The 61,870-nt window shown below is 50.1% G+C and overlaps 2 protein-coding genes across 2 annotated transcripts in view; both read right to left on the bottom strand.

Annotated features, from left to right (window-relative positions):
• Positions 1–6,710: 6,710 nt before the first annotated feature.
• On the bottom strand, positions 6,711–37,217 carry DEDD (death effector domain containing). The gene is made up of 5 exons (XM_063946815.1): positions 36,989–37,217; positions 18,203–18,603; positions 11,129–11,236; positions 10,891–11,037; positions 6,711–8,528 (listed from the first exon to the last, which is right to left on the bottom strand). The coding sequence occupies exons 2-5, from the start codon at positions 18,525–18,527 to the stop codon at positions 8,152–8,154; spliced, it is 957 nt and encodes a 318-aa protein (XP_063802885.1). The 5' UTR covers positions 18,528–18,603; positions 36,989–37,217; the 3' UTR covers positions 6,711–8,151.
• Positions 37,218–54,389: 17,172 nt separating this feature from the next.
• The window catches only part of FCER1G (Fc epsilon receptor Ig), a 10,331-nt gene continuing 2,850 nt past the window's right edge, over positions 54,390–61,870 (bottom strand). The window contains exons 2-6 of the mRNA XM_063947881.1: positions 61,609–61,703; positions 61,259–61,309; positions 59,166–59,234; positions 56,096–56,116; positions 54,390–55,239 (exon numbers count right to left, since the gene is read on the bottom strand). Of these exons, the coding sequence (XP_063803951.1) occupies positions 55,183–55,239; positions 56,096–56,116; positions 59,166–59,234; positions 61,259–61,309; positions 61,609–61,695 (285 nt within the window). The 5' untranslated portion in view covers positions 61,696–61,703 and the 3' untranslated portion in view covers positions 54,390–55,182. The remainder of the gene's footprint in view (positions 55,240–56,095; positions 56,117–59,165; positions 59,235–61,258; positions 61,310–61,608; positions 61,704–61,870) is intronic.

Genomic DNA, 61,870 nt, shown 5'->3' with positions numbered 1-61,870 from the left:
ATTTAGAATCCACCCGTGTTGCTGAAGCACTACTTGTGTTAGCGCTACACCGACTTCCAGCTGTTCTCTGGACTTTGCCCTTATCAGGAGATCGTCCAAGTAAGGGATAATTAATACGCCTTTTCTTCGTAGAAGAACCATCATTTCGGTCATTACCTTGGTAAAGACCCGAGGGGCCGTGGACAACCCAAACGGCAGCGTTTGAAACTGATAATGACAGTCTTGTATCACGAACCTGAGATACCCTTGGTGTGAGGGGTAAATCGGGACATGTAGATAAGCATCTTTTATGTCCAAGGACACCATGAAGTCTCCTTCTTCCAGATTCGCTATCACTGCTCTGAGTGACTCCATCTTGAACTTGAATTTCTTTATGTACAGGTTCAAGGATTTCAGATTTAGAATAGGCCTTACCAAACCGTCCGGTTTCGGTACCACAAATAGTGTGGAATAATACCCCTTTCCCTGTTGTAGGAGGGGTACCTTGACTATCACCTGCTGAGAATACAGCTTGTGAATGGCTTCCAAAACCGACGTCCTTTCTGAGGGAGACGTTGGTAAAGCAGACTTTAGGAACCGGCGAGGGGGAGACCTTTCGAACTCCAGCATGTAACCCTGAGATACTATCTGCAGGACCCACGGGTCCACTTGTGAGTGAACCCATTGATTGCTGAAAATCTTGAGTCGACCCCCCACCGTTCCTGAGTCCGCTTGTAAAGCCCCAGCGTCATGCTGATGGCTTTGTAGAAGCCGGGGCGGGCTTCTGTTCCTGGGCAGGGGCTGCTTGCTGCCCTTTCTTACCCTTTCCTCTGCCTCGCGGCAGATAAGACTGTCCTTTTGGTCGCTTTTTATAGGAGCGAAAGGACTGCGGCTGAAAAGACGGTGTCTTTTTCTGTTGGGAGGGGGTCTGAGGTAAAAAAGTGGATTTGCCGGCAGTTGCCGTGGCCACCAGGTCCGAAAGACCGACCCCAAACAATTCCTCTCCTTTATATGGCAATACTTCCATATGCCTCTTGGAATCCGCATCACCTGACCACTGTCGCGTCCATAAACTTCTTCTGGCAGATATGGACATCGCGCTTACTCTTGATGCTAGAGTACAAACATCCCTCTGAGCATCTCGCATATAAAGGAAAGCATCCTTTAATTGCTCTAGAGTCAATAAAATACGGTCCCTATCCAGGGTATCAATATTTTCAGTCAGAGAATCCAACCACACTACCCCAGCACTGCACATCCAGGCTGAGGCTATTGCCGGTCGCAGTATAACACCAGTATGTGTGTATATACTCTTCAGTGTAGTTTCCAGCCTCCTATCTGCTGGATCCTTGAGGGCGGCCGTATCAGGAGACGGCAACGCCACTTGCTTTGATAAACGTGTGAGCGCCTTATCCACCCTAGGGGGTGTTTCCCAGCGCGCCCTAACCTCTGGTGGGAAAGGGTATAATGCCAATAACTTCTTGGAAATTAGCAGTTTTCTATCGGGGTTAACCCACGCTTCATCACACACGTCATTCAATTCCTCTGATTCTGGAAAAAATACAGGTAGTTTTTTCACCCCCCACATAATACCCCTTTTTGAGGTACCAGCAGTATCAGAGATCTGCAAAGCCTCCTTCATTGCCGTGATTATATAACGTGTGGCCCTATTGGAAAATACGTTTGTTTCTTCACCGTCGACACTAGATTCATCTGTGTCGGTACCCGTGTCGACTGACTGAGGTAAAGGACGTTTTACAGCCCCTGACGGTGTCTGAGACGCCTGAACCGGTACTAACTGGTTTGCCGGGCGTCTTATTTCGTCAACTGACTTTTGTAATGTGCTGACATTATCACGTAATTCCATAACTAAAGCCATCCATTCCGGTGTCGACTCCCTAGGGGGTGACATTACCATCATCGGCAATTGCTCTGCCTCCACACCAACATCGTCCTCATACATGTCGACACACACGTACCGACACACAGCAGCCACACAGGGAATGCTCTAATCGAAGACAGGACCCCCTAGCCCTTTGGGGAGACAGAGGGAGAGTTTGCCAGCACACACCAAAAGCGCTATAAATGTATATAAACAACCCTAGAAGGTGTTGTTTACTATATATGCGCTCTTAATATATAAATATCGCCAATTTATGCCCCCCTTCTCTTTGTTACCCTGTTTCTGTAGTGCAGTGCAGGGGAGAGACCTGGGAGCCTTCCTCACCAGCGGAGCTGAGCAGGAAAATGGCGCTGAGTGCTGAGGAGAATAAGCTCCGCCCCTTTTTCGGCGGGCTTTCCCCCGGTTTTTAAGAAACTGGCCTGGGTTAAAATACATACATATAGCCTTAATGGCTATATGTGATGTATTTATTTTGCCACTAAAGGTAATTATATTGCTGCCCAGGGCGCCCCCAGCAGCGCCCTGCACCCTCCGTGACTGAGTCAGTGAGCCGTGTGACAACAATGGCGCACAGCTGCCGTGCTGTGCGCTACCTTCAAGAAGACTGAGGAGTCTTCTGCCGCCTGCTTTCCGGACCTCCGTTCTGCCGTCTCTTCAGCGTCTGTAAGGGGGATCGGCGGCGCGGCTCCGGGACGAACCCCAGGCTGACCTGTGTTCCGACTCCCTCTGGAGCTAAGTGTCCAGTAGCCTAAGACTCCAATCCATCCTGCACGCAGGTGAGTTGGAAATCTCTCCCCTAAGTCCCTCGATGCAGTGATCCTGTTGCCAGCAGGAATCACTGAGATTGAAACCTAAAAAAAAACTTTTCTAAACAGCTCTTTAGGAGAGCCACCTAGATTGCACCCTCTCGGACGGGCACAAAAACCTAACTGAGGCTTGGAGGAGGGTCATAGGGGGAGGAGCCAGTACGCACCATGTGACCTAAAAGCTTTTTTAGATGTGCCCTGTCTCCTGCGGAGCCCGCTATTCCCCATGGTCCTGACGGAGTCCCAGCATCCACTAGGACGTTAGAGAAATATAGTATTAAAGGCACTATACTGGGAACTACTGAGGAGGAAAGGGATCTAGGAGTCACTATTTCAGGTGACAAAGGATAATTATAGATTTAATGGCTCTATACTGGAAACTACTGAGGAGGAAAGGGATCTAGGAGTCACTATTTCAGGTGACAAAGGATAAATATAGTATTAATGGCACTATTCTGGAAACTACTGAGGAGGAAAGGGATCTAGGAGTCACTATTTCAGGTGACAAAGGATAAATATAGTATTAATGGCACTATACTGGAAACTACTGAGGAGGAAAGGGATCTAGGAGTCACTATCTCAGGTGACATAAAGACAGGAAAGCAATGTAACACAGCTATGAGGAAGGCTAGTCAGATGCTTGGTGCATAGGGAGAGGAATCAGCAGCAGAGAGAAGTAATGATGCCACTGTATAGGTCACAGGTGCAGCCTCATCTAGAATACTGTGTCCAGTTCTGGAGGCCATATCTTCAGAAGGATATTATTACATTAGAGACTGTACAAAGAAGGACATCGAACATGTTGCATGGTCTACATCACATAACTTACCCAGAAAGACTAAAACATCTCACTATGTACAGTGTGGGGCAGAGAAGGGAAAGGAGGGACATGAGAGAGACTGTCACATATATCGGGTTTTACCAAAGTCCAGGAGGGAAACATTCCTCACAGGAAGAGAAGTAATAGGACACAAGGACATGCACTGAGGCTGGAATAAGGTTCAAAGGAAAATTGAGGAAAAATTACTTCACAGAAAGGGTAGTGGACAAGTGGAATAGCCTCCCATCAGTGGTGGTAGAGGCCAATACACTAGAGATTTAAACATGCCTCCAATAGACATAAAGATATCCTTACAATGAAGTATCAAATAGGGTTTGCGGTTACCATAGGGGCAGACTAGATGGGCCAAGTGATTCTTACCTGCCATCACCTACTATGTGACTCCTGTGCTGGATCAACTATATTTCCCAGCGTGGATGGTTTTACCCTAATCCGTCTTGTTGGACTGCCCAAGAAGCACTAACCTCTTTTAATGAGTTACTCCAGCAGTAAGTAGAAGAGAGCAGACTAAACAACAGTGTGACCTTCCCATGAGTGACCGCCCTGTCCACCCCATGTTGGAACATTTCAAGGTAGAGTGATAACCACAGGAGTGAACAGGGGAATTTCGGAGAAGCTCACTTCCCTGATCCAGTTCTCATAGAAAGGCATGAGGTGCCTGTACCAAACTGACAGCAGCTGTTCAGAGATGGAGGTAGGCATGGAGACCTGGCACTAGGGGCAGAAGTACAAGGATGGCGGTAGGCGTGAAGACCTGGCACTAGGGACAGAAGTACAGGGATGAAGGTAGTCATGGAGACCTGAAACTAGGGGCAGAAGCACAGGGATGAAGGTAGGCGTGGAGACCTGAAACTAGGGGCAGAAGCACAGGGATGAAGGTAGGCGTGGAGACCTGGAACTAGGGTCTGAAGTACAGGGATGAAGGTAGGCATGGAGACCTGGAACTAGGAGCAGAAGTACAGGGATGAAGGTAGGCGTGGAGACCTGGCACTAGGGACATATGAATAGGGATGGAGGTAGGCATGGAGACCTGACACTAGGAGTACAGGGATGAAGGTAGTTATAGGAGACCTGGCACTAGGAGCAGAAGTACAGGGATGGAGGTAGTCATGGGAGACCTGGCACTAGGAGCAGAAGTACAGGGATGAAGGTAGGCGTGGAGACCTGGCACTAGTGACATATGAATAGGGATGAAGGTAGGCATGGAGACCTGGCACTAGGGACATATGATCAGGGATTGAGGTAGGCGTGGAGACCTGGCACTAGGAGAAGTACAGGGATGGAGGTAGTCATGGGAGACCTGGCACTAGCAGCAGAAGTACAGGGATGGAGGTGGTCATGGGAGACCTGGCACTAGGGTCATATGTACAGGGATGGAGGTGGTCATGGGAGACCTGGCACTAGGGTCATACGTACAGGGATGGAGGTGGTCATTTGAGACCTGGCACTAGGGGTATATGTACAGGGATGGAGGTAGTCATGGGAGACCTGACACTAGGGGTATATGTACAGGGATGGAGGTAAGCATGGGGACCTGGCACTAGGGGTATATGTACAGGGATGGAGGTAGTCATGGGAGACCTGACACTAGGGGTATATGTACAGGGATGGAGGTAAGCATGGGGACCTGGCACTAGGGGTATATGTACAGGGATGGAGGTAGGCATGGGGACCTGGCACTAGGGGTATATGCACAGGGATGAAGCTAGGCATGGAGGCCTGGAGCTAAAGGCATATGTACAGGGATGGAAGTAGGCATGGAGACCTGGCACTAGGAGTATATGTACAGGGATGGAGGTAGTCATGGAGACTGGGTCACTGGGGGCAGATGTACAGGGATGGAGGCCGGTATGTGGACCTTGCACCGGGGGCAGATGTACAGGGATGGAGGCCGGTATGTGGACCTTGCACCGGGGGCAGATGTACAGGGATGGAGGCCGGTATGTGGACCTTGCACCGGGGGCAGATGTACAGGGATGGAGGCCGGTATGTGGACCTTGCACCGGGGGCAGAAGTACAGGGATGGAAGCAGGTATGGGGACCTTGGACCAGGGGCAGATGTACAGGGATGGAGGCCGGTATGTGGACCTTGCACCAGGGGCAGCTGTACAGGGATGGAGGCAGGCAAGGAAATTTGGCACTAGGGCATATGTGGGGAGTAGCCAGAAAGGCAATTCTGGGGAAACACTTGTGTTGGTTCCGTAAAGCTGCAACGTGAATCTGTTACCTATGAGACTGATCAGGCTGGTGACCAGGGAAGAATCCACATTCTTTTCCCATGCTCAGGGTTTTGGATCACTCCCGCACCTTGTTGTAACTTAGCAGCGGCTTGCGCCCGTTCCCAAGTTGCTTTAAGTAGCTGCTGTCCAGTCACTGTGGGCAAAGGATAACGGACGTTATTTGGGGGAAGGGATAAAGGTTGCCTCAGACCGCTGCAGCCATGCCGCTACTAATATTCTTTAGTTTTTTTTCTCCCAATCAATGCAGCCTTTTCCTCTCTATAATGCAGTCAGCTACAGCAAACTAACATTTATCAAGCTTTAAACTCAAAGCCAATTCTCAGTCCGTGGCTGTGAGGGGGCTATTTTTATTTATGTATTCCCCCAGTTCAGCACTGGGAGCACAGGCCCGCAGCCTGGGATGACCAGCGATGACACTAAACAGCAATGATCCCACGGACGGCCATCCCTGCAATGTTCTAGACTAGTGTCAAGTCTATAGAATAATCATTAAAGTTAGGGTGAGATGTGTAATAAGAAACAGACATGTGAACCAATAGAGATATACAGGGGAAATATAGCTGGAAACTTAACCTCTTCCTTATGGCAGGTGATCATGGTCCCCACATGCCTGTGAAGGCGGCCGCTTGCACCAACGCCCCATTTTTGCATGCACTACTAGCCACCTCCCACTTTCTGTAACATTCCTGATACCGTCTGTCCTGATCGCAGCAGCGTCTCTGTGCGTCCACTCTGTAACGCGTGCACCGTAGGGGTTTTCAGAAAATGTACATGCGTGCGATGTCACAAACAAAAAAATCTGCTGAATTATGTGGCCACCCAAACTGTGCGCAGATCAGAATCATACCCCTAAATCCGAGACTCCGCCTGTGGCGTAATATTAGTCCATTAACTCAGGGAAGGGGGGAGAAGAAAAACAAGAAAGAAAAATGACTGCAACATTTAAGAACAAAATCTTTTTACTGTTATGAAGCAGCCGAGAGGGCAAATCAAAGTGATAGAAAGTGTAACACTGACAAAGACATACAGACGTGAGGTCGGACAATACCACATACATAGACAATCTATTCAAAATAAAGTTCTCTCGTAAAATGCGCCATCGATAGGGTCAACGTTTATTGTCTGCTCAGATCCTGAACATAACGTACAATCAGATCTTCTCCACTTCCCGGTCCTCGTTAATATGCAGGGTCCTAGAGAAGCCCCGTAGTCATCACAACTATTGCCAATTGACATTTATAAGTGCCCAAAGTTGCAAAGGATGCTGGGAAGAGGACAGTATGGCGATCCTTCCCCCCCTCCCCTGTTTAGAGTCCAGTAAACACATTGTAGAACATTTAAAGTCACGACTTAAAGCCAGCTGCGGACACTGATCATGTAAACTTGGGTTTTCCTCTCTCCTAAAAACAAAAAAAGAAAATCAAACTTTATCCTGCACTTGCGAGACGGAGAAAAGAAGTGGTCATGTGTGGCCAGTATTGCGCTCACTGAAATACCCCACAGAGAGACGAGCGTTGAAAATATAAAATAGTATTTTTTCCGACAACCCCGAGGCGAGATAACGCACGTTACTAGTCACAGCAGAATTTAATACGAGGTGATTATGGTTACGAAATATTAAGGCAAGGTTGCGTTTGCTACTTGTTACACAGGAGTACTTTCTTAACCCTCTAAAATAATATTAAAATTAAAAAATGACACATTGGGAATATCCATCAGCCACACATGACCTTTGTTCTCGCAAGTGGCGCAGGTGGAAATTTACTCCATTTTTATTATTTAAAAAAAAAAGAAAAATGTGTCGGACATCCGAGCGCTGCTTTTGAGAAGACATGTAACAAAAAATACGGACTACACAGTCTAATTTAAATGCTTTTTGGGGGCCACGCCATGTGACCAGTAAGGAGAGGACGGGGGACCTTCCGAAACACAAGTACCAGGAGGAAAGGAAAAAATAAAAAAAATTGCGCATACAATGCTATTTATTACTCAGATGCTGAAATTCCTAAACACTTAGGGTCGGGAGAGATCGCGTCATATATATTCACACACACATATATACATATATATATTTACAGAAATATATATCTATATATGTACATAAATATATATATACTTGTTATGATATAGGCGAATATTAACAGCTTGGATTGCCGGTCTACTCCTCAACATACAGGCTCAAAAGCAACACAGTGCTTACCTCATATATAGATTTATATATTTCATTTTTTTCCCATACTTTTTAATTATATATATATAAAAGGAAAAAAGAAAAAAAAAAGTACTGAAAACTGAATAGGGCGGGGAGGGAGTCCAGAGCCAGGTTTGCTAAACAGTCCCGCGTCGGAAAAGCTTAACCAACGCGACTTGTCGGAGGTGATGTCACAGCGCAGTTTGCAACATTAAGTTTCGAAGCAGTTTCTGGCGTCCGATTTCATAGTCTTCCTCGTCCACATTGACGAGTAACTTGATGGCCTCGTGGCCCACCGCCTGCTTTAGAGAGTCTGTGATGAAGACGCCTTTCAGAGCTTCCAGCAACGAGCCGTTGATGTAGTCGCGCCAGAAGGCGTCAAGGTAGGTGAGCTCGGAGAACTTGATGTCGCAGATAATGGAACCAAGGTCCCTGGATTTTAAGATGGTGTTGGCCTGGTTGAAGCGTTCAAACTGTCTCTCTAAAGGGTCCTGCTTGTTGGAGAAGACGTTTCCTTGGAGGGCGGTTTCATGCTGGCAGTACTCTGCTCGTACCCGCAGGCGGATATCTGAGGGACACAGAAGCACGGTGTGAGTAAGTCAGCGGCGCAGATACTGACTGCCAGCTAGGAGCAAACTCAATGACACATCGGTCTCAAAATTAACGTCACGCTCATAAATATAAACGTGGAGGACAGAACAGTGCGGGTAACCGGACTGCATTCTGGCTGTCGTGGAATTACAAGTCCCAACATGGCGAAACCGATCGTTCCACAAAAGCCCAACAGTTCTGCACTACACTACATTGTCTCTAGAGAAGTGCGGAGCCACGTATAAATCACTCCTCCATCCCTCTGGTCCTATACATAGATCGCTATATAAATACACATACTCCTCGTCATCCGTAGAGAGAAAATAAAAATGTAATAAATCCCGTCTGCAGCTACTGCAACAATGTAGTTCTGACAATAGGACTTATTCATCGGAGGGGGAGTGCCATAAGACAATAACCCGCCTTCCTTACACACCTGTATTTCTCCTTGTGGGTGGGTGACGGCATGACCAATGTGCAGGCCTTAGCGCCCCCAGAAGTCCGCCTATGATTGTGCCCCACGTATTGGATAAATATTCCCTCCCTGTAAGCAGGACAGCAATCTTTACACCAGAGGTTCTCAAACTCTGTCCTCGGGACCCCACACAGTGCATGTTTTGCAGGTAACCCAGCAGGTGCACAGGTGTATTAATTACTCACTGACACATTTTAAAAGGTCCACAGGTGGAGCTAATTATTTCACTTGCAATTCTGTGAGGAGACCTGCAAAACATGCACCGTGTGGGGTCCTGAGGACCGAGTTTGAGAACCTCTGCTTTACACTATGTCTCGCTGGGTTTGGCCTCCTTTACTGACGTGTCCAGTCGCTGTGACTCCTGGTATGACAGACCGCGGACGGACAACAGATCATTATACATCGTACGTGTTTCCCTGCACAGGTCTGTCATATCGGCTTCAGGCCTCCCATGATCTCTCCACCGACCAGTTAGTTACCCCTGTTATTTGTATCAAGTATTGACTGCTAGTTCCTATAGGGCAGTGGTTCTCAAACTCGGTCCTCAGGACCCCACACAGTGCATGTTTTGCAGGTAACCCAGCAGGTGCACAGGTGTATTAATTACTCACTGACACATTTTAAAAGGTCCACAGGTGGAGCTAATTATTTCACTTGCGATTCTGTGAGGAGACCTGCAAAACATGCACTGTGTGGGGTCCTGAGGACCGAGATTGAGAACCTGTGCTATAGGGAAATGTTTCTTAATATTTCTTATAGAGGCTATGTATCCCCCAGCCGCCGGCTCGCCATTGGAGCCCCCGTTTCTCCTGAGTGGGAGGTATTGGGAATCTTAAACTCTCCTCTCACGCCCACAGCCGCAGTGGTAAGCTCTGGCTTATTGTTCTGGCAGCTGCACGTAAATCTACCCTGCAGTATTGGATTCAGGATAGTCTGACCCAACTTGCCCTGTATATAAAACTATACCTTGTTTTCAGGATAGATTGTATTGTGGCCTCTCTACAGCAGGGTGGACTAATGTTTCCCCATGTGGCGGAGTTACATTGCCTCTGTGGGGTATATTCAATTGATGTTGGATCCTTTCCAACGGAAAGGATACGACATCTCAGTATTCAATGAGCGGCCAAAACCGTTCTCAACAGTGTCAATCCGACTTTTTTTAAAGTCAGATTGACGTTGTTTTAGCGCTGTTTCCGACAATGTCAATCTAACTTTCCGACATCTGGCAGCTGCCCCATGTCGGAAACAGGGCTAAAACCTGTCGGATTTGGCCGCGCTTCCGACAAAACAAGTGGATCTGCGGCTATTCCGCCGATCCACGTTTTCCGACAAGTCGGAATTGCTGACTTTTCGGAAAAACAGCAGGGGGATTGAATAGCTCGGAATAGATTCTGACATAAAAAAGTCGGAAACTGCCATCTTTATAAAAAGACAGCAGTTCTGACTACAACTGAATCCATCCCTATGTCTCACACTATACGCCATTATGTGTGTGTAACACTATGCGGAATACAAAATGGCTGCGCCTTTCTGGCACACACACCAATCCCCACCCCTGTCCCCCCCTCCCCATGATATCTTTGGAGACAGGTGCAGTGTTCATCCTAGCACTCTGCACCGGTCACAAACGCTGCAGTTCATCTTTCCTGCTCAGAGTGCGTTTCGTTCTCTGCTCTGGTGCTTCTAGCACACTCTGGTCTATCTCAGTGCTGAGATACAGACCAAAGTGTGCTAGAAGCACCAGAACAGATACAGACTCCCCAGACAGGAAAGAGGAACTGCACGGGTTGTGACAGGTGCACGGTGGTAGAATGAACACTACAGGTGAACGTGAACACTGTATCCTTTCACACCGGCTACGTACCGCACGTCTGCTTCTCCTTAGGGTCGGGTGTGTTTGATTTCCTCCTCTTCCTCTGACTGCTGAGGGGTGGTCTCCCGCGGCCGGGCCTTTTCGTGCAGATCTGGGCTCCGGAGGGGGAAGTGCATACCACGGGGTGGTGTGGCGACACTGACAACGGAGGAGGGTAAAGAAAACAGATAGTGACACACAAGTTCAAAGCGTGGAACGGCAAAATAGCAGATAAAATGACGGCTCTTACCAGCCGTGCGTGGCTGCTCTGTGCCGGACTCCGCACTGCTGTTCGTCCGCGGTGTTACGTAGTGAATGGAGGTCTCCTCGAGGTATTTGTCTACAAGATCCGGGCACACTGCAAACAGAGGAAGAGGATTTGTGTGATTCCAGATACCGCATTAACATGTCTGCCTTAGGGGTCAGCGTATAGTACAACGTACAGAAGTGTTGCCCAGCAGACCGCAATGTTCCCCACCTTCCAGAGAGAGAGATAGTCCCTATAAATATAACCGTGTCAAACGCAACAGAGTCCAAGATCTTGGATTCCGTTACATCCTGCCGTACATGTCCGTTAAAGAGGCCGCCATCTTCTGGCAGGCTAAGGTACTGCAGTATACAGGACAGCTATGGTCAACAGTGTAGTGGAACAATAACGTTTTCTAATGACCTCAACATACAGATCGGTTCCCCGATATTTCCTGTGATAATCTATCGCAGTGAGATTCTGTTTTTTTGTTGTTGTTTATGCTTCATTTTCTGCCGACTTTCAAGTGACCCAAAAAGACAAAAAATAAGAATTTACTTACCGATAATTCTATTTCTCGGAGTCCGTAGTGGATGCTGGGGTTCCTGAAAGGACCATGGGGAATAGCGGCTCCGCAGGAGACAGGGCACAAAAAAGTAAAGCTTTTACCAGATCAGGTGGTGTGCACTGGCTCCTCCCCCTATGACCCTCCTCCAGACTCCAGTTAGGTACTGTGCCCGGACGAGCGTACACAATAAGGGAGGCAATTTGAATCCCGGGTAAGACTCATACCAGCCACACCAATCACACCGTACAACTTGTGATCTAAACCCAGTTAACAGTATGATAACAGAAAGAGCCTCTTAAAGATGGCTCCTTAACAATATAACCCGAATTTGTTAACAATAACTATGTACAGTATTGCAGATAATCCGCACTTGGGATGGGCGCCCAGCATCCACTACGGACTCCGAGAAATAGAATTATCGGTAAGTAAATTCTTATTTTCTCTATCGTCCTAAGTGGATGCTGGGGTTCCTGAAAGGACCATGGGGATTATACCAAAGCTCCCAAACGGGCGGGAGAGTGCGGATGACTCTGCAGCACCGAATGAGAGAATTCCAAGTCCTCTTTTGCCAGGGTATCAAATTTGTAGAATTTTACAAACGTGTTTTCCCCCGACCACGTAGCTGCTCGGCAGAATTGTAATGCCGAGACCCCTCGGGCAGCCGCCCAAGAAGAGCCCACCTTCCTTGTGGAATGGGCCTTAACAGATTTAGGCTGTGGCAGGCCTGCCACAGAATGAGCAAGTTGAATTGTGTTACAAATCCAACGAGCAATCGTCTGCTTAGAAGCAGGGGCACCCAACTTGTTGGGTGCATATAGTATCAACAGCGAGTCAGATTTTCTGACTTCAGCCGTCCTTGAAATGTATATTTTTAAGGCTCTGACAACGTCCAACAACTTGGAGTCCTCCAAGTCGCCAGTGGCCGCAGGCACCACAATAGGTTGGTTCAGGTGAAACGCTGATACCACCTTAGGGAGAAAATGCGGACGAGTCCTCAGTTCTGCCCTATCCGAATGGAAGATTAGATAAGGGCTTTTATAAGATAAAGCCGCCAATTCAGATACTTTCCTGGCAGAAGCCAGGGTCAGTAACATAGTCACTTTCCATGTGAGATATTTAAAATCCACCTTTTTCAATGGTTCAAACCAATGGGATTTGAGGAAATCTAAAACTACATTTAGATCCCACGGTGCCACCGGAGGCACCACAGGAGGCTGTATATGCAGTACTCCTTTAACAAAAGTCTGTACCTCAGGAACTGAGGCCAATTCTTTTTGGAAGAATATTGACAGGGCCGAAATTTGAACCTTAATAGATCTCAATTTGAGACCCATAGACAATCCTGATTGTAGGAAATGTAGGAAACGACCCAGTTGAAATTCCTCCGTCGGAACACTCCGATCCTCGCACCACGCGACATATTTTCGCCAAATGCGGTGATAATGTTTCGCGGTGACTTCCTTCCTTGCCTTAATCAAGGTAGGAATGACTTCTTCTGGAATGCCTTTCCCTTTTAGGATCTGGCGTTCAACCGCCATGCCGTCAAACGCAGCCGCGGTAAGTCTTGAAAGAGACAGGGACCCTGTTGTAGCAGGTCCCTTCTCAGAAGTAGAGGGCACGGGTCGTCCGTGACCAACTCTTGAAGTTCCGGGTACCAAGTCCTTCTTGGCCAATCCGGAGCCACTAGTATTGTTCTTACTCCTCTTCACCGTATAATCTTCAATACCTTTGGTATGAGAGGCAGAGGAGGAAACACATATACTGATTTGTACACCCAAGGTGTTACCAGTGCGTCCACAGCTATTGCCTGTGGATCTCTTGACCTGGCGCAATACTTGTCCAGTTTCTTGTTGAGGCGAGACGCCATCATGTCTACCATTGGTCTTTCCCAACAGTTTATTAGCATGTGGAAGACTTCTGGATGAAGACCCCCCTCTCCCGGGTGAATATCGTGTCTGCTGAGGAAGTCTGCTTCCCAGTTGTCCACGCCCGGGAAGAACACTGCTGACAGTGCTATTACGTGATTCTCCGCCCAGCGAAGAATCTTGGCAGCTTCTGCCATTGCACTCCTGCTTCTTGTGCCGCCCTGTCTGTTTACATGGGCGACCGCCGTGATGTTGTCCGACTGAATCAACACCGGTTTTCCTTGCAGGAGTGGTTCCGCCTGGCTTAGAGCATTTTAGATTGCTCTTAGTACCAGAATGTTTATGTGAAGAGACTTTTCCAGGTTCGTCCATACCCCCTGGAAGTTTCTTCCTTGTGTGACTGCTCCCCAACCTCTCAGGCTGGCGTCCGTGGTCACCAGGATCAAATCCTGTATGCCGAATCTGCGGCCCTCCAATAGATGAGCCTTTTGCAACCACCACAGAAGATATACCCTTGTCCTTGGCGACAGGGTTATTCGCAGGTGCATCTGAGGATGCGACCCTGACCATTTGTCCAACAGATCCCTTTGGAAAATTCTTGCATGGAATCTGCCGAATGGAATTGCTTCGTAAAAAGCCACCATTTTTCCCAGGACTCTTGTGCATTGATGTACAGACACCTTTCCTGGTTTTAGGAGGTTCCTGACAGGTCGGATAACTCCTTGGCTTTTTCCTCGGGAAGAAAAACCTTTTTCTGAACCGTGTCCAGAATCATCCCTAGGAACAGCAGACGTCGGAAAACAGCTGCGATTCTTGGAATATTTAGAATCCAGTCGTGCCGTCGAAGAACTACTTTAGATAGTGCTCTTCCGACCTCCAACTGTTCTCTGGAACTTGCCCTTTTTAGGTCGTGCAAGTAAGGGATAATTTAGATGCCTTTTTTCTTTGAAGAAACATCTTTTCGGCCATTACCTTGTAAAAAAGGCCCGGGGTGCCGTGGATAATTCAAACGGCATCGTCTGAAACTGATATTGACAGTTCTGTACCACGAACCAGAGGTACCCTTGATGAGAAGGACAAAATTTGGACATGGAGGTAATCCTTGATGTCCAGGGACACCATATAGTCCCCTTTTTTCCGGTTCGCTATCACTGCTCTGAGTGACTTTATCTCGATTTGAACCTTTTATGTAAGTGTTCAAACCATTTTAGATTTAGACTATGTGTCACCAAGCCGTCTGGCTTCAGTACCACAATATAGTGTGGAAAAATAATACCCTTTTCCTTGTCGTAGGAGGGGTACTTTGATTATCACCTGCTGGATATACAGCTTGTGAATTGTTTCCAATGCTGCCTCCCTGTCGGAGGGAGCCGTTGGTAAAGCAGACTTCAGGAACCTGCGAGGAGAAGATGTCTCGACTCTCCAATCTTTACCCCTGGGATAATACTCGTACGATCTAGGGGTCAACTTGCGAGTGATCCCACTGCGCCCTGAGACTCTTGAGACTACCCCCCCACCTTGAGTCCGCTTGCACGGCCCCAGCGTCATGCTGAGGACTTGGCAGACGCGGTGGAGGGCTTCTTTTCCTGGGAAAGGGCTGCCTGCTGCAGTCTACTTCCCTTACCTCTATGTCTGGGCAGATATGACTGGCCTTTTGCCTGCATGCCCTCATGGGAAAGGAAAGATTGAGGCTGAAAAGACGGTGTCTTTTTTAGCTGAGATGTAACTTGGGGTAAAAAAGGTTGGATTTCCCAGCTGTTGCTGTGGTCCCCAGGTCCGATGGACCGACCCCCAAATAACTCCTTCCCTTTATACAGCAATACTTCCATCTGCCGTATGGGATCTGTATCACCTGACCACTGTCGTGTCCCTGACATCTTCTGGGAGATATGGACAACGCACTTATCTTGATGCCAGAGAGCAAATATCCCTCTGTGCATCTCACATACATATATATAGAATGCATCCTATTAAATGCTCTACATGAATAAAATATTTTCAGTCAGGGAATCCGACCAAGCCAACCCAGCACTGCATCTCCAGGCTGATGGCGATCGCTGGTCGCAGTATAACCACCGTATGTGTGTATATACTTTTTAGGATATTTTTCCAGCTTCCTATCAGCTGGCTCCTTGAGGGCGGCCGTATCTGGAGACGGTAACGCCACTTGATAAGCGTGTGAGCGCCTTATCACCCTAAGGGGTGTTTCCCAACGTACCCTAATTTCTGGCGGGAAAGGGTATAACGCCAATATTTGCTATCGGGGTAACCCTACGCATCATCACACACTTCATTTTATTTTATCTGATTCAGGAAAAACTACAGGTAGTTTTTTCACTCCCACATAATACCCTTTCTTGTGGTACTTGTAGTATCAGAAACACGTAACACCTCCTTCATTGCCCTTAACGTGTGGCCCTAATGAGAAATACGTTTGTTTATTCACCGTCGACACTGTATTCAGTGTCCGTGTCTGTGTCTGTGTCGACCGACTGAGGTAAATGGGCGTTTTTAAAACCCCTGACGGTGTTTCTGAGACGCCTGGACCGGTCCTAATAGATTGTCGGCCGTCTCATGTCGTCAACCGACCTTGCAGCGTGTTGACATTCTCACGTAATTCTCTAAATAAGCCATCCATTCCGGTGTCGACTCCCTAGAGAGTGACATCACCATTACAGGCAATTTCTCCGCCTCCTCACCAACATCGTCCTCATACATGTCGACACACACGTACCGACACACAGCACACACACCGGGAATGCTCTGACAGAGGACAGGACCCACTAGCCCTTTGGGGAGACAGAGGGAGAGTCTGCCAGCACACACCAAAAACGCTATAATTATATAGGGACAACCTTATATAAGTGTTTCTCCCTTATAGCATCTTTTATATATATACACAATATCGCCAAAATCAGTGCCCCCCCTCTCTGTTTTAACCCTGTTTCTGTAGTGCAGTGCAGGGGAGAGCCTGGGAGCCTTCTCTCCAGCTTTTCTGTGAGAGAAAATGGCGCTGTGTGCTGAGGAGATAGGCCCCGCCCCTTTTCCGGCGGGCTCGTCTCCCGCTATTTTTGAAGTTAGGCAGGGGTTAAATATCTCCATATAGCCTCTGTGGGCTATATGTGAGGTATTTTTTGCCTCTAATAAGGTTTTTATTTGCCTCTCAGAGCGCCCCCCCCAGCGCTCTGCACCCTCAGTGACTGTTGTGTGAAGTGTGCTGAGAGGAAAATGGCGCACAGCTGCAGTGCTGTGCGCTACCTTTATGAAGACTCAGGAGTCTTCAGCCGCCGATTTTGGACCTCTTCTCTCTTCAGCGTCTGCAAGGGGGCCGGCGGCGCGGCTCCGGTGACCATCCAGGCTGTACCTGTGATCGTCCCTCTGGAGCTAGTGTCCAGTAGCCAAGCAGCAAATCCACTCTGCACGCAGGTGAGTTCACTACTTCTCCCCTAAGTCCCTCGTTGCAGTGATCCTGTTGCCAGCAGGACTCACTGTAAAGTAAAAAACCTAAGCTAAACTTTCTCTAAGCAGCTCTTTAGGAGAGCCACCTAGATTGCACCCTTCTCGTTCGGGCACAAAATCTAACTGGAGTCTGGAGGAGGGTCATAGGGGGAGGAGCCAGTGCACACCACCTGATCTGGTAAAAGCTTTACTTTTTTGTGCCCTGTCTCCTGCGGAGCCGCTATTCCCCATGGTCCTTTCAGGAACCCCAGCATCCACTTAGGACGATAGAGAAACATTGTGGGACGAAATGAAACAAACGATTAAACTGCACAGCCGGTGTCACACCGCAAACACCTCTCTCAATGGGAGACAGTCTCCCGATCACACCAGAACCACTTCAGATGCAGGACATACTTCATCGAACATTACTTACATGAAACCAAGACTGTAACGCAAGTGCTATTGGAACACACCAATGTATTTAATGTATTTGCGCAGTTTGAGCAGCATGTGGTGGACCGGGGGAGGGGAAACACCAACAGTTTGTAGATATAATCTCTAATAAAATACATACAGATTGGGTGGGGAAAGCCCCTTTACACAGGGCACAACACTGGACTTACATCACCTAAATGGGCGTGGTACAAAACGTAGACGACGTGACAGTCGGCAGTGCTGTTTTCTGTGGACTGGACACCTAACCAAATCGCAGATTAACCCTAAAATTGGCAACACTCACAATGTCAACAGTCTGGTGTCGACCCCTATAACCGCATACTACGCCCAGAAGTCGAAGTCCAGTCCAGTATTAATCAATGTCCTATTAAAGAGTTTCCTAAACTCCGCCATTACAGTCCAGGTTTTAAGGATGTTCATGTCGGAGACCGCATGGTTAAATCAAATTGACTGAGGTGGTAATTAAGTAATATGTGCTCAAGCCTGGATATCCTTAAAACCTGGACTGTTATGGCAGAGTTTGGGAACCTCTGGTAGGTGACGTGCCTGTGGTAGGGGAATTAGATTGTAAGCTCCAAAGGTGTACCTGCAATATGTGGTCCCAATTTCAGGGCTCTAGTATGGGGTCAGTTATACCTCCAGCCGGCCGTCGCAGCGGCCAATCACCACCTTCTGCTGGCTGGGTGGGGCAGGACATGGTGTATGAAGAGATGGGACCGTCAGACCCTCCCCCCGGCGAGTACTCACCAGCCCTCCTCCTCTTCAGCGTTACGTAAGGAAGCAGGTCGTGGCGGGTAATGATCCTCAGTAGCTGCAGAACTTGGCGGAAGTTGGACTCATCGCAGCGGCCTTGCCTCTCCAGAGCCAGCAGGAAGTCCCGGCCGCTACGTATCATCCCCCTCTCGTAGTCGTCTATAACGTCCACAAACAGAAAGGAAAGGACGCGCACGTCTCTGTGAGTCAAGTGCGTCCCCACAATGTCAAACATCCGGTGCAAGCTGTACAGTCCGTGTTCCCTATCGCCCGCCTCCTCCGGCCAGGCCTGCTCCCTCCTCCTCTTCAGGTGGGCCATCTCCAGGCGCCAAGTCCTGGGTGCACTCCTCCTTCGCTCTCGCCCGCCTCCGTCACAAAGAAATGTAGAGTCGTCTCTAGAGGGGAGAGGAGAATAATCAGAGGACGGTGTGCAGACATATGGATGTATCGTATGTACTGTATATACAGATGGAGCCTTGCTCATCTAGCCTTCTCTGCTGCACCCAGGTGCACCAAGGCTTATTAGCATAAGCCTTTCATCTATTGTTCTCCGCTGCAATACAATACAGAGAGAACAATACAGCAGGGGATTAAGTCTGACAGCACTGGCTCAATTAGTCTTAGTAAAGGGATAGATGAGCAGGGCTCCATCTGTATCAGGACCCAAATTCCTGCAGAATGGTAAAAAGTCTACAAGATAATGCTGCATGATAGGATAAGCACTGTTTTGCTTGCAAGGGATTGTAAATAGCATATGTCAGGTTCTCACTTTATGGTAGTCAAGGGCCCGCTTCCCCCACTTCCACTAGCAGAACCATAAACTAGCCAATCCCACCAGGGGGCTCCATGCTTCACGGGGATGTAAATTCGATCCGCATACTTAACTTATGCATGACAATGAACTGACAGTAACGCAGGTTGGAGCCGATGCTGAGATATGCGGCTGAGTTTCATTTACGCACAAGAGGCATTTTGAGAAAAGTCCAAGTCACAGCTCAAACCACCTGACCATCGGAACGTCAGCCTGAACCACCTCCAGCCTGATTGGGTGGGTGCTAGTACGGTCGGCGTTCAGTACCAATCCGTCTTACATATAGGTCACATATTGCCCAAGTCATACATAAGTGCATATTCAGACCACAGTAACGAAGAGCTGTATGTTACACATCAGTCACAGACTCCAATGGAACAGCCGCCATTACAATGGGGACACTCCATGAAAAGGAGTAAAAAAGTCCCATACGTGACGCTGTATACAAAAAATAAAAAAAATAGCTGTGTATCCTGAGTTTTCAACCTAAGACCGCTCTCTGGTGTTCATGTCCTTAATACAAAGAGTTGGGCAGATTATGTAGAACTTTCCTTTACAAGGGGTGATGGACACTTTGTGATACTGGGGGAAGGGGAGGAGGTCCAATAGGCCGCAACAACGCAGTTTCACAATTCTCACAAACGCGATCATTTAGTATCCTGTTAGTGACCATAAGTCTCCTTAGGGCTTATCGCGGATTTCTCTGCACCAGCTCAGAGCTGGTGATAAGTAGTGCAAAATCCCTATTTTAAAGGTAAAAATGTCAGAATTTGGTTCAGAACAACTGGGACACCCCCTGAATGACTAATTAGACACCTAGATGTTTTACATTATTTTTAATTACCTAACAATGACGTAATTTTGGGGGTAAAAAAATACAGAGTGATGGAAATTGGGGTACAAGGTATGGGACGGGTGTATTGGGGTGCTTTATGAGTGGGACACGCGTTTTTAGACTTGCAGGTGGGAGTAATCGGTCCATTTCAACTTTTTTTTTTAGTCCCCTAAAATGACCAAAACATATTTTTACCCATTTTTATGTACCCCAAAGTTAATGAGAGCACTTATTTTAATGACAAAAAAAAGCTTTCTAGAATGTTTTCCTCATTTAAAAAAAAAATATGCATATAACAGCCATTTACCCAATTTAATGACAACACATAAAATTATTATGGTCACTAATAGACTTCTATAATGTTTTCCTATATTAGTTTGGCCTTTGTGGGGTACAGGCAGATTTCCCCACTTTCTCCTATACGTATCAGCTTTTGCAGCTAGAATTATCACGCGAATCCAGTTTTCACCAATTTGGAATAGGATAGATGCGATAAAATAAGATTTTACTTACCGATAAATCTATTTCTCGTAGTCCGTAGTGGATGCTGGGACTCCGTAAGGACCATGGGGAATAGCGGCTCCGCAGGAGACAGGGCACAAAATAAAAGCTTGAGATATCAGGTGGTGTGCACTGGCTCCTCCCCCTATGACCCTCCTCCAAGCCAGTTAGGATACTGTGCCCGGACGAGCGTACATAATAAGGAAGGATATTGAATCCCGGGTAAGACTCATACCAGCCACACCAATCACACCGTACAACTCGTGATCTGAACCCAGTTAACAGTATGATAACTTTAAAGGAGCCTCTGAAAGGATGGCTCAACAATAATAACCCGAATTTTTTGTAACAATAACTATATACAAGTATTGCAGACAATCCGCACTAGGGATGGGCGCCCAGCATCCACTACGGACTACGAGAAATAGATTTATCGGTAAGTAAAATCTTATTTTCTCTAACGTCCTAAGTGGATGCTGGGACTCCGTAAGGACCATGGGGATTATACCAAAGCTCCCAAACGGGCGGGAGAGTGCGGATGACTCTGCAGCACCGAATGAGAGAACTCCAGGTCCTCCTCAGCCAGGGTATCAAATTTGTAGAATTTAGCAAACGTGTTTGCCCCTGACCAAGTAGCTGCTCGGCAAAGTTGTAAAGCCGAGACCCCTCGGGCAGCCGCCCAAGATGAGCCCACTTTCCTTGTGGAATGGGCTTTTACTGATTTTGGCTGTGGCAATCCTGCCACGGAATGTGCAAGCTGAATTGTACTACAAATCCAACGAGCAATCGTCTGCTTTGAAGCAGGAGCACCCAGCTTGTTGGGTGCATACAGGATAAACAGCGAGTCAGTTTTCCTGACTCCAGCCGTCCTGGAAACATATATTTTCAAGGCCCTGACAACGTCCAGCAACTTAGAGTCCTCTAAGTCCCTAGTAGCCGCAGGTACCACAATAGGTTGGTTCATGTGAAATGCAGAAACCACCTTAGGTAGAAATTGAGGACGAGTCCTCAATTCCGCCCTGTCAGAATGAAAATTTAGGTAAGGGCTTTTACATGATAAAGCCGCCAATTCTGACACACGCCTAGCTGAAGCCAAGGCCAACAGCATCGACACCTTCCACGTGAGATATTTTAAATCTACCGTAGACAATGGTTCAAACCAGTGTGATTTTAGAAATCTCAACACAACATTGAGATCCCAAGGTGCCACTGGAGGCACAAAAGGAGGCTGTATGTGCAGCACCCCTTTCACAAATGTCTGAACTTCAGGTACTGAAGCCAGTTCTTTCTGGAAGAATATCGACAGGGCCAAAATTTGAACCTTAATGGACCCTAATTTTAGGCCCATAGACAGTCCTGTTTGCAGGAAATGCAAGAAACGACCCAGTTGAAATTCCTGTGTAGGGGCCTTCTTGGCCTCACACCACGCAACATATTTACGCCAAATGCGGTGATAATGTTTTGCGGTTACTTCCTTTCTGGCTTTTACCAGAGTAGGGATGACTTCTTCTGGAATGCCCTTGTCCTTCAGGATCCGGCGTTCAACCGCCATGCCGTCAAACGCAGCCGCGGTAAGTCTTGGAACAGACAAGGCCCCTGCAGTAGCAGGTCCTGTCTTAGAGGTAGAGGCCACGGTTCGTCCGTGAGCATCTCTTGAAGTTCCGGGTACCAAGACCTTCTTGGCCAATCCGGAACCACGAGTATAGTTCTTACTCCTCTCCTTCTTATGATTCTCAATACTTTCGGTATGAGGGGCAGAGGAGGGAATACATACACTGACTGGTACACCCAAGGCGTTACCAGAGCGTCCACTGCTATTGCCTGAGGGTCCCTTGACCTGGCGCAATATCTGTCCAGTTTTTTGTTTAGACGTGACGCCATCATGTCCACCTTTGGTCTTTCCCAACGGTTTACAATTTGGTGGAAGACTTCTGGGTGAAGTCCCCACTCTCCCGGGTGAAGGTCGTGTCTGCTGAGGAAGTCTGCTTCCCAGTTGTCCACTCCCGGAATGAACACTGCTGACAGTGCTATCACATGATTTTCCGCCCAGCGAAGAATCCTTGCAGTTTCTGCCATTGCCCTCCTGCTTCTCGTGCCGCCCTGTCTGTTTATGTGGGCGACTGACGTGATGTTGTCCGACTGGATCAACACCGCCTGACCCTGAAGCAGAGGTTTTGCTTGAATTAAGGCATTGTAAATGGCCCTTAGTTCTAGAATGTTTATATGAACAGATGTTTCCATGCTTGACCACAAGCCCTGGAAATTCCTTCCCTGTGTGACTGCTCCCCAGCCTCTCAGGCTGGCATCCGTGGTTACCAGGATCCAATCCTGAATGCCAAATCTGCGGCCCTCTAGTAGATGAGCCCTCTGAAGCCACCACAGGAGAGACACCCTTGTCCTTGGCGACAGGGTTATCCGTTGATGCATCTGAAGATGTGATCCGGACCATTTTCCCAGTAGATCCCACTGAAAAGTTCTTGCATGGAATCTTCCGAATGGAATCGCTTCGTAAGAAGCCACCATTTTTCCCAGGACCCTTGTGCACTGATGCACTGAGACCTGTCCTGGTTTTAGGAGGTTCCTGACTAGCTCGGATAACTCCCTGGCCTTCTCCTCCGGGAGAAACACCTTCTTCTGGACTGTGTCCAGAATCATTCCTAAGAACAGTAGACGTGTCGTTGGAATCAGCTGCGATTTTGGAATATTTAGAATCCATCCGTGCTGACTTAGCACTACCTGAGATAGTGCCACTCCGACTTCTAACTGTTCCTTGGTTCTTGCCCTTATCAGGAGATCGTCCAAGTAAGGGATAATTAAGATGCCTTTTCTTCGTAGAAGAATCATCATTTCGGCCATTACCTTGGTAAAGACCCGAGGCGCCGTGGACAATCCAAACGGCAGCGTCTGAAACTGATAATGACAGTTTTGTACTACAAACCTGAGGTACCCTTGGTGAGAAGGATATATTGGGACGTGGAGATAAGCATCCTTGATGTCCAGCGACACCATATAGTCCCCCTCTTCCAGGTTCGCTATCACCGCTCTGAGTGACTCCATCTTGAATTTGAACCTTTTTATGTAAGTGTTCAAAGATTTTAGATTTAATATTGGTCTCACCGAGCCGTCCGGCTTCGGTACCACAAATAGTGTGGAATAATACCCCTTCCCCTGTTGTAAGAGGGGTACCTTGATTATCACCTGCTGGGAGTACAGCTTGTGAATGGCTTCCAGAACTGCCTCCCTGTCGGAGGGAGACTTTGGTAAAGCAGACTTCAGGAACCGATGAGGAGGAAACGCCTCGAATTCCAGTTTGTACCCCTGTGATACTACCTGTAGAATCCAGGGATCCACTTGCGAGTGAGCCCACTGCGCGTTGAAATACTTGAGACGGGCCCCCACCGTGTCGGAGTCTGCTTGTAAAGCCCCAGCGTCATGCTGAAGACTTGGCAGAAGCAGGGGAGGGCTTCTGCTCCTGGGAAGCGGCTGCATGGTGCTGCCTTTTTCCTCTTCCTCTGCCCTTGGGCAGAAAAGAGTGACCTTTTGCTCGCTTGTACTTATGGGAACGAAAGGACTGAGTTTGAAAAGACTGTGTCTTTTTCTGTTGATGTGAAGTAACCTGGGGTAAAAAGGTGGATTTTCCAGCCGTTGCCGTGGCCACCAGGTCTGTTAGACCAGCCCCAAATAACTCCTCCCCCTTATACGGCAATACTTCCATGTGCCGTTTGGAATCTGCGTCCCCTGACCACTGTCTGGTCCATAATGCTCTTCTGGCAGAGATGGACATTGCGCTTACTCTTGATGCCAGGGTACAAATATCCCTCTGCGCATCACGCATATATAGCAATGCATCCTTTAAATGTTCTATAGTTAACAGAATATTGTCCCTATCCAGGGTATCAATATTCTCAGTCAGGGAATCCGCCCATGCGACTCCAGCACTGCACATCCAGGCTGATGCGATTGCTGGTCGCAGTATAACACCAGTATGTGTGTATATACTTTTCAGGATATTTTCCAGCCTCCTATCAGCTGGTTCTTTGAGGGTGGCCGTATCAGGGGACGGTAACGCTACTTGTTTAGATAAACGTGTGAGCGCCTTATCTATGTGGCCCTACTGGACATTACGTTTGTCTCGTCACCGTCGACACTAGATTCAGTATCTGTATCTGGATCCGTGTCGACCCACTGAGGTAGCGGCCGTTTTAGGGCCCCTGAGGGTGTCTGAGACGCCTGAACAGGCACTAATTGATTTGCCGGCTTTCTCATGTCGTCAACAGTTTTTTGTAAATTGCTGACATTATCACTTAATTGCTTAAACACAATCATCCAGTCAGGTGTCGACTCCCTAGGGGGTGACATCACTAACACAGGCAACTGCTCCGCCTCCACCTCATTTTCCTCCTCATACATGTCGACACACGCGTACCGACACACAGCACACACACCGGGAATGCTCTGATAGAGGACAGGACCCCACTTAGCCCTTTGGAGAGACAGAGGGAGAGTCTGCCAGCACACACCCAGCGCTATATATATACAGGGATAACCTTATATAAGTGTTAATCCCTTATAGCTGCTGTTAATCTAGTTATTTGCTGCCAAAATGCCCCCCCTTCTCTTTTTTACCCTGAATCAGATGCAGTACTGCAGGGGAGAATCAGGGAGCCGTCCTTCCAGCGGAGCTGTGAGGGAATAATGGCGCCAGTGTGCTGAGGAGATAGGCCCCGCCCCTTCACGACGTCCTTAACTCCCGCTTTTTTGTGTAAAATGGCAGGGGAAAAAATACATCCATATAGCCCTGGAGCTATATGTGATGTATTCCTTTTGCCAGCTAAGGCATATGTGTGTTATATTGCGTCTCAGGGCGCTCCCCCCCAGCGCCCTGCACCCTCAGTGACCGGAGTGTGAAGTGTGCTGAGAGCAATGGCGCACAGCTGCGGTGCTGTGCGCTACCTTAGTCTTGAAGACAGGATGTCTTCTGCCGCCGCTTTCACCGGACCTTCGTCTCTTCTGGCTCTGTAAGGGGGACGGCGGCGCGGCTCCGGTGACCCATCCAGGCTGAACCTGTGATCGTCCCTCTGGAGCTAACGTCCAGTAGCCTAAGAAGCCCAATCCACTCTGCACTCAGGTGAGTTCGCTTCTTCTCCCCTTAGTCCCACGATGCAGTGAGCCTGTTGCCAGCAGGACTCACTGAAAATAAAAAAACCTAACTAAACTTTTATTCTAAGCAGCTCTGGAGAGCTACCTAGTTTGCACCCTTCTCGCCGGGCACAAAAATCTAACTGGCTTGGAGGAGGGTCATAGGGGGAGGAGCCAGTGCACACCACCTGATATCTCAAGCTTTTATTTTGTGCCCTGTCTCCTGCGGAGCCGCTATTCCCCATGGTCCTTACGGAGTCCCAGCATCCACTTAGGACGTTAGAGAAACAGGAGTGCGCAGGCTGCGATTAGATGATTTGTTGGGAGATAGGTGCGATAACATTAGCCACAATCGCAGCTAACTGGACACCCCGTGTTTGGTGTAATGGCGAAAAAACACAAAACATTTCTCTACCTCAAAAATAAGCTTAGTTAGGCACTTATACATTACATCTAAATAACTTCCTCATATTTAACAAAAACTTATGTTAAAACTTGTATAAAAGTCCCGGACGTGACAGTGTAATGGCCCACAAACAAACTGAATGTATTACATGTGTTTTATTTAAAGCTGCATTTATAGGAGACCCTGTTTGTGGCTTCTTGCTGCCTCCATTCCCCTCCTCACATCATGTCACTGCCCCTGTCACATGCAACCCTGTCCTCACTGACACATCACTCCTCTCCTGATATACTCTGTGCTGCTGGGGACCCTGCTCCTCCCACTATATAACTCTGTCTGTGGCTTCTTGCTGCCTCCATTCCCCTCCTCACATCGTCACTGCCCTGTCACATGCAGCCCTGTCCTCACTGACACATCACTCCTCTCCTGATATACTCTGTGCTGCTGGGGACCCTGCTCCTCCCACTATATAACTCTCAGTCTGTGGCTTCCTGCTGCCTCCATTCCCCTCCTCACATCATGTCACTGCCCCTGTCACATGCAGGCCTGTCCTCACTGACACATCACTCCTCTCCTGATATACTCTGTGCTGCTGGGGACCCTGCTCCTCCCACTATATAACTCTCAGTCTGTGGCTTCCTGCTGCCTCCATTCCCCTCCTTACATCATGTCACTGCCCCTGTCACATGCAGCCCTGTCCTCACTGACACATCACTCATCTCCAGATATATTCTGTGCTGCTGGGGACCCTGCTCCTCCCACTATATAACTATCAGTCTGTGGCTTCCTGCTGCCTCCATTCCCCTCCTCACATCATGTCACTGCCCCTGTCACATGCAGCCCTGTCCTCACTGACACATCACTCATCTCCTGATATACTCTGTGCTGCTGGGGACTCTGCTCCTCCCACTATATAACTCTCAGTCTGTGGCTTCCTGCTGCCTCCATTCCCCTCCTCACATCATGTCACTGCCCCTGTCACATGCAGCCCTGTCCTCACTGATACATCACTCATCTCCTGATATACTCTGTGCTGCTGGGGTCCCTGCTCCTCCCACTATATAACTCTCAGTCTGTGGCTTCCTGCTGCCTCCATTCCCCTCCTCACATCATGTCACTGCTCCTGTCACATGTAGCTCTGTCCTCACTGACACATCACTCCTCTCCTGATATACTCTGTGCTGCTGGGGACCCTGCTCCTTCCACTATATAACTCTCAGGCTGTGGCTTCCTGCTGCCTCCATTCCCCTCCTCACATGTCACTGCCCTTGTCACATGCAGCCCTGTCCTCACGAACACATCACTCCTCTCCTGATATACTCTGTGCTGCTGGGGACCCTGCTCCTCCCACTATATAACTCTCCTGTGGCTTCCTGCTGCCTCCATTCCCCTCCTCACATCATGTCACATGCAGCCCTGTCCTCACTGACATATCACTCATCTCCTGATATACTCTGTGCCGCTGGGGATCCTGCTCCGCCCACTATATAACTCTCAGTCTGTGGCTTCCTGCTGCCTCCATTCCCCTCCTCACATCATGTCACTGCCCCTGTCACATGCAGCCCTGTCCTCACTGACACATCACTCATCTCCTGATATACTCTGTGCTGCTGGGGATCCTGCTCCTCCCACTATATAACTCTCAGTCTGTGGCTTCCTGCTGCCTCCATAGTTTACCAATGCGTACTGCACAGAGAAGGTTATTCGGCACAGATCACTATTTTCTGTTAATTGCGCATGTGTTGTGCGGCCGCTGCTAATGCGCAGTTTGTGTGGAGTGGTCTGGCCAATGCAGACGTGGCCTAACCGTTTTCAGCGCGGCTGCGTGACGTCACGCAGCTTTCGGACGCGTCATTGTCTCGGTAGAGTCACTGCGCCAGGAGGGGTGGGTTCCGGAGCCAGAAAAATACAGCCTGGGGAGAACACTGCTTGGTACCTGGTGACCCCTACCCACAGGCCTGTGATACTGCTCTGACAGCGATCCCACCCACCCGTCTCTGTAACCCTCTCCCCCCAGCGCTGGTATACCATACCCAGCACCCCACCACCACCAGTCTGTCATACCCCGTTACCCCTGGGCCCTGACCCTTCCCGGCTGCCTGCAGGTTCTCCTTCCTCAGCCCCCCGTGCACTCGCAGTGCTGCCCAAACACCCCAAACATGCTCCTGCTCCACCGTCACACACTGCTACATACCCACGGGCTGGGAGTAGGGAGCGGGTGGCAGGGCGGGAGAGCCCACGGGCCTTCTCTTCCTCAAGCAGGAGCAGGCGGCCAAACCAGCCTCCCACCAATGCAACCTGTGCGGCCTCTCCGCCAGCACCGGTCTCTCTGCTCGGGCCTCCTATGTGCACTGCCCGGGTGCCGCCGGCACGGACACAGCTGCTGCTTGTTATTATCAGAGCGGTGATCGGCTGCACCAGGGCCGTAACCACTATGCGGGCAGGATTAGCTGAATACGGTGCCTGCTGCGCAAGCTGTAGCAGCGGGCTGACGTGGCAGGGAGGAAGGAGGTCCCAGGAGGCACCTGGATAGGGACTGGCTGAGGTGGGTGCCATGTGCGTCCTGCAGGACCCCCTCATTATTAAAAAGTGAGTCCTGTGCTGCCCACAGCAAGTAAAAAGGAGCTATAGCGCATATTTTGCCACCACTGAGTAAAGCAAGTTATCAAGCAACTGGCCAAAACCATGTGCAGTGCAGGTGGGGCAGATGTAACATGTGCAGAGAGAGTTAGATTTGGGTGGGGTGTGGTCAAACTGAAATCTATATTTCAGTGTAAAAATAAAGCAGACAGTATTTACCCTGCACCGAAACAATATAACCCACCCAAATCTAACTCTCTCTGCACATGTTACATCTGCCCCACCTGCACTGCACATGGTTTTGCCCAGTTGCTTCACAATTTGCTTTACTTACAAACACATAAATCGGGGCCATAATTACATAGGCCGTATAATAAACAGACACGCAGTTATCATCACTCTTACTCCTATAAAACAGTCCTGAGCAGTCCGCAAATGGAGTGTGACATCTGTCAAAAAGGCTCAAATACACATCAGGGGCAATATGAAATATCCTGCGAGGTGCCGGCTGTCCGGGAATTTCTGCGAGTCAGCCTGTATTTCTAAAGTGGCAATAATTCACAAAGCAAAATCGACCAGGTTTCGACCTGTAAATGATCGCCGCTTTAAAAATACGGACCGACTCACAGAAACTCCCAAACAGCCGACACCTCGCAGGATATTTCATATTGCCCATGGAAGTTACCTTCTATCTGTGATATCACTGGTAATCCTACTGTATGAACACAACATTCTACAACCCAGACAAAGCATGCGTTACCTAGGAGAGTGTGTCCAGGTACACTTACCCACAGTTTTTGAAGGAACTCGGCAGGGAGGCTGCTCTAAAGATCTAACCACAGATGTAGACTTACTCAAATCCTTCTGTCAAACATACAGCCAATGTCATTAAGAACTATCTCCAGCGTAAAGAAGAATAAGGAGTCCTGGAAGTGATGATATGGCCCCCAAAGAGCCCTGATCTCAATGTCATCGTCTGTCTGGGATTACATGAAGATACAGAAGGATCTGAGCAAGCCTACATCCACAGAAGATCTGGGGTTAGTTCTCCAAGATGTTTGGAACAGCCTCCCTGCCGAGTTCCTTCAAATACTGTGTGCAAGTGTACCTAGAAGAGTTGATGGTGTTTTGAAGGGAAAGGCTGGTCACATCGAATACCGAGTTGATTTAGTTTTCTCTTCTTTTCATTCACTTTGCATTTTGTTAAATGCTCAAAATAAACTATTAACACTTCTATTTTTGAAAGCGTTCTTAGTTTGCAGCAATTTTCCCACACCTGCCTAAAACATTTGCACAGTCCTGTACATCTGGCAGCAGGGGTATTTGGGAGCCGTCAGGGTGTGGGCGGAGGATGGGATAAGTGTTTTCTGTACCAGGTACCTATAGGGCAGTATTGAGTACACACAGAAGGGCAAGTGGATTATCTGAAGGAGCGGTAATAGCAGTCAGGGTGAGGGGGCAAGGGAGGGTACAGCAGGCTTATTAGGGTAACGTAATGTTTATCGCACGGGTAATGGTGGGGTATATGGCAGAAGGAATGGCGCGGGGTACGGTGGGGTATATGGCAGAAGGAATGGCGCGGGGTACGGAGGGGTATATGGCAGAAGGAAAGGCGCGGGGTACGGTGGGGTATATGGCAGAAGGAAAGGCGCGGGGTACTGTGGGGTATATGGCAGACGGAAAGGCGCGGGGTACTGTGGGGTATATGGCAGAAGGAATGGTACTGGGTACTGTGGGGTATATGGCAGAAGGAATGGTGCAAGGTACGGTGGGGTATATGGCAGAAGGAATGGTGTGGGGCATATGGCAGAAGGAACGGTGCAAGGTACGGTGGGGTATATGGCAGAAGGAACGGTGCAAGGTACGGTGGGGTATATGGCAGAAGGAATGGTGCAAGGTACGGTGGGGTATATGGCAGAAGGAATGGTGCAAGGTACGGTGGGGTATATGGCAGAAGGAATGGTGCAAGGTACGGTGGGGTATATGGCAGAAGGAATGGTGCAAGGTACGGTGGGGTATATGCCAGAAGGTATGGCACAGGGTACGGTGGGGGAATGGCGCGGGGTACAGTGGGGTATATGGCAGAAGGAATGGCACGGGGTACGGTGGGGGTATATGGCAGAAGGAATGGCCCGGGGTACGGTGGGGTATATGGCAGAAGGAAAGGCGCGGGGTACTGTGGGGTATATGGCAGAAGGAATGGTGCGGGGTACTGTGGGGTATATGGCAGAAGGAATGGTGTAGGGTACTGTGGGGTATATGGCTGAAGGAATGGTGTGGGGTATATGGCAGAAGGAATGGTGTGGGGCATATGGCAGATGGAATGGTGCAAGGTACGGTGGGGTATATGGCAGAAGGAATGGCACAGGGTACGGTGGAGGAATAGTGTGGGGTATATGGCAGAAGGAATGGTCCGGGGTACTGTGGGGTATATGGCAGAAGGAATGGTCCGGGGTACTGTGGGGTATATGGCAGAAGGAAGGGTGCGGGGTACTGTGTGATATATGGCAGAAGGAATGGTGTGGGGTACTGTGGGGTATATAGCAGAAGGAAGGGTGCAGGGTACTGTGGGATATATAGCAGAAGAAGGGTGCAGGGTACTGTGGGATATATGGCAGAAGGAATGGTCCGGGGTACTGTGGGGTATATGGCAGAAGGAATGGTCCGGGGTACTGTGGGATATATGGCAGAAGGAATGGCACGGGATACGGTGGGGTATACGGCAGAAGGAATGGTGCGGGGTACGGTGGGGTATACGGCAGAAGGAATGGTGCGGGGTACGGTGGGGTATATGGCAGAAGGAATGGTGCGGGGTACTGTGGGGTATACGGCAGAAGGAATGGTGAGGGGTACTGTGGGGTATACGGCAGAAGGAATGGTGCGGGGTACTGTGGGGTATACGGCAGAAGGAATGGTGCGGGGTACTGTGGGGTATACGGCAGAAGGAATGGTGCGGGGTACGGTGGGATATATGGCAGAAGGAATGGCACGGGGTACATTGGGGTATATGGCAGAAGGAATGGAGCTGGGTACGGTGGGGTATATGGCAGAAGGAATGGCATGGGGTACGGTGGGGTATATGGCAGAAGGAATGGCACGGGGTACGGTGGGGTATATGGCAGAAGGAATGGTGAGGGGTACTGTGGGATATATGGCAGAAGGAATGGTGTGGGGTACTGTGGGGTATATGGCAGAAGGAATGGTCCGGGGTACTGTGGGATATATGGCAGAAGGAATGGCACGGGATACGGTGGGGTATATGGCAGAAGGAATGGTGCGGGGTACGGTGGGGTATATGGCAGAAGGAATGGCACGGGGTACGGTGGGGTATACGGCAGAAGGAATGGTGCGGGGTACGGTGGGGTATATGGCAGAAGGAATGGTGCGGGGTACTGTGGGGTATATGGCAGAAGGAATGGTGAGGGGTACTGTGGGGTATACGGCAGAAGGAATGGTGCGGGGTACTGTGGGGTATACGGCAGAAGGAATGGCGCGGGGTACGGTGGGATATATGGCAGAAGGAATGGCACGGGGTACATTGGGGTATATGGCAGAAGGAATGGAGCTGGGTACGGTGGGGTATATGGCAGAAGGAATGGCACGGGGTACGGTGGGGTATATGGCAGAAGGAATGGTGCGGGGTACTGTGGGGTATATGGCAGAAGGAATGGTGCGGGGTACTGTGGGGTATATGGCAGAAGGAATGGTGCGGGGTACTGTGGGGTATATGGCAGAAGGAATGGTGCGAGGTACTGTGGGGTATATGGCAGAAGGAATGGTGCGGGGTACTGTGGGGTATATGGCAGAAGGAATGGTGCGGGGTACTGTGGGGTATATGGCAGAAGGAATGGTGCGGGGTACTGTGGGGTATATGGCAGAAGGAATGGTGCGGGGTACTGTGGGGTATATGGCAGAAGGAATGGTGCGGGGTACTGTGGGGTATATGGCAGAAGGAATGGTGAGGGGAATAGTGAAGCCAATCCCGGGCCATTTTTTCAATCCCAAATTTCGGGATTGAAAAATGGCCAATCCCGGGATTCCCGGGATTGGCCTTTAGCTAGGTGGCCGCCCCCTCACCCCACCCCGCCCCACGCACATTACTAACCATATTCCGCGGGCGGGTGGGAAACAACCTCTCATCGCTGGAGGCGGCTCCCTGCAGCAGCTGACGGCCACGCTGCGCTGGGGAGCCGGAATAAGGAAGCCGGGCTGCGTCTGAGCGTTCTGTGGACGCTCAACGATGATCCCTCAATCCCCGGGATTGGAGCTTCCAATCCCGGCCATTTTTGGCCCTAAATCCCAGGATTGGCCACCATAGCGGGGAATGTTGGGGTATATGGCAGGCACGGGGAATGTTGGGATATATGGCAGATGGAATGGTGCAGGGAATGTTGGGGTATATGGCAGAAGAAATGGCACGGGGAATGTTGGGGTATATGGCAGATGGAATGGCACGGGGAATGTTGGGGCTGATGGAATGGGGCAGGGAATGTTGGGGTATATGGCAGAAGAAATGGCACGGGGAATGTTGGGGAATATGGCAGATGGAATGGCACGGGGATTGTTGGGGTATATGGCAGATGGAATGGCACGGGATTGTTGGGGTATATGGCAGATGGAATGGCACGGGATTGTTGGGGTATATGGCAGAAGAAATGGCACGGGGAATGTTGGGGAATATGGCAGATGGAATGGCACGGGATTGTTGGGGTATATGGCAGATGGAATGGCACGGGGATTGTTGGGGTATATGGCAGATGGAATGGCACTGGGAATGTTGGGGAATATGGCAGATGGAATGGCACGGGATTGTTGGGGTATATGGCAGATGGAATGGCACGGGATTGTTGGGGTATATGGCAGAAGAAATGGCACGGGGATTGTTGGGGTATATGGCAGATGGAATGGCACGGGGATTGTTGGGGTATATGGCAGATGGAATGGCACGGGGATTGTTGGGGTATATGGCAGATGGAATGGCACGGGGATTGTTGGGGTATATGGCAGAAGAAATGGCACGGGGAATGTTGGGGTATATGGCAGAAGAAATGGTGCAGGGAATGTTGGGGTATATGGCAGATGGAATGGTGCAGGGAATGTTGGGGTATATGGCAGGCACGGGGAATGTTGGGGTGTATGGCAGAAGGTGGGGTAAATGGGAGCATCAGGTGGGTGTCCAGGTGAAGGGGCAGGAGGAGGGGGATTAGGGTAATCCAAGTTGACCTGGGTAAGCCTAGCACACAGGAGTATCTACTGGGGTATCTGGCAGTAGGATGGTGGCTGTCAGGGTGAGAGGTGTTGTAGGGGGATCAGTATGATTTACCGTCAGTATACCGACAACGGCATCCCGGCCACAGGGCGAGAGCAAAGAGTCCCCTTGAGGGCTCTCCACAGGTTCTATTGCCACACTATGGGTGTTGTGGACACCCACGAGTGGGAATATACCCTGTGCGTCGGGATTCCAGTGTTGGTATCCTGACCGCCGGGATACCGACAGCCGGCAAATGAACTGCATCCCATATTAGGTTGTTAGGGATAAGCTGGGTAATTATGAATGGAGGCATATATGGCAGTAGGAGAGGAGACTGGGAGCAGTCAGGTGGGAATACATATGATTTTCCGGCACTGGAATCCCAGCAGCAAATCCGCTCGGAATGCTTCAGGCACGGTTATATTCTCACTTAGTTGGTGGCGTGGACCACGCATTTGTTGGGATTCCGTCCGGTAGCATTTCGGCCGGGCAGGTGTATTAGGCCAGGTGAGGGCAGTGTGGATCTGGGTAGGAGTATCGCAGTACAATCAGTAGCTGATGGGGTATCTGGCAGCAGGAGGGGTATTTGGGAGTAGTAAGGCGTGTGTCAGGGTCGCGGGACAAAGAAGGGAGTAATAGGCCCTGTTGGGGCAGTCTTGTGGAGGGGTCTTAGTACACACAGAGGTGTAGCTGTGGGGTATCTGGCAGCATGAGGGGTATTTGGGGACAGTAAGGAGGGTGTCAGGATGAGGGGGGTGGGGTTAACAGACCAGATACACAGAATTGTATTTGGCAGCAGGAGGGTTATTTGGGAGCAGTAAGGAGGGTGTCAGGGTATTAGGCCCTGTTGGGGCAGTGTCGTGGTGGATCTGGGTAGGGGATCTCAGTACACAAAGAGGTGTAGCTGTGGGGTATCTGGCAGTAGGAGGGGTATTTGGGAGCATTAAATAGGGTGTCAGGGTGAGGGGGCAGAGGGTAATAGGCCCTGTTGGGGCAGTGTCAGGGTGGATCTGGGTAGGTGATCTCAGTACACACAGAGATGTAGATGTGGGGTATCTGGCAGTAGGAGGGGTATTTGGGAGCAGTAAGGAGGGTGTCAGGATGAGGGGGGGGGGGGAAGGGTAATGGGCCTTGTTTGGGCAGTGTCGGGGTGGATCTGTTTAGGGGGGTCTCAGTACACACAGAGGTGTAGCTGTGGGGTATCTGGCAGCAGGAGGGGTATTTGGGAGCAGTAAGGGGGGAGTCAGGATGAGGGGGGGAGGGGTAATAGGCCCTGTTGGGGCAGTGTCGGGGTGGATCTGTGTAGGCGATCTCAGTACACACAGAGAGGTAGCTGTGGGGTATCTGGCAGCAGGAGGGGTATTTGGGAGCAGTAAGGGGGGTGTCAGGATGAGGTGGGGGGGGGGTAATAGGCCCTGTTGGGACAGTGTCGGGTATCAGTACACACAGAGAGGTAGCTGTGGGGTATCTGGCAGCAGGAGGGGTATTTGGGAGCAGTAAGAAGGGGGTGAGGGGGGGGGGGGGGAGGGGTAATAGGCCCTGTTGGGGCAGTGTCGGGTATCAGTACACACAGAGAGGTAGATGTGGGGTATCTGGCAGCAGGAGGGGTATCTGGCAGCAGGAGGGGTATTTGGGAGCAGAAGGGGTATTTGGGAGCAGAAGGGGTATTTGGGAGCAGTAAGAAGGGGGGGAGAGGGAGGGGTAATAGGCCCTGTTGGGGCAGTGTCGGGTGGTCTCAGTACACACAGAGATGTAGATGTGGGGTATCTGGCAGCAGGAGGAGTATTTGGGAGCAGTAAGGGGGGTGTCAGGATGAGGGGGGGTAAGGGGTGTGTCAGGATGAGGGGGGGTAAGGGGGTGTCAGGATGAGGGGGGGGTCAGGATGAGGGGGGAGGGTCAGGATGAGGGGGGGGAGGGTCAGGATGAGGGGGGGGAGGGGTAATAGGCCTTGTTGGGGCAGTGTCGGGGTGGATCTGGGCAGGGGGTCTCAGTACACACAGAGGTGTAGCTGTGGGGTATCTGGCAGCAGGAGGGGTATTTGGGAGCAGTAAGGGGGGTGTCAGGATGGGGGGGGGGAGGGGTAATAGGCCCTGTTGGTGCAGTGTCGGGGTGGATCTGGGCAGGGGGCCTCAGTACACACAGAGGTGTACCTGTGGGGTATCTGGCAGCAGGAGGGGTATTTGGGAGCAGTGAGGGAGGGGGTAATAGGCCCTGTTGGGGCAGTGTCGGGTGGATCTGGGTAGGGGGTCTCAGTACACACAGAGGTGTAGCTGTGGGGTATCTGGCAGCAGGAGGGGTATTTGGGAGCAGTGAGGGGGGGGGGGGGGTAATAGGCCCTGTTGGGGCAGTGTCGGGTGGATCTGGGTAGGGGGTCTCAGTACACACAGGTGTAGCTGTGGGGTATCTGGCAGCAGGAAGGGTATTTGGGAGCAGTGAGGGGGGGGGAGGGGGTAATAGGCCTTGTTGGGGCAGTGTCGGGTGGATCTGGTTAGGGGGTCTCAGTACACACAGAGGTGTAGCTGTGGGGTATCTGGCAGCAGGAGGGGTATTTGGGAGCAGTGAGGGGGGGGGGAGGGGGTAATAGGCCCTGTTGGGGCAGTGTCGGGGTGGATCTGGTTAGGGGGTCTCAGTACACACAGAGGTGTAGCTGTGGGGTATCTGGCAGCAGGAGGGGTATTTGGGAGCAGTGAGGGGGGGGGGAGGGGGTAATAGGCCTTGTTGGGGCAGTGTCGGGGTGGATCTGGGTAGGGGGTCTCAGTACACACAGGTGTAGCTGTGGGGTATCTGGCAGCAGGAGGGGTATTTGGGAGCAGTGAGGGGGGGGGGAGGGGGTAATAGGCCCTGTTGGGGCAGTGTCGGGTGGATCTGGGTAGGGGGTCTCAGTACACACAGAGGTGTAGCTGTGGGGTATCTGGCAGCAGGTGGGGTATTTGGGAGCAGTGAGGGGGGGGGGGAGGGGGTATTAGGCCCTGTTGGGGCAGTGTCGGGGTGGATCTGGGTAGGGGGTCTCAGTACACACAGAGGTGTAGCTGTGGGGTATCTGGCAGCAGGAGGGGTATTTGGGAGCAGTGAGGGGGGGGGAGGGGGTAATAGGCCCTGTTGGGGCAGTGTCGGGGTGGATCTGGTTAGGGGGTCTCAGTGCACACACAGGTGTAGCTGTGGGGTATCTGGCAGCAGGAGGGGTATTTGTGACCAGGCCCAGTGGGGGCACACACAGTCCCTGGGAGGGGTGACTAGGCCCGGGGATGGCAGCCGCTTACCCCAAGCCGGCTGCAGCTGCTGTCACCAGTGACACCTCCTCTCGGTGCTCTCAGGACGGGGCAGCCATTATGGATCCTTCACCGTCTCTATCAGTAGCAGCAGCAGCAGCACAGGGAGACGGGAACATCCGGGCACCGCTGCCGGGGTGGAGGGGCAGGCCCGTTGGAGAAGGAGGAGGAGCTCTTACGCGGATTGGTCCTCTCCGCTCGCCGTAGCTTGGCTTCAACCTCATTGGTAACGATAACTGCTAGGACGCCATCTTAGCTGAGGGCCTCGCTCTAGGAGGAGGGTGTTTGCGGCTTCACCGCCATTCATTTGCATGGGAGCGGCGGCCATATTGGAAGTGGGCAACCTGGTACTTGAGACTATAAAGCCTGTGATTCATAATAACATTGTTGAAATCTGTCTCTAATTTCCATGTAATGTCCCAGGTTATAAAGATTCCCCCCTGGAGTTTTCTTGGTGGGAGGTTTACTCTACAAATGTCTCTATTTTTCAGCATTGGGTAACAAAAAAATCAAATTTTTTGCATGGAATTCTTAGGGGTCAATCCAATTGCGGGCAATGTTCTCACCCCCACGAGTTACCGCGGCAGTAGCCACACTTTACGGTAGCTCAGGCTCGCACAATTGTGTATGCGGCCCTGAGCCTATGGGGCTGCGTACAAAACTGCGAATTATGGGTGAGCTCAGGCCGCGAGGGGTGAGAGATGCAGTGCTGTCTCTACGCCATTGCAACGGCAGCTCGCACCCTTCACCTGCAATTGGATTGGCCACTTAGCATGTACTTGTATTATATGAGTTTTATAGGTTAATTTTTTTTAGGGGTGTAATTACTATGCCGGCGGTCAGAATGCCGACGCAATCCACAGAGACCGTTTCTCGTGTGGTGCTCTTAGAGTCACAGGCTTCAGCATGTAGTGTCCCTGAAAATCATTTTTACGTTGGTAACAGGAAAACAGGAGGCCGCAGCGCCACTGCAGGCCGTGAGTTTGGTGGCGCTTACGGTCCAACAACACATCGATCAGTGTGTGAGGTGTGCCGGCATGGGCTGGCACACCTCACTGCCACGACCCCGGCTGAGCTCTGATGTCTGTGTATAGTTTTAAATATTTCTGACGTTTGTCTCCTTGTACCTGAGGAGACGGGCGAAGTGCCGGAAGCGGTGGGAATGTATTGGGCGAGTAAAGGGAGGGCGTGTTGATGTAACTGTGACTCAATGAGACACCCATTTTCCGGGATACCTGTAAATATTTCATTAGGGTGGAACCGCAGCAAATATAGGAGATATTTCTTGCGATCCCACATTTTTGGCCACAAAAGCAGCCATCATAGGTTTCTATGGGATCTGCGCAATTGCAGAATTTTCCAAACTCTGGAATATGAAGCATTCCAGAGCAGTGGCGGCTGCAGCAAATTCCAAGATACATATAGGGGAGCCACACCTACGGGCAGTGAGTCTCGGCCAGCGATGGTGGGCAGTGAGTCTCGGCCAGCGATGGTGGGCAGTGAGTCTCGGCCAGCGATGGTGGGCAGCGAGTCTCGGCCAGCGATGGTGGGCAGCGAGTCTCGGCCAGCGATGGTGGGCAGCGAGTCTCAGCCAGCGATGGTGGGCAGTGAGTCTCGGCCAGCGATGGTGGGCAGTGAGTCTCGGCCAGCGATGGTGGGCAGTGAGTCTCGGCCAGCGATGGTGGGCAGCGAGTCTCGGCCAGCGATGGTGGGCAGTGAGTCTCGGCCAGCGATGGTGGGCAGCGAGTCTCGGCCAGCGATGGTGGGCAGCGAGTCTCGGCCAGCGATGGTGAGCAGTGTTCGGGCTGGCAGTTGGTGTGGTGTCCTTGTTTGAATTTCGGACTGCGCTGCAGCTCCACCTCTTCCACTGCCACTGTTCCAGAGTTTGACCTTCTTAAGCTACCGCCATCTACAGATGGCGTTAGTCATTGTAGCCTATAGGCCACAGGTTCTCAAGACACCCCAATGGTCCAGGTTTAGGTTGATCCATGCTCGGCCACAGGTGACTTAATTAGCACCTCAGTCAGTTTGATTTAGCCATCTCTGCTGAGCCAGGGATATACCTAAATCCTGGACCGCTGGGGTGTCCTGAGGACAGTATTTGAGAGCCTCTGCTATAGACTACAGTCCGCAATAGTTACCTGGACAGTGTGTCGCCACTGTTTAAGGGAAGGGAAGAGGTCAGGGGTCGCCATGGTTGCACAGAGGTTTCCTGGCCTCTGTGACGCGCGGCTGTCACGTCTCCATGGGTGCCGCACATCACCCGGTAGGGGGGAGAGAGATCCGATGCAGCGCATTAGGACGCAGGCACCTCCTGCTGCATCTCCATACAGCACTATCACTGCGGCAGGAGGCGTCTGCTTGTATCACCATACCTCCTGCTACATCACCATACAGCACTATCACTGCAGCAGGAGGCATCTGCTTGTATTACCATACCTCCTGCTGCATCACCATACAGCACTATCACTGCAGCAGGAGGCGTCTGCTTGTATTACCATACCTCCTGCTGCATCACCATACAGCACTATCACTGCGGCAGGAGGCGTCTGCTTGTATCACCATACCTCCTGCTACATCACCATACAGCACTATCACTGCAGCAGGAGGCATCTGCTTGTATTACCATACCTCCTGCTGCATCACCATACAGCACTATCACTGCAGCAGGAGGCGTCTGCTTGTATTACCATACCTCCTGCTGCATCACCATACAGCACTATCACTGCAGCAGGAGGCGTCTGCTTGTATCACCATACCTCCTGCTGCATCACCATACAGCACTATCACTGCAGCAGGAGGCATCTGCTTGTATTACATACCTCCTGCTGCATCACCATACAGCACTATCACTGCAGCAGGAGGCGTCTGCTTGTATCACCATACCTCCTGCTGCATCACCATACAGCACTTTCACTGCAGCAGGAGGCATCTGCTTGTATTACCATACCTCCTGCTGCATCACCATACAGCACTATCACTGCGGCAGGAGGCGTCTGCTTGTATCACCATACCTCCTGCTGCATCACCATACAGCACTATCACTGCAGCAGGAGGCGTCTGCTTGTATCACCATACCTCCTGCTGCATCACCATACAGCACTTTCACTGCAGCAGGAGGCATCTGCTTGTATCACCATACCTCCTGCTGCATCACCATACAGCACTATCACTGCAGCAGGAGGCGTCTGCTTGTATCACCATACCATACCTCCCAACTGTCCCGATTTTCGCGGGACAGTCCCGTTTTTTGGGGTCTGTCCCGCTGTCCCACCCACGGGCCGTAGTGTCCCGCGGTGGGGGGGGGCAGTTGGGAGGCTCAGTTTCTTGCTGCCCTGCTTAGCAGAGCAGCGGTGAAATAGACGCTGTGCGCATGCGCACAGCGTCTATTCATTGTAGACAGAGGGAGAGGGGGCATGCCAGCGGCTCACGGAGCGCTGGGCATGCCCCCTCAGTGACGAAATCGGGGGCGTGGCTCACGACCGCGGGTCTTCCCACGAAGCCACGCCCCCTTTTCATAGGCCACGCCCCTTTTCGGGAGCGCGCTCTCGCCGCGCGTGTGTCCCTCTTTCGAGGCGGCCAAAGTTGGGAGGTATGCCATACCTCCTGCTGCATCTCCATACAGCACTTTCACTGCAGCAGGAGGCGTCTGCTTGTATTACCATACCTCCTGCTGCATCACCATACAGCACTATCACTGCAGCAGGAGGCGTCTGCTTGTATCACCATACCTCCTGCTGCATCACCATACAGCACTATCACTGCAGCAGGAGGCATCTGCTTGTATTACCATACCTCCTGCTGCATCACCATACAGCACTATCACTGCGGCAGGAGGCGTCTGCTTGTATCACCATACCTCCTGCTGCATCACCATACAGCACTATCACTGCAGCAGGAGGCGTCTGCTTGTATCACCATACCTCCTGCTGCATCACCATACAGCACTATCACTGCAGCAGGAGGCGTCTGCTTGTATCACCATACCTCCTGCTGCATCACCATACAGCACTATCACTGCAGCACCTCCATCCACATCTGAATCTGGCCCCATTAGCGGTAATAGGAAATTACAGTTATTTCTAAAATTGATAAATATGGCCTAAATCCAGTATTCTAGGGGCCGGTTACCGCGGTAACTCCATAGACTGGGTACATGACTTTAGAGGCCAGGGAATAAGTTAAATTATTTTTGCATAAAAACTCTGCATACTGCGAGATAGTGGCCCAGATTCAGAGGTGGCGATGTAGCACGCAGTGGCGACGTTTCAGTCTGTGCGTGGGATGGAGCTGGACGCAATGTCAGTGTTTTGTACGCTGTAGAACAATTGTTCCCACTGCGTATATGTGTATATAAGTCAGACTGCCGTGTGATCTTACAGTCACTGAAAAGGCTCCTAATGGATCGTCTGCGCCTTCGTCCACAAGCGGCGGATCTCAGGCGCTTCCGGTGGCCGTCTCAGAACAAATCCCGGCGGCTGCAACAATTGCACGTTTGCACAGCTGCTGTGTACTAATTTGCAGCTGCAACAGTTTCATTGGCACATCTTCATATGCACAGCGCCGGATTAGCGTTGTGGGCTTCTCAGTAGGCAGGCCATCATCCGCAGCGTTAGTATAAAGACGCAGAAGACGCAGCCGCCATGGCTTACACACCACAGTCAGGCCCTGTGTCTCCTCCACGTAACCCTTCTTATCACCGGCCAGAGGCCCTTAGTGCAGCCAGAGTGGTTGCTGTTGGGTCCTGAATGCAGCTGGCACCACCGAACGCTTTTCATACGGGATTTGCAAATTAATTCAAACAGCTGCACAAACACATAGGCTGGAGGGGACGGCTGGCTGCTCGGTCTCTCTCCTTTGTCACCGCTGCTCTTTTACATCTAAGCAGTATTCCCGGCTGGCCAGGCGGATCCTCCTTTGTGTCGGTGCAGTGCTAGTAATTATCTGGGCTCCACGTTTTATAGCCGGGGTATAACTACTGTCCAGCGCTATAAGCCCCAGGCGCAGTCATCCGTACTAATTCTCTGTGACCTTACAGCGGCCTCTGACACAGAGGATCTCTCTCAGGTGCCTACGTCATCTGGGGTCCGTGGTTCTGCTGTAAATCTCTCCCCCAACACTGGTCCTGGAACGATGTGGAGCCGATGCCTCTTACACCCGGTTACCCAGGGTCACTGTTGGGGTGACGTAGCTCATTCTGCGCTCGCTATACCCACATTCCGATGGTGACACAATCACGATGTTCGTTCCTCCAAGTCTTCACTATGACTTAGCATCGTCCTTGTCACCGCTCATGTAAACCGCTAGTTGACGTCATAACGATCTGTTTCTCTAGTCTGGTGGTGCACAGTGGCACCGAGAGAGGGGGGGGGGGGGGGGGGGGGTGGTACAAATTACCTGGGCCCAGGTGTGATGGAGGGGCCCAGGTCCCCCCTACCCTTACGTGGTTGCAGCATCTTTTCTTCTCAGCCTGTTGTGTGGCCGAGGAAAATGCTTAAAACACAATTTTCTTCTGTATTTTTTTTCTAAGGATGCATGACCACGCCTCCTGTGATTAGACTCCACCCCCTGCAAAGTACACAGGCCCAGCTAGACTCTCCACTGCCCGGGCTGGGAGGCATGCCACGCTCCTGTGAGTGGGTGCTTCTCATCTGCTAGACACGCCCCAAAGAGGTGTGTCCATTCTCCCAGCATGCTGTGGTCACACCCCCATCCAGGAGGGGTGCGGGGGCCCAGGAAGTTGTTGTACCGGGGCCCAGGATTTTTGGTAACAGCCCAGGATGTGATATATAAACTAAGTGTACGTGTTAAGCACCTGATTCTGAGTCGGGCACAGTGGAGGCTGCCCTTGCCTCTTTTGCACAGTCGCGTCTGTGACTTGCTACAAATGCCGCTACAAAGCCCTTCCCCGACCTACATCCGTGCGTCCGAATGGGCAAGGACTGAGACACCCACTGTCAGTGTCTGTAGATGCCGCTATACCGATTGTTGTGTCGTTAGACCCCACCGTCGGTCGCACCATAGAAAGAGCCCTATAGCAGGCAGTTTCCGATCCGTGTTTGGCGTCCTATGCGAGTCTCTGTATGTGGTTGTCAGTGTCGCACCTGCGGCATTTCCATAAGACGTAGCTCCTCTGTGTAGCCACACACCTGTACCTAGGACCCACCATCCAGGAACGCCCCTTACATTTATGCTACCGTCTCTCTACAATTGTTCTGCAACTCTGTAAGCACAAAAGCGGGGGCACGTGCCCTGCGCGACTCTCAGTCTGAAGATTATAGGCCAAGTCAGCGGCATAAAGACCTGACAACCAGCAGACATCGAGGACCTACACTGAGATAGCTCACATTGGAGCAGATTTATCAAGCCTGGAGAAATGTTAAAGCCAATCAGCTCTGAACTGTCATTTTACAAACAGTAAGGACAGGTTGGTGCATTATCACCTTCCACTTATCACTTCTCCAGGCTTAATAAATCTGCCCTAATGTATGGCCAAGTGATATCTGTGTGCCTCCGGGAATAGGTTGTGCGAATTGGCGGTTGGCTGCTGCAACACATACACTGCCAGATGGAGCCGACTAATTATCAGATATGCTGGACAATTTTGCATGGCCAACAAACAGGTAATTACTGATTGCCTGCAACAATACACGGTCCAGTTATCGGCCTAATCTGATGATTACCGGCTGTACGGGCTGGTAATTGGGCACTGTATACCCAGCATTAGGGAAAGAAAAAGTTAAAATCAATTAGGAGGGCAAATAAATTATTCATCCTTTTTCTTAAAATGGTCAAGCACATAATTCAGGTGTAGTGTACATGTAATTCCACGAATGACCACAAGGTGCCTCCACTGACACATTAAAGCCACAGGTAAGCTCCCAGCGATTGAAAACTGGTATTACCAAACGTATCTCAACTGCAACTCTCCAGTCCAGGGCTCCAGTTCTAGCGCAGCTGGCAAAGCAAATAACGGCTCACACACGCGTTCCCTGCACCTAACTGGCCTGGCAAGCATTGAGACTACTACGGCAGGCCAGAATCGCCACGTTGAGCTGCTATATACACCTGCATTTTCCAGATGATTTGAGGAATAGGCCCCTTAGTTTGCACAAGGAGTCCTACATTTTAGGCAAATTACATTGATTGACAGGGGGTCAGAGCAATGTTCTGCAGATCACTACAGAGGTCAGTAATGTAATAATCTGCAGGATATATCACTATGTACCTGTCAGGGGGTAGATGGGACAGAGCAATGTTCTGCAGATCACTAGAGGGATCAGTAATGTAATAATCTGCAGAATATATCACTATGCACCTGTCAGGGGGTAGATGGGACAGAGCAATGTTCTGCAGATCACTAGAGGGGTCAGTAATGTAATAATCTGCAGAATATATCACTATGTACCTGTCAGGGGGTAGATGGGACAGAGCAATGTTCTGCAGATCACTAGAGAGGTCAGTAATGTAATAATCTGCAGGATATATCGCTATGTACCTGTCAGGGAGTAGATTGGACAGAGCAATGTTCTGCAGATCACTAGAGAGGTCAGTAATGTAATAATCTGCAGAATATATCACTATGTACCTGTCAGGGGGTAGATGGGACAGAGCAATGTTCTGCAGGTCACTAGAGAGGCCAGTAATGTAATAATCTGCAGGATATATCACTATGTACCTGTCAGGGGGTAGATGGGACAGAGCAATGTTCTGCAGATCACTAGAGAGGTCAGTAATGTAATAATCTGCAGAATATATCACTACGTACCTGTCAGGGGGTAGATGGGACAGAGCAATGTTCTGCAGGTCACTAGAGAGGCTAGTAATGTAATAATCTGCAGGATATATCACTATGTACCTGTCAGGGGGTAGATGGGACAGAGCAATGTTCTGCATATCACTAGAGAGGTCAGGAATGTAATAATCTGCACTGGCCAGTGGCTGGATATCAGGGGAACCGATGTATGTAGTCGGTTACTTTGGAAACCAGTGCAGACTCTATAGCACCTAAGCCTTGTGAGAATTGGAGGATGGTTGCTTGTTGCATGCTGCCAACACTAAACAGCCGCCTTATGTGATCGCACTGGAGGAGTCAGTCCTGGGCTGCACAGAGAGGATTTTAGCAGCTCAGCATACACAGGGGATCGCACACTTGCACGGCGAATTTACACTCCCCCTGGAGTGCAGATAAGGAGCGCCTACAAATAATAGCTGGAAATAGGCAGCCTACGCCGTCGACTGGGGCATTATATGATATCACAGACAGGATGCTCTATGCCGCAGCTCGCTGGTTTATACGCTGCGGATCATTTGCCCAGCACCGGGGATGTATCACGCCTTCTAAAGAATGGAGAAGTAGACGTTTCCCCTAGCAACCATTCAGCTTATATCTATCATTTATCATGACCGTTTTACAAAAATGATCGGTAGAACCTGTGTGTGGTTGCTATGGGAAACCTCTCCACTCTTTAGAGCACTTGATATATGTCCCCTGAGCGTACTGCACTTTGATTGCCGAATACTCAGCACGAGGGCCATAGGCGTACCTGTGCTGTGCCGCCGCCATTCAGCATCAGAGATATGACGCCCATTATATTCTCATGCTCTGCAGGGAGGTGGAGACCGGTAGCAGCGCCCTGTATGAGAACATAGCAGCAGCAGCAGCTACCTGGTAACCACATGGAACTGGCAGCGATAGAGAGTACTCACTACAGAGGAGAGAGCGGCAGAGCGCTTATAGCAGGAGAGAGGGACAGAGCACTTATAGCAGGAGAGAGAGAGGGGGGCAGAGCGCTTATGGCAGGAGAGAGGGGGGGGGGGGCAGAGCGCTTATAGCAGGAGAGAGAGAGGGGGGGCAGAGCGCTTATAGCAGGAGAGAGAGGGGCAGAGCGCTTATAGCAGGAGAGAGAGGGGCAGAGCGCTTATAGCAGGAGAGAGAGGGGCAGAGCGCTTACAGCAGGAGAGAGAGGCAGAGCGCTTACAGCAGGAGAGAGAGAGGCAGAGCGCTTACAGCAGGAGAGGGGCAGAGCGCTTACAGCAGGAGAGGGGCAGAGCGCTTACAGCAGGAGAGGGGCAGAGCGCTTACAGCAGGAGAGGGGCAGAGCGCTTATAGCAGGAGAGAGAGGGGCAGAGCGCTTACAGCAGGAGAGAGAGGGGCAGAGCGCTTATAGCAGGAGAAGGGCAGAGCGCTTATGGCAGGAGAGAGAGAGGGGCAGAGCGCTTATGGCAGGAGAGAGAGGGGCAGAGCGCTTATGGCAGGAGAGAGAGGGGCAGAGCGCTTATGGCAGGAGAGAGAGGGGCAGAGCGCTTATGGCAGGAGAGAGAGAGGGGGCAGAGCGCTTATGGCAGGAGAGAGAGAGGGGGCAGAGCGCTTATGGCAGGAGAGAGAGAGGGGGCAGAGCGCTTATGGCAGGAGAGAGAGGGGGCAGAGCGCTTATGGCAGGAGAGAGAGGGGCAGAGCGCTTATGGCAGGAGAGAGAGAGAGGCAGAGCGCTTATGGCAGGAGAGAGAGAGAGGCAGAGCGCTTATGGCAGGAGAGAGAGAGAGGGACAGAGCGCTTATGGCAGGAGAGAGAGAGGGGCAGAGCGCTTATGGCAGGAGAGAGAGGGGCAGAGCGCTTATGGCAGGAGAGAGAGAGGGGCAGAGCGCTTATGGCAGGAGAGAGAGAGGGGCAGAGCGCTTATGGCAGGAGAGAGAGAGGGGCAGAGCGCTTATGGCAGGAGAGAGAAAGGGGCAGAGCGCTTATCGCAGGAGAGAGAAAGAGGGGCAGAGCGCTTATCGCAGGAGAGAGAGAGAGGGGCAGAGCGCTTATGGCCGGAGAGAGGGGCAGAGCGCTTATGGCAGGAGAGAGAGGGGGCAGAGCGCTTATGGCAGGAGAGAGGGGCAGAGCGCTTATGGCAGGAGAGAGAGGGGGGCAGAGCGCTTATGGCAGGAGAGAGAGGGGGGCAGAGCGCTTATGGCAGGAGAGAGAGAGGGGCAGAGCGCTTATGGCAGGAGAGAGAGAGGGGCAGAGCGCTTATTGCAGGAGAGAGAGAGAGGGGCAGAGGTCTTATCGCAGGAGAGAGAGGGGCAGAGCGCTTATCGCAGGAGAGAGAGAGAGGGGCAGGGCGCTTATCGCAGGAGAGAGAGGGGCAGAGCGCTTATCGCAGGAGAGAGGGGCAGAGCGCTTATCGCAGGAGAGAGGGGCAGAGCGCTTATCGCAGGAGAGAGAGGGGCAGGGCGCTTATCGCAGGAGAGAGAGAGAGGGGCAGAGCGCTTATCGCAGGAGAGAGAGAGGGGCAGGGCGCTTATCGCAGGAGAGAGAGAGAGGGGCAGAGCGCTTATCGCAGGAGAGAGAGAGAGGGGCAGAGCGCTTATCGCAGGAGAGAGGGGCAGAGCGCTTATCGCAGGAGAGAGAGAGGGGCAGAGCGCTTAACGCAGGAGAAAGGGGCAGAGCGCTTATCGCAGGAGAGAGAGGGGCAGAGCGCTTATCGCAGGAGAGGGGGGCAGAGCGCTTATCGCAGGAGAGAGAGAGAGAGAGGGGGGCAGAGCGCTTATCGCAGGAGAGAGAGAGAGGGGGGGCAGAGTGCCTATCGCAGGAGAGAGGGGGCCAGAGTGCCTATCGCAGGAGAGAGAAGGGGGGGGGGCAGAGCGCTTATCGCAGTAGAGAGAGGCAGAACGCTTATAGCAGGAGAGGCAGAGCCCATATTGCAGGAGAGAGAGAGGCAGAGTCCTTATTACAGAGGAGAGACACAGGCATAGAGGGTAATTCCAAGTTGATCGCAGGAAGAATTTTGTTAGCAGGAGAGAGAGAGAGGGGCAGAGCGCTTATCGCAGGAGAGAGAGAGAGGGGCAGAGCGCTTATCGCAGGAGAGAGAGGGGCAGAGCGCTTATCGCAGGAGAGAGAGAGAGGCAGGGCGCTTATCGCAGGAGAGAGAGAGAGGGGCAGGGCGCTTATCGCAGGAGAGAGAGAGAGGGGCAGAGCGCTTATCGCAGGAGAGAGAGGGGCAGAGCGCTTATCGCAGGAGAGAGAGGGGCAGAGCGCTTATCGCAGGAGAGAGAGAGAGGGGCAGAGCGCTTATCGCAGGAGAGAGAGAGGGGCAGGGCGCTTATCGCAGGAGAGAGAGAGAGGGGCAGAGCGCTTATCGCAGGAGAGAGAGAGAGGGGCAGAGCGCTTATCACAGGAGAGAGAGGGGCAGAGCGCTTATCGCAGGAGAGAGGGGCAGAGCGCTTAACGCAGGAGAGAGAAAGGTGCAGAGCGCTTATCGCAGGAGAGAGAGGGGCAGAGCGCTTATCGCAGGAGAGGGGGGCAGAGCGCTTATCGCAGGAGAGAGAGAGAGAGGGGGGCAGAGCGCTTATCGCAGGAGAGAGAGAGAGAGGGGGGCAGAGTGCCTATCGCAGGAGAGAGGGGGCCAGAGTGCCTATCGCAGGAGAGAGAGGGGGGGGGGGCAGAGCGCTTATCGCAGTAGAGAGGCAGAACGCTTATAGCAGGAGAGGCAGAGCCCATATTGCAGGAGAGAGAGAGGCAGAGTCCTTATTACAGAGGAGAGACACAGGCATAGAGGGTAATTCCAAGTTGATCGCAGGAAGAATTTTGTTAGCAGTTGGGCAAAACCATGTGCACTGCAGGTGGGGCAGATGTAACATGTGCAGAGAGAGTTAGATTTGGGTGTGGCGAGTTCAATATGCAATCTAAATTGCAGTGTCGAAATAAAGCAGCCAGTATTTACCCTGCACAGAAACAAAATAACCCACCCAAATCTAACTCTCTCTGCACATGTTACATCTGCCCCACCTGCACTGCACATGGTTTTGCCCAACTGCTAACAAAATTCCTGCTGCGATCAACTTGGAATTACCCCCATAGTACCTATTGCAGAGGAGATATAGGGCCTAATTCAGACCTGATCGCTCGCTAGGGTTTTTTTGCAGTCCAGCGTTCGCATAGTTGCCGCTCGCCCCGGGGAGTGTATTTCAGCTGTGCAAGTATGCAATCGCATGTGCAGCCGAGCGGTACAAAAGTAGTTTGTGCAGTGTCTGCGCAGCCCAGTCCTTACTCAGCCGCTGCGATCACTTCAGCCTGTCCGGGACCGGAATTGACGTCAGACACCCGCCCTGCAAACGCTTGGACACGCCTGTGTTTTCCCAACCACTCCAAGAAAACGGTCAGTTGCCACCCACTAACGCCCTCTTCCTGTCAATCTCCTTGCGATCGTCCGTGCAAATGATTATTCGCACAAACCCATCGCTGAGCGGCGATCCGCTTTGTAACCGTGCGACGCGCCTGCGCATTGCGGTGCATGCGCAGTATAGACCTGATCGCCCGCTGTGCGAATAACGCTAGCAAGTAGGTCTGAATTAGGCCCAGAGTACATACTACAGAGGAGAGAGTAATTAGCACAGAGGAGAGAGAGACGGTACTTACTACAGAGGAGAGAGAGACGGTACTTACTACAGAGGAGAGACACGGGCAGATTACTTATTACAGAGCGCGAGAGAGTACTTACTGCAGAAAGTACTTATTAGAGTACTTATTGCAGAGGAGAAAAGCAGAGTACTTATTAGAGTACTTATTGCAGAGGAGAAAAGCAGAGTACTTATTGCAGAGGAGAAAAGCAGAGTACTTATTGCAGAGGAGAAAAGCAGAGTACTTATTGCAGAGGAGAAAAGCAGAGTACTTATTGCAGAGGAGAAAAGCAGAGTACTTATTGCAGAGGAGAAAAGCAGAGTACTTATTGCAGAGGAGAAAAGCAGAGTACTTATTAGAGTACTTATTGCAGAGGAGAAAAGCAGAGTACTTATTGCAGAGGAGAAAAGCAGAGTACTTATTGCAGAGGAGAAAAGCAGAGTACTTATTGCAGAGGAGAAAAGCAGAGTACTTATTGCAGAGGAGAAAAGCAGAGTACTTATTGCAGAGGAGAAAAGCAGAGTACTTATTGCAGAGGAGAAAAGCAGAGTACTTATTGCAGAGGAGAAAAGCAGAGTACTTATTAGAGTACTTATCGCAGAGGAGAAAAGCAGAGTACTTATCGCAGAGGAGAAAAGCAGAGTACTTATTGCAGAGGAGAAAAGCAGAGTACTTATTAGAGTACTTATCGCAGAGGAGAAAAGCAGAGTACTTATCGCAGAGGAGAAAAGCAGAGTACTTATCGCAGAGGAGAAAAGCAGAGTACTTATCGCAGAGGAGAAAAGCAGAGTACTTATCGCAGAGGAGAAAAGCAGAGTACTTATCGCAGAGGAGAAAAGCAGAGTACTTATCGCAGAGGAGAAAAGCAGAGTACTTATCGCAGAGGAGAAAAGCAGAGTACTTATCGCAGAGGAGAAAAGCAGAGTACTTATCGCAGAGGAGAAAAGCAGAGTACTTATCGCAGAGGAGAAAAGCAGAGTACTTATCGCAGAGGAGAAAAGCAGAGTACTTATCGCAGAGGAGAAAAGCAGAGTACTTATCGCAGAGGAGAAAAGCAGAGTACTTATCGCAGAGGAGAAAAGCAGAGTACTTATCGCAGAGGAGAAAAGCAGAGTACTTATCGCAGAGGAGAAAAGCAGAGTACTTATCGCAGAGGAGAAAAGCAGAGTACTTGTCGCAGAGGAGAAAAGCAGAGTACTTGTCGCAGAGGAGAAAAGCAGAGTACTTGTCGCAGAGGAGAAAAGCAGAGTACTTGTCGCAGAGGAGAAAAGCAGAGTACTTGTCGCAGAGGAGAAAAGCAGAGTACTTGTCGCAGAGGAGAAAAGCAGAGTACTTGTCGCAGAGGAGAAAAGCAGAGTACTTGTCGCAGAGGAGAAAAGCAGAGTACTTGTCGCAGAGGAGAAAAGCAGAGTACTTGTCGCAGAGGAGAAAAGCAGAGTACTTGTCGCAGAGGAGAAAAGCAGAGTACTTGTCGCAGAGGAGAAAAGCAGAGTACTTGTCGCAGAGGAGAAAGGCAGAGTACTTGTCGCAGAGGAGAAAGGCAGAGTACTTGTCGCAGAGGAGAAAGGCAGAGTACTTGTCGCAGAGGAGAAAGGCAGAGTACTTGTCGCAGAGGAGAAAGGCAGAGTACTTGTCGCAGAGGAGAAAGGCAGAGTACTTGTCGCAGAGGAGAAAGGCAGAGTACTTGTCGCAGAGGAGAAAGGCAGAGTACTTGTCGCAGAGGAGAAAGGCAGAGTACTTGTCGCAGAGGAGAAAGGCAGAGTACTTGTCGCAGAGGAGAAAGGCAGAGTACTTGTCGCAGAGGAGAAAGGCAGAGTACTTGTCGCAGAGGAGAAAGGCAGAGTACTTGTCGCAGAGGAGAAAGGCAGAGTACTTGTCGCAGAGGAGAAAGGCAGAGTACTTGTCGCAGAGGAGAAAGGCAGAGTACTTGTCGCAGAGGAGAAAGGCAGAGTACTTGTCGCAGAGGAGAAAGGCAGAGTACTTGTCGCAGAGGAGAAAGGCAGAGTACTTGTCGCAGAGGAGAAAGGCAGAGTACTTGTCGCAGAGGAGAAAGGCAGAGTACTTGTCGCAGAGGAGAAAGGCAGAGTACTTGTCGCAGAGGAGAAAGGCAGAGTACTTGTCGCAGAGGAGAAAGGCAGAGTACTTGTCGCAGAGGAGAAAGGCAGAGTACTTGTCGCAGAGGAGAAAGGCAGAGTACTTGTCGCAGAGGAGAAAGGCAGAGTACTTGTCGCAGAGGAGAAAGGCAGAGTACTTGTCGCAGAGGAGAAAGGCAGAGTACTTGTCGCAGAGGAGAAAGGCAGAGTACTTGTCGCAGAGGAGAAAGGCAGAGTACTTGTCGCAGAGGAGAAAGGCAGAGTACTTGTCGCAGAGGAGAAAGGCAGAGTACTTGTCGCAGAGGAGAAAGGCAGAGTACTTGTCGCAGAGGAGAAAGGCAGAGTACTTGTCGCAGAGGAGAAAGGCAGAGTACTTGTCGCAGAGGAGAAAGGCAGAGTACTTGTCGCAGAGGAGAAAGGCAGAGTACTTGTCGCAGAGGAGAAAGGCAGAGTACTTGTCGCAGAGGAGAAAGGCAGAGTACTTGTCGCAGAGGAGAAAGGCAGAGTACTTGTCGCAGAGGAGAAAGGCAGAGTACTTGTCGCAGAGGAGAAAGGCAGAGTACTTGTCGCAGAGGAGAAAGGCAGAGTACTTGTCGCAGAGGAGAAAGGCAGAGTACTTGTCGCAGAGGAGAAAGGCAGAGTACTTGTCGCAGAGGAGAAAGGCAGAGTACTTGTCGCAGAGGAGAAAGGCAGAGTACTTGTCGCAGAGGAGAAAGGCAGAGTACTTGTCGCAGAGGAGAAAGGCAGAGTACTTGTCGCAGAGGAGAAAGGCAGAGTACTTGTCGCAGAGGAGAAAGGCAGAGTACTTGTCGCAGAGGAGAAAGGCAGAGTACTTGTCGCAGAGGAGAAAGGCAGAATACTTGTCGCAGAGGAGAAAGGCAGAGTACTTGTCGCAGAGTGGAAGCAGAGTACTTATTACAGAGGAGAAGCAGAGTACTTATTACAGAGGAGAAAGGCAGAGTACTTATTGCAGAGGAGAAGCAGAGTACTTATTGCAGAGGAGAAGCAGAGTACTTATTACAGAGGAGAAAGGCAAAGTACTTATTGCAGAGGAGAAGCAGAGTACTTATTACAGAGAAGAAAGGCAGAGTACTTATTACAGAGGAGAAGCAGAGTACTTATTACAGAGAAGAAATGCAGAGTACTTATTGCAGAGGAGAAAGGCAGAGTACTTATTACAGAGGAAAAGCAGAGTACTTATTGCAGAGGAGAAGCAGGGTACTTATTACAGAGGAGAAGCAGGGTACTTATTACAGAGGAGAAGCAGGGTACTTATTACAGAGGAGAAGCAGGGTACTTATTACAGAGGAGAAGCAGAGTACTTATTACAGAGGAGAAGCAGAGTACTTATTACAGAGGAGAAGCAGAGTACTTATTACAGAGGAGAAGCAGGGTACTTATTGCAGAGGAGAAGCAGGGTACTTATTGCAGAGGAGAAGCAGGGTACTTATTACAGAGGAGAAGCAGGGTACTTATTACAGAGGAGAAAGGCAGAGTACTTATTGCAGAGGAGAAGCAGAGTACTTATTACAGAGGAGAAGCAGGGTACTTATTACAGAGGAGAAGCAGAGTACTTATTGCAGAGGAGAAGCAGGGTACTTATTGCAGAGGAGAAGCAGAGTACTTATTACAGAGGAGAAGCAGGGTACTTATTACAGAGGAGAAGCAGAGTACTTATTACAGAGGAGAAGCAGAGTACTTATTACAGAGGAGAAGCAGGGTACTTATTACAGAGGAGAAGCAGGGTACTTATTGCAGAGGAGAAGCAGGGTACTTATTACAGAGGAGAAAGGCAGAGTACTTATTGCAGAGGAGAAGCAGAGTACTTATTACAGAGGAGAAGCAGGGTACTTATTACAGAGGAGAAGCAGGGTACTTATTACAGAGGAGAAGCAGAGTACTTATTACAGAGGAGAAGCAGGGTACTTATTACAGAGGAGAAGCAGAGTACTTATTACAGAGGAGAAGCAGGGTACTTATTACAGAGGAGAAGCAGAGTACTTATTACAGAGGAGAAGCAGAGTACTTATTACAGAGGAGAAGCAGAGTACTTATTACAGAGAAGAAATGCAGAGTACTTATTGCAGAGGAGAAGCAGAGTACTTATTTCAGAGGAGAAAGGCAGAGTACTTATTGCAGAGGAGAAAGGCAGAGTACTTATTACAGAGGAGAAAGGCAGAGTACTTATTCCAGAGGAGAAAGGTAGAGTACTTATTCCAGAGGAGAAAGGCAGAGTACTTATTCCAGAGGAGAAAGGTAGAGTACTTATTCCAGAGGAGAAAGGCAGAGTACTTATTCCAGAGGAGAAAGGCAGAGTACTTATTCCAGAGGAGAAAGGTAGAGTACTTGTATTAGACATGAGAGAGAGGCAGATAGCGAGGAACAAACAAGAATGACTGACATTAGCGGGGCGACACACTGCGTCTGTGTCCTGCACTACAACAAGGGGGACAGGTGACAGAAAGTACCCAGGACCTACAGCCCCCAGTGGGTGGATTACTACATGCGGGCCAGGATAGGGTAATTTCTAGGAGGCAATTTTCTAAATGCATCTTTACAAAGTTTTAATAAAAAAGTCTAAACAGACAGTACCCAGTGCCGACCACGGACAGGTATTATTACGTAATCTGTACGTGTGTCCCCCCCCCCCCATTTCACATCTTGGTAAGTGGCCACTTGGCTGTAGATATAATATTTATTATCCTTTATAATGATATATACTGTATAGATGTCCAGCAACATCTTGCAGGCTCTGGCTGTGGATGGGCTGATTAGCACCCTAGGCAGCTAGCGCTGACACTAAGGTCCAGCTAGAAAACCTCAGACAGGAAGGAGACGAGAGGTTTCCCAGAGTATACTGTGACTACAGCCGGCAACGCTGCAAGGAGGGGACAAACACCCAGACACCAGCCGCGACACAGGAACACCGCCCACAGAGGCTTTATTCAGGGAACAGTTTAATAGCGGAATGCAGATACAGTTATACATCAGTTTTTACATCCTCAGGAATAACAACGTTTCTGCCAGACCTACTTAAAACACCTACCTCACCGCACAATGATTAGGTAATAATACCTGTAACTATACATAATTCAGAATTATTTCATTCATATATAATTATAAGCTTACATCACACCTTCCAGCATCTGAAATGGCCACCATAGGGCTGATTCAGAGCTGGACACCTTTCGCTGCAGTCATGTAAGATATTTGAGACCCCCCATGGCTCAGTGGACAATCCTCCCACCGGAACCATCAGGAAAAGTCTGAAATTCAAGTGCACCAACATCCCAGCGCTTTGTTGTGTCAGATTGAGCTGCTGGGCAGATGTCCAATCAGGTTTCACAAAACAAGGTGTCAGAGTGATTGAATTTTTTAACCTTTTGCCTCCTACAGCAGGATTATCAGCTGTCTGTTTAGTGCAGGCGGTGATGCTGTCCCACATCACGCCCTTAGAAGGCGGCAGCCCGGCACTCGTGCAAATCTTGCTGGGTTGTATGGGCCGTTTATAGCCAAGCTTTTAGAATACTGTGCCTCATACCTCAGTGATATAACTAGCTACTACTCATCTGGCAAAACAATGCAACTTACAAATGTTGTACAGAGAAGTGGGATACAGGAGCCCTATATACGGAAGGACGTACATGCGCGATACGCAACACATTTAAAGTCACAGAGTGGATGCGGGTTGCAGTTGTCAGGAATCATTATTTGCCCCCCCTGTTCAGCGTCTCGTATGTGGCTTTATCGGTCTGGCCAAGGCCCTGAAAGGAAAAAGACAATTACCATGGCAACCACAGTCACAAGACTCGGTGAGCAGACAGACTTTGGAACAACCCTCTACTATTCCATAATCATATATTTTTTATATTTGTGTAGCATCTTGCATCAGATGGTGGATGCTTGTGCCACAAAATTGTTTGCTCGTCATAAAATGTGTTTGAGAAATATGTACGCAAGTCACAGAGTGCGATTATTTGTGTACAACACTATGTCACTAGACCAGTGGTTTCCAAACTTTTTTGAATCACGGCGCCCTAGAATATCAGAATTTTTTTCCACAGCACCCCTAGGCCAAAAATTTCTTATTGAGAAATTTAGATAGAAATATTACATTAAGTAGATTGTGTTATATGTCATCCTTAGGGTCAGTTGTGTGGTGAGGGACAAGATTTGCTTCTGTTTGGCCACATTTTATGACTGGCAGCCACCAGCACTGGTTTTGCCTATTATATTGACCATGAATAATTTGAATTGGTCCTGGACCACCAACCCAGGGCACCCCTGCAAGTGTCCCGAGGCACCCCAGGGAGCCACGGCACACAGTTTGGGAACCACTGCACTAGACACAACACATTTTGTCCGTATACACGGTCATTACACACTGCAGCGTAAATTTACATCTAATTTGTGCATGTTAATTCTAAGTGTGTGTGCTTTTATTACATGCTCTTTAATATAATGTTATAATAACAGCATACATAGTGTAATGGTAATAAAACGGCAACTGTGAAGGTGAATTTACCTCCCTAAACACACCAGGGAAACCCGCATCTTCCCCCGGGGCCCCTGATCCACAGCGCAGCAATTACATAAGAGACAATCCCTGGAAATACTTACGGTGTAAACACCTTCTGATCCCTGAAACAAAAACATAATATAATCAATATATAAACAAAGCTGTATATGGGACAACACTTTCCCTGCTGCAAATTACAGGGATATTATAAGTCAGCAAGGAGTTATGAGACTCTATAATAGCACCAGTGTGCTAGGACCCTCTTCTTTGGCCTGTGTAGTACTGGCGAGCACCAGTAGGGGCTGCTGCCTGGAATTAGCTCCTTCTGTTCTTAACTAATGACCTGCTAGGAGTTAAGCTGCTTGATTAGTGGCACCTGTGGTGCAGGTACTTAACGCCTCTCCTTGAGACTGCATGGCTAATAAGTCCAGACAGCAGCCCCTACTGGTGCACACCGGTACTACACAGGTCAAACAGAACAGTCCTAACAGCCAGGCTGGGAGTGGAGGGCTTATACACAGGAGCAGAAATCTGTGCTCAGGAGATTTTCCAGTGGGCAGCACGGATGGTGTAATGGTTAGCATTACTGCCTCACAGCACTGAGGTCATGGGTTTGATTCCCACCATGACCCTAACTGTGTGGAGTTTGTACAGTCTCCCCGTACTTGCGTGGGTTTCCTCCCACAAACCAAAAATATACTGGTAGGTTAATTGGCTCCCAACAAAAATTAACCATAGCTAGTAGGTGTACATGTGGTGGGGAATTGTATTTCCACTGGGGTAGGGACTGATGTAAATGGCTGAACATTCTCTGTAAAGCGCTGCGGAATATGTGTGCGCTATATAAATAACTGGTAATATATACTAAATAAATGAGACCTCTCTGAATATAAGCAATGACATCAGAACTCATTGGTTACAGATATTACATCCTACAATTTGTACACATATTGGGTATTATGAACAGATACATGAAAACCATTTAATAGGATACAGCAGAGCACGTAACAGCATTCTGATCGGTTTATATGAATAGTAAAAGGCGCAAGTCATCACTTGATATACACATTAGCCATAGTATATATCAGAATACATCTGTTACCAGAGTACAGAATTAGAGGTCCTGTAAATAGATAGGACAAGCAGCGGACAGACAGCAACAAGAAATCAGTCTCTGCCGGCCAATCTATGCGTCATTTCGAGCAGTGGCTGGTGATGTTAGGTTTCCATACAGAGGATATGTGAGCTTAGTGCAGTGAGCGCAGGCACAGTGTGGGAGGAAGTGGTCAGCAAATGCTGGACACCAAAATAACTTTGCTTCTTCTTTCACTTTGAGGCCGCTGTGACCATATAAGTCTCTGTACAAAAGCAACCACAGATCTCTACTAAATGGTACAGAGTCTTTATCAAATTGCTGACCCTGATGGAGCATGGTAACATCACGCATAATATATCTTAACATTCAGTCCAGAGAGCAGCTGTAGCTGAAAGCGCATTTAAATACACAAAGTGTTTTTATCACAAAGTGTATAACTTAAACAACTGTTCTGTTTGTAACAAATCAACATCCATCCAATTCTTATTCAAACAACCTCAACCTACCGGCAGTAACAGAAACACGGCTGACACAATCAGACACTGCCTCCCTTGCAGCACTGTCACACAGTGGTCTCTGCTACACACACCACCAGCCCTGACAACATTAAAGGAGGTGGAGCTGGAACGTAACGGTTTCAATTTTTCACATGCACAGTTCTACCACAGGTTTCATCACTCACATTTACATAATTTGAAGTACGATCTATCAAGATTTTCACCCCTTTCATACTGCGTGTTGCTGCTATCTATGCCCCACCTGGCCCACACAAAATTTCTGGAACGTTTTTCTACCTGCTCCCTCACTTCTTATCCTGTGACAGCTCCACAATCATCATGGGTGGTTTCAGTACTGTTATTGATAGTCCACAACTTCCTTGCGCCTCCAAACTACTCTCTCTGTCCTCCTCTCTCAGTGGACCAACACCCATCAGGAGGGCCACTGCCTTGATCTTGTAATAACCAGACTATGCTCAGTTCCTCTGTTAACTAACACTCCTTTCCCCCTCTCTGATCACAACCTTATCTGCATGCGCTCCTCCATTACTTCAAAAGCGCAGAATCACTGAAGTCTAACAAGCCTCCTCTACCCCCAAGGTATTCCCTGTGGACCCTTATGAAAAAATATTAGTGCTATTCATTTTCAACAACTTGCCACCTCTCTGCAACAACTGCTCACCTTTCTATCATAGCAATCTGTGCTAAAGGACCAGACGGGCTAGCCTCCGCTTCCCACACACATCAATGAGCCTTGAACACCCATGACCCTGCCGTGGATCACCGGTAATACAGACAGAGGAGATAGAAGCAGTGATACACAGGATTACTTTATACCAGTGCTTCTCAAGCTATACTCCTCAAGACACACTAACAGACCAGGTTTTAAGGATATCCAGACTTGAGCACAGATGGTTAAATCAAAATGACCGAGGCACTGATTAAGTCACCTGTGCTCACACATGCATATCCGTAACACCTGGACTGTTATGCTGGGCATATATTGTAAGATAAAATGTCTGTCAGACCGAGAGAGAGATGTCACAGTGTGCGCCCACATCTGGGTTCCTTCCCTGGGAAGGAGACATTTCCCCGCTCCTCTGCCGTGAAGGAAAAAGGAAAAATGTTGGGCGGCTGAGACCGCGCATAAACTGCCAGGTGACGGTAACCAATGACTGGATCAGCCGGGCATGTTAGAAGACTTTTCCTGTCCAACCATCCTATCATTGCTGTGTGACCATCTCCCTGACCCGCCGATAATCTACGGATCGGGCCGATAACTGCAGAATGTATGCCCGGCTTTAGCGAGCTTTGTACCCTATAATCAGGAGGCGTGGCACTGCACGGGGAGACTGATACCCGGAGGGAGGGCTCCAGATCTGGATGTCCTGCTCAGGGTCTTGTATCCCCAAACTAATACAGACAAACCCCATTGTGGCACTTCCCAGGCTGGAACCTTCTATATCCTGAAATCTAAGGTACTCTGGCCCACAGAGCTTGGGGGGGAATATCCAAGGCATCGCTAACCCCTCATCTCCCCTCCCGATTCTATCAGTCCACATATAGAGACCAACTCACCTTCATCTCAATTCCTGCCTCGCTCTTCCCGATCTCACTATATATCTGTTTCTCCGGGCAGCTGAGAGGCTGAGGAAAGACAAGATGTTACACTTGTGATAACACGCACAAAAATCCAGGCATATATACAATAGCGTGCAAAAGTACTCATACCCCTAAACAGACAACGGAATGATCAGCATTACAAGTGACGCCTACATAGAGTCTTCCAGACAGTACCTGTATTGCTAAGCAGCCTTTTTCACGCGTCTACTTCATTGTATCGCACAGATTTGTTCTAGGAACAGTGGGGCAGATGTATTAACCTGGAGGAGGAATAAGGAAGTGATAAACCAGTGATAAGTGCAAGGTGATAAACGCACCAGCCAATCAGCTCATAACTGTTACTTTACATATTGGAGCGGATTGGCTGGTGCATTTATCACCTTCCACTTTATCACTTCACCGAGCTTAATAAATCTGCCCCTCACTTCCTTATGCCTTCTCCGGGTTAATACATCTGCCCCAAAGTATTCAACCCCATGTGCTTTGTAAGCTCCAAGAATACACAGGTGAAAGATATCGCCCCAACAATTAGCCTCTACCTGTGAGTCCCTGAGGAAAGGACAGCTTGTGTGGCTATGAGACCCCTACAGCACTGGCCACACACAATCTGCAGGGAAGCCGTGACAATGACACCAAAGAGCGAAGAAAATGAAGATAAAGTTACAGACAAGAAGGGAAAAGACTGCAATATAATACACAAGTGCAGGGAAGTCTCAGTGAGCACTGCTGGTCAGGACATGGAAGCTGCATCCTATAGGAGCACCCAGGCACTGCCTAGACCAGGCCGTAACAAGGGGTGTGTGACCAGTGTCTGTACAGGTACCCTGCTGCCAGCGCATTACGCTACGGTCAGTACTGCCAGCCCCGTGTGACTCCATGTTGTTTCACGCTCAGATGACGGAGGTGGCACAGGTATCGTGTTAAAGCTCTGGTCCCTCACACCTTGGTGTCAGAGCAAGGAGGAGACCTGTGAGGCCACAACTAACACTGTGCAAACCTAACACTGGCCATTCCTCAGCAAACGCCATCCTGACAATGCAGTATGCAGATTGCATGTTGTGGGGAGGCTCAATGGGAACTGGGCATCTTAATCACATTGAAGGACAGATGGATGGTGCAAGATACAGGGAGATACCACAAGATAACCTGTGCCAGTCTGCCAGGAGACACAAGCTTGGGAGAAGTTCAGAAGGACAATGGATCCCCAGCACGAGACCAAAGCGCACCGACGTGGATGAGCCACATATAGGCAAGTGTTCTACAATGGGCAAATCAATATCTAGGGGGTAGACTTACTAAAAACAGCTAGCTAGTGGTGTTATTGCCTATAGCAACTACACTGTCATTTTCTAGAATGCAAAAGAGAAATGGCAGCTAAAATCTGATGTTGCTACAGGTAACACCACTTTATTTATAGAAGCTTTAATAGATCTTAGTCAAACTGGGAATCTGCGGCACTACATGAAAGTTTCTGGCCACAGACGCCACCCAACCAACCAGAGCAACCCGGGGGAAAACTGCAAGGACTGGGCAGAAGTCGCTCAGTATGCCAACCTGGCAGAGACTTACAGGAGGGTGGTAAGGCACCTAGAACATGGGTAGAACAGGACAGCTGGTGTAAGGTGACCGAAGTCACCTCAGTCTGTAACCCCTGCTCTCACTCTGTACAATGAGGGGATCGGGAGAGCACATGGGGACCACTGTAGGGTAACCTGGGATGATAGTGGTGCCTGCAATGTTACTGTAAGGAGGTGGGACACGTTGTTATGTCTGCTGGTCTAGTGAGGTGTATGGATCCCATCTCCGGCCTGTCTTCCTCTGATAGGGGATGATGTAAACTGGGGGGACACAGGGTAACGGGCCGAGTGTGTACGTATGTGTATAATGTCTGTGTATCTATAGGTTACTGCATGGTGGGACTGCCATGAATGAAACACGGGGCAAGTGTATCAGCTGATCCTCCATGTGAGGAAACGCTAAGTGACGCATACTCTAGAACGTGCTGCATTATTACATACAGAAGTAATGAGAGCCTCAGCAGTAATTACCTCATAGAGCGTCGCCCCAGGATTCTTCTTCTGAGCCCTGGCTACCTTCACCTGCGGAGCAAAAGATGCAGAAGACGTATTGACGGAGGCACAACATGGCTGCTGCATATGATGAGGAGACTGGGGTAACCCCAGCTCACCCCACCTACTGGGCATGGCCCTAAATAACCAGCTTCATTTACAGCAAGCTTACCCAACCTCCATGGTGGAACTATAAGTGTCAGCGCACCCCACCAGCTACCTGGTAGGGGTCAGGCCGGGGAATTGGGCTATGCCACAGAAGAGGGAGCCTAGGAGATGCCACACACGGATCACTGCTATACACAAGACTCCAGCAGAGCGGCACTCACCTTCAGGTGGCAGTAGAGAGCTGTGAGGACAATTCCATACAGAAACAGGATGGCATCCAGGATGTAGCAGATCTCGGGCTCCTGCATTCCTGCAGCTGGAGAATCAAAATAAAGATCTATCACATACTGTAGGCCCTGTGCCCTGGAGGACGGGCACCTAGGATGTGAGGAAATAAACATACCCACCATACACGTTCTCTCTCTCTGGCCCACATGTAGAGAGGATCTTCTCTAACAGACACAGAGTGACTGACGGCTCTGT

The sequence above is a fragment of the Pseudophryne corroboree genome, chromosome 12 (assembly GCF_028390025.1).
Source record: "Pseudophryne corroboree isolate aPseCor3 chromosome 12, aPseCor3.hap2, whole genome shotgun sequence".
NCBI lineage: Eukaryota > Metazoa > Chordata > Amphibia > Anura > Myobatrachidae > Pseudophryne > Pseudophryne corroboree.
This window is presented reverse-complemented; position numbering and strand designations above follow the sequence as displayed.

Bases quoted from the DNA above. Each gene is read 5' to 3' on its own strand.
- DEDD (XM_063946815.1), bottom strand. From the start codon at position 18,527: ATGGCCCACCTGAAGAGGAGGAGGGAGCAGGCCTGGCCGGAGGAGGCG. The intron at 11,237-18,202 runs GTGAGTACTCGC...CTCTGTTTGCAG, and splicing joins GCTGAAGAGGAGGAGGGCTG to TGTGCCCGGATCTTGTAGAC. The intron at 8,529-10,890 runs GTACGTAGCCGG...TGTGTCCCTCAG, and splicing joins TAAGGAGAAGCAGACGTGCG to ATATCCGCCTGCGGGTACGA.